This window comes from Pituophis catenifer, unplaced genomic scaffold (assembly GCF_029215685.1).
Source record: "Pituophis catenifer annectens isolate HBS135680 unplaced genomic scaffold, rPitCat1.0.hap2 SCAF_1, whole genome shotgun sequence".
Classification (NCBI taxonomy): domain Eukaryota; kingdom Metazoa; phylum Chordata; class Lepidosauria; order Squamata; family Colubridae; genus Pituophis; species Pituophis catenifer.
This window is the reverse complement of record NW_027256881.1, coordinates 54,054,679-54,126,767: the sequence shown is the minus strand read 5'-3', so window position 1 is coordinate 54,126,767 and position 72,089 is coordinate 54,054,679. Positions and strand designations below refer to the sequence as shown.

Genomic DNA, 72,089 nt, shown 5'->3' with positions numbered 1-72,089 from the left:
GTGGAGAAAGTGTTTTTTTCTTGTTTTGGTTTTATGTATTGGTTGTTCATTTAAAAACTGAAAAAGGGAATAAACATTTCTACAAAGATGATACAAAAAACTAATATTAAAGTCTCCTTTGAGCTGAGCATGAAGTTTTGTGACTTCAAGAATACATCCCTCTCATTTTGGGCAAAAAATAGAAGTGATTTGTCACTGCCTTTTTGTGGGTTTTTTTTTTTAAATTCCTATTCTATTCTACAGATCTGGGGTTTTTTTCCCCAGGCACATTGGCCTGATTTACTTCTGAATCTAAAGAAGGGTAGCCATGTACTGCCATCTGCTGAAAATTGTAAGTATTAGAGAATGCAAAACAAAATTAAAAAAAAGGGGGGGGATTTGAACCAGCAAATCACTAAAACATTTAAACCAATGATAATAAATAAATAAATAAATAAATAAATAAATAAATAAATAAATAAATAAATAAATAGATCCAATTGAAAAATTCAGTCAGCTTAAGTAGAAAGGTGATTAATTGAGGACCTTTTAAAAGAGCAAAATGGAAATCCATGAGAATAATGATCTTGTGGTAGTCCCTCTCACTCAGCCCAACCTACCTCGCAGGGTGGTTGTAGGGTAAAATGAAGGTGGACACGCCACATAGGCAGAAGAAAGGGAGGCTATAAATCTAAGAAATAAATAAATAATAAAGCTATAGGATTGGGAAACGTTTTGTTACTGCTTGAAGCTGCTAGGCTCCATCAGATTGCTAAATTGTTAAACCCATAGAATCCTTTGAAGTATCTCGGTATCTGGTTTGCTTCTGTATAAAGGGACTATAGGCAGACCAAGCGCTGCTTCAACTGAAGTGGAATGCAGGCACAGTTGAGAGAGGAAGGTCTTTAAGCTATAATGCTCTGCCTTACAATATTCAGGTTTTGTTGGTAATTTTTTAAGGGAATTGATATTTCCCCGTTTTCAGAGACTACATAAAAATGTCAGGAAGATTCTCATATCCATTTTAATCATCTGAGCACTCAGTGAATGAATGTATATTATTACTTAATATATATAAGTATATATATACTTAAGTATATCTTAAGTAGCATAAGATAAAGTCAGAATTAAAAATTTCACCTGTTTATTCTTTAAACTTTCTTCCAGGACAAAGTAAGTTTAGCTTTTCTGAACTGATGCCTATTTTTGGAATAATTTCCTGTTTTGTTTTGTTGCTTTTATCTATTAAACTATTATATTACTGACTATCAAGTGCTACTACAGTATTACAATAAAAGCATTAATTATTACATCTTTTAATTAAAAAAACTATTAAAAACAGCTGTCAAAAATTGCAAAGTGTCACCATTGTCAAATTGTCACCATATGTTAATTGTGTAATAAATAATACAATAGTGATACGACCATGGATTTAGACAAATAGAATGAAAATCACACTATAACCATTTGGAAATTTACTGCTTGGTTTCTGTAAATAATGTGCTCAGCCATTACTATCTATCACAAAGCTTTATTCACTTAGTTAATTTTTTAAAAAAAACAACAACTATAGTTCACTTTTAGGAATTCAGGGAAGCTAAATGCATGCAATCATTCATTTTAAAAAGCCAGTTCATTTTTTTTCTCCCCAAAATGGAAACATATTGTATGCTATTCAATAAAATAAACAGAGCTGCAAAGCAGGTGAATGAGTAAAACATCAATTAAGGAAATATATATATATATTATTTAAGCATGATGTTTTGTAATGACAATTTTTGGAGGGTTTCGTTGGGGACAAAATTGGATAGTTAAGTGAAAGATCATTAATCCTCTGACTCCCCCTAGCTGTAAAAAAGAAGTGATTGAAGATGGAGATTTCTTTTTCAGAATACAACTTTTCCTGAGATTACAAGCACAATAACGAAAATAAAATAAAATAAAATAAGAATGTAGCATTCATCTCAGTCTAGCTTAATATTTTTAATACAAAATAGTTATCTAAGTGTATATAATCATCTTTTCTAATTGAGTTCTAAAATTATTGAATTAAATTCCTGGGTGTATTTTTATATATAGCTAAAGCTTTTTAGGTTTTGCTGTTCAGATCTTTGACTTTGAAAGACAAATACTATTCTTAGATTTTATATCTACTCAGCAATTTGAGTATTTTGCAGTAAATGCATTTAGAATTGCAATTAAACTTTAAATTAAATCTAAGATGCCTGTTTCTCTTGTACCAACTGCTGGGACTATAGAGACAAAATTATCCTCTCCCCCCCACCCCCAACAATCTAACATGATGTCTCCAAAAACTGAACAGAATGGGAGGAAATCTGGCGTCAAGTTAAGAAGTAGCAAAAGAAAGATGGAGTTTAAAAATGAGCTGCGTGATTTGGGAAAAGTTTCCCCAAATTCTCCCAGTGCATTGTTGTGGAAAAGGCATTTTGGCACTGGTTCACAATGTTTGCAGATTCCTCCATTATAAGCTCCCCCCCTGCTCCCCGTTCCCCCTCATTATTATTTGGAATACAAATATTATTGCTATATTGGAAAGCATTCTAGAATTCTCTGCAGGCTTTCCCACTTTGTTTTTATACTAAACAATACTATTATGTATTAGGGTACTATTATGTTATTAGGGCCTGTGTGTATGTCAACCTCAGTATCAAAGGAAGTGACATTAGATACTGGAAAACTGTAAATACCTTGGATATGTTAAGGGGTAGCCACTGAGGAAACCTCCAGGGAAGAAATGGCAAACTGAAGAGAGCTCCAAAAACAGCTGACAGCCATGGCAGAGTGAAGACCTGGCAGGTAGACCAGTTTTTTGTAATTCCTCCGTGGACAAGAAGAGGACTTGAGATTGCTCACAAATCAGTTGCTCTTATGAGGAGATAGACGTTCCTAGAGGATTTAGAACTCTGTCAGATGAAAGAGTAGCCATCTTGTTCAAACCAAGTGCCTTCAAAAGGAAACTGGGTTCACGTACTTCTTTTTCTAATCACTTTTGGAAATTGCTTGTTAGCTGCTTTTCAGCTATTAGGAAGTTTTAGAACACTGGGTGAGTTTCCTCCAATCTTTCATGACAGAAATTTTAAATACAAGAACTTAAATAAATCTTTTTTTGGAATAAGGAGCAAAAGAATCATTACACTGTTGATTATGCAAAGTTACAAATGGCCTAAGAGTACAGATGGATTAGAAATAAGATCTTGCAATTAATTATAAAGAATATTTTCTGTGGGAAAATGGTTTTGCTTTGAATTCTTTTTTTAAAAAAAAATGATAGGATGGGACTTTGAAGGTTGGACATTAGAGATAATTAGAAGGAACTAAAGATTACAATCAAAGGAGAAGAATACTTAACTTACTATTTGACTTACTAATTCAGAATGGAGCAAAATATTTTAACATTGATCTTATTATATATTAAGCAATGGACCAGAAGTTAATTTTAAGAGTGTTTGCCTCTATAGGTGGACTGTGTTTAACATACATTAAGGGAGAAGAACAAGTCTTACTAACAGGATTGAGACTTGATTTAAAAGTGGATTTAAAAATAACAGGCTATAGAATGACATGGAAAAGCTGCTACACTGGATATTCAAAAGAAATGTTGATGTCCTAATCAAAAGGGATATACAACTAACAAACCAAGAAAATAATTGGATAATTTTCTTGTATTGGATTTACAAAAGAGATTTGTTACAGCTTTGAAAATTTTGTGAGAAAGGACAAAGAAAAATGAAAAGTTATCAAGTTCTAGGATATTATTGGAAGGGACTAAAGAGCAAGTTTGTTAAAGTCACCTGGCCACAGATTTAGAACAAAAAGTGGGCCAGAAAAGAATAAACAATACATGTACAAACCAGTAAATATGCACACATTAATGATGCTGACTTCAGGATCCTTTGATGGATCAGAAGTAGGAATTTCTAAGAGGCCTTGGAGGTCTTCTAGTTTAACCTCCCTGATCATGATGGAATTCCCATGCCATTCCAGACACAGAATTCATCAGTTTGGCTAACCCATTGCCATCATAAAGGGAGGCCCTTCTTCACCCAGATGAGCAACCTAAGGCCCTGAGGCTTCCTAGGGCCCAATTCCTAAGGCTCCAGAGCAATCTCAGACTGTACTGCCAACTCAGTACAGTTAGTTCTTGACTTACAACCATTCAAAGTTACAATGGCCCTGAAAAAAGTGACTTATGACCACTGTTCACACTTACAACCATTGCATCCCTATCAGAGGTGGATTTCAGCAGGTTCTGACCAGTTCTGGAGAACGGGTAGCGGAAATTTTGAGTAGTTCGGAGAACCGGTAGTAAAAATTCTGACTGGCTCCACCCCCATCTATTCTCTGCCTCCCAAGTCCCAGCTGATCAGGAGGGAATAGAGATTTTACAGTATCCTTCCCCTGAAGTGGGGTGGGAATGGAGATTTTGCAGTATCCTTCCCCTGCCATGCCCACCAAGCCACACCCACAGAACCGGTAGTAAAAATTTTTGAAACCCACCACTGATCCCTATGTGATCATGAAAATGTGATCAAAATCCAGACACTTGGCAACTGGTTCATATTCATGTTTGTGATGGTTGCAGTCAGTGCCTTGGGGTCATGTGATCCCCTTTTGTGAACTTCTGATAAGCAAAGTCAATGGGGAAGCCAGATTCACTTCACATCTGCATTACTAACTTAACAACCACAATGATTCACCTAACAACTGTGGCAAGAAAGGGTGTAAAATGAGCAAACTTTACTTAACAATTATCTCACTTAGCATCAGAAATTATGGGGTCAGTTGTGGTCTTCAGTCGAGGACTAGATGTACCAAATAATTAATTCAGTTACAAACTGGATTTTGTCCCAAAAAAAAATTTTTTTTTTACATTTGTTTATTTGCATTTGTTTCACAAAAATATTTATTTCACCCTGCATCACAATTACCACCAGTCTGTTTTAGGAGCTTAAAAAAAAAAATCATGGCCATTAGATTGAAAAAAAAAATCTGACTTCTGGAATTAACACGAAACAACCCTAATTAGTGAAGTTAAAAAGTTAGTTATGGTAGTTTTCATATCCACTCTAGGTTGGTTTCCATGTGGGTGATCACCTAAGCATTTTCCTTGCAAAATACTAGAGAGATCCTTCATAGTAAAACAACATTATAGAAGCACTATTGGTGTACTATTACCCCATCAGAAGCAACGTTATATTGTTTCATAATTTGTTCAACAGGCATCAACATTTCAAAATACCAGACAAATGGTTTTTTATTTGACCTTTTTAATGTTCTGCTTCAGATCATTTATGGCTTTAACAGCTTTCAAAACACTGATGCGAGTGTGCTTGCAAAATGGAGATGTCCTCACTCTTCTCCCACCCCCACTCCTCAAATGTCATGAGAAATTATTTAAGGAAGTCTTAATGAAATGCATCTGCCACTTATGAAGATAAATGGAAAGAGTATGGCTTTCCATTACTGGAAATGGCAGAATTAAATTAGAAAATTACAATCCTCAGCATCTTCCCTGACTTATTTTTGCATAATGTGTTAGGAAATATGCCCACATAGGCAGAATGCTGCAGTACCAATGGAGCATATCATAAAACAAGATTTTTTTTTTTAAATAGATGTTTTGTTAATTTGGAATGAAAAAGCTTTCTCCTGAGGATAATTCTGGTATTGTCCTGGTCAAATTCCTAATTAGTACTACGGGAAGAAATGAACAAGGATAACTTTTTTTTCCCCCAAAACATTCTTTGCATTTAAGAATTACATTTAAAAATTCAGACCACTGGTAGCAACAAGAAGACTTAAATGCAATAATTTTCTTAGATGGGACAAAGAACATACAACTTTCTTTAGTATACTGGGAAGACAGGTGTAGGAGATGGGCTGGGCTAGAGGGCGGAGTTAAACATATCATGAGTCTGGAGCCTCTATGCTCCCGAAAGAGACCTAAGTCCAGCCCCCCCACCTTGAAGTTGGTTGATTCTTATCTGGCACCAATTTGCCTTGACCCGTAGTCATTCAGATTCTTGTGTATAGGTTGCATGGAATAAACTCACAGTGCTTTCTGAACTCTGTCCTGGCTCCTGGTTTCTTGCGCCTGACAGGGTTGTTTAATTTCATATTATATCACTGCTTCCCATTGGCCATCGCTGGTTGAGGTTAAACCTCAGAGTCCACAACAACTGGAAAGTCAAAGGTCAGATTTAGGCAAAAGAAATTGGGGAGATAAGTCTAGCTTTAGTTTGACTATGCCTTATTAGAACAAGAAATCTTGTTAAAAGACAAGTACTGTGATTTCTTCCTAAAGGTCAAGTTATTTTCACCACTCAAGCCATCTCCAACTCACTGTATATTGCTCCTTCCTTAGCTATCTTTGTTAATTTTAATGATAGTATTTATTGTTTTCATGTTTTATATTGTCATTATTAGTTTGTTCTAAGTTTCCTGGTAGCAATAGGGTTGCTTGATGAATGAGCCTGTAGTACAGTGGACTAAAGCACTGTAATTAACATCTGCTGCTTGCAATTACTGCAAGTTCAAATCTCACCAGGCTCAAGGTTGACTCAGCCTTCTATCCTTTCAAAGGTAGGTAAAATGAGGACCCAGATTGTGGGGGCAATAAACTGACTTTGTATAAATATACAAAAGTATGAAGGCTATTGCTTAACGCATTGTAAGCCGCCCTGAGTCTCTGGAGAAGGGCGGCATATAAATTAAAGCAAAAAAAATATATGAGATGGGTGGCATATGAATTTAATATAAACAAACTCAGAAAGAAAGAAAGAAAGAAAGAAAGAAAGAAAGAAAGAAAGAAAGAAAGAAAGACTAACAAGGAAAGTGATGATGATAAAGAGAAGAAAATGGCAAAATGAAAAATAGCTGAGGAGGCAAATTAGCCATGGGACAAGCCAAAACAGTCAAGCTGAAATTGAAGCCCCATACCTTTTATGTTTGTTGCAGAGGTGAGCTTGTATGGTGGAAATCACAATCCTGATTTTTTTGATTGCATCACACCCCTCGGTAAGAAGGATAAGAGACAGCAAACAGCTTGGATATAACTAGATATATAGACCCCAGATTCAGTGGCAGCTGGTGGCAGAGATTATTTTATTTATTTATTTATTTATTTATTTATTTATTTATTTATTTATTTATTTTCTATCTATCTATCTGTTTGTTTGTTTATTCATTCATTCATTCATTCATTCAATCAATCAATCAATCAATCAATCAATTAATTAATTAATTAGCCCTGTTCAGAGATCCCTCAAAATTAATCAAAGAGAGAAGCAACCTGGAATTAAGGAGAAACTTCCTAACAGTGAGGACAATTAACCAGTGGAACAGCTTGCCTTCAGAAATTGTGGAGGTTTTAAAAAGAGACTGGACAATCACTTCTCTGAAATGGTATGGGTTCTCCTGCTTGAACAGGGCGCTGGACTAGAAGACTGCCGAGGTCCTTTCCAACTTCTATTCTATTCTATTCTATTCTATTCTATTCTATTCTATTCTATTCTATTCTATTCTATTCCATTCCATTCCATCCCATCCCATCCCATCCCATCCCATCCCATCCCATCCCATCCCATCCCATTCTAAATCTGCTGATCCTTCAGGGCATCCTCTCTCCCTCCCTCTCTCTCGCTACATACACATAGACATAACACAAACACACACCCACGATTATGCCAGTCTTAAGAGGTGCCAACTTCAGTTGATACAGAACTGTAGCTAGTTTCAAATATGAATTCCAGCATATTTGAATACAGGGCATTATCCATCTCGATAATTGTTTAACAATGTATATTGAACTGTTCCTCTCTGAAAATGTACTTATTTCAGATGCTAAATGTTTGCATTGTTTCCCTTTCTTGCTGTTGCCTCAGTTTCATTTTCCTTCCAATAAATTCAGCTGCTGCTTTTTAGTTTAGCTATATTAGTGATCCTATCAAGTTAAAAGCAATATGGTGAACTGGTTGATGTCACAATGCCAGATAACCAATTGGATTTGAATTCACAGGACATATTCATCATAGAGTGAGATAAGTCAATGTCGAAAATTGTACAATTGTTGCTTTTAATAGTATTAACATATATAAATCTGAAAAATGTTTAATTTTATTTTTTTATAAATCATTCCAACTTTTCACTGATGTTTTGCCCTTGAGGGACTCTGTAATTTTGGTTTATTCCAACACATACTCCTTCTAATTTGTTTCATGAAAAATGGGATTCTGCACTTTCAACTCTGATTACAAGATGAAACATATTCACTATTTGTCAGATTAATTTCCAACAAGTCATCTAGATCCAGATGTACAGTTTATACATTTTGAAAAGAGTAAGATCTTTTCCTTGAACTATTTTTTAATCTCCTTAAGATATGGAATGATATATCAGGTGCTTTAGGTTTCACTAACTGCTGGCTAAATAAAGTAATCAACTACAATTTCCAGTTGGCAATATTGATTAAAACCCAAGGTGAGAAAAGCTTACAAATGACCAGCTGTTTTTAACAATGTGTAGAATTAATTAACTAAAGCATACTAATAAGAAAGTTAAATCCTGAGAATAGTTCATAAAAGCAACTTCTTGATGAGGAAGAAGCATATTTCTTCCTCTATTCCTAGGCAAAGAAGATTTCACAAGCAAGGTTGTTGGTATGGAGGGAAGGTAAGTAAACCCCCCCACAAATGGATTACAACTGTAATTCACACTGACCAACAAATATTTTGGGATTATCTCATCAGGGATATATTTAATGACCTAGTTAGTAAGAATCTAGCAGGAGATGAATAATCAAGTCTTAGATGTTGTGATGATAGGTAAACTTGGCCCTTGGGAAAGGAATAAACAAACTATTATGAGAACAAGTAAAAAAAAAAGGTTTTCTAGAGCCGGAAAAGAAGAAAACATGAAAAAAAACCTCAAAAAAAAAAAAAAACCAACTCACATGGCCGCTAGTCAGAGGTAAAATCCAGCAGGTTTTGACAGGTTCTGGAAAACCGGTAGCGGATATTTTGAGCAGTTCGGGGAACTGGTAGCAGAAATTTTGAGTAGTTCGGAGAACTGGCAAATACCACCTCTGGCTGGCCCCAGAGTGAGGTGGGAATGGAGATTTTGCAATATTCTTCCCCCAGGACTGGGGAGGGAATGGGGATTTTGCAGTATCCTTTCCCTGCCACACCCAGCAAGCCATACCACGCCCACCAAGCCACGCCCACAGAACCGGTAGTAAAAAAAAATGGATTTCACCACTGCCTCCAGTGCCTTTAAAAATCATGTGAGAAAGGGCTGTGCTTTTGTGCAGTTTTTGGAGGCTACATAGACTGTGGAAGAGCATACTCCAAAATCACTTCAAGAATGAAGGCCTCATGCAACCGAGAGCAACTTCAGGTAGACCACAGAGGCCTGTCAACAGAAAGAAAGTAAGCAGTGTGTGGCAGATCCTGGAGAGCATTGGGCCATGAGGGCAATCAGACTGTTTCCTAAAGTCCATGCCTGGGTTTCAACTTTAGGCCAGCCTCTTTAGTGCTGCCACCAAGTGCTACTGTCTGGGTCTACGATAACCTAGATATGTGTGTGTGGGGGGGGATTGGAGGGGAGAGATAGTGAATTCTTGTGTGTGAGAGAGAGGGGGGGGCAGAGTCAATTTACGCATTTTTACTTTTTTTTTTACATCCTGAGTTCAAAAAGTTTACCATTACTGGTATAGGATGAACTAAAGTGAAAGTTTGACAAGCTTTCAAGAAACAATAAAGAACATTCTTCAAACACTCGCTGTTCCTATTTCCTGACCTTTGCTATTTTGAACAGCTTATAGATGTCTGGCCAGTTTTTACTGTTGTTGCTGTTCAGAAACATATTCTGACAGGGAGGAAAAAACAATTAGGCAATTCACAATTCTCATTGATCTTTTAACTTCGTCTAAAAACTGTCTGAATGTGACATTCCAAATGCATGTATGTTTTTGCCTTTTAATAGCAGTGTTATGTGTAAAGTAAGCAAATTTGTTTTGCATTATAATTTTGTATCATAGTTCTGCTATTAACAACATCAACCCCATAAAGTGCATAAAAATTGGACCCTTAAAGTTGTCTGACTATAAGACTGTTCACCATTGCTAATTCCCAACAAATATATTGCCTTTTATTTTAATCAAAATTTCTCAAAGAAATTGGGAAATGAAAATAAAGTATCCCTAAATCAAACTGGCTTCCAGTGGTGGCACAGAAATGACCATGTACTTTTCCTAGCAAAAACATCCAAACTAGCAAAAATCGATCCAAACTAGACTGCAGAAAATACGACTTCAGTAACAGAGTTGTCAACGCCTAGAATGCACTACCTGACTCTGTGGTTTCTTCCCCAAATCCCCAAAACTTTAACCTTAGACTGTCTACTGTAGACCTCACCCTATTCCTAAGAGGTCTGTAAGGGGCATGCGTAAGTGCACCAGCGTGCCTACTGTCCCTGTCCTAATGTTTTCTTTTATTTGTTTTTTTTTTAATATACTTTATTGAATTTTTCCATTATAAAAGAAAATATACAATCTCTATCTCCTTCAGAGGTACAGTGTTTATACAATTTGCGGAATCATACGTTAAATAAACTTCATCCTTAGCTGTACAATATTCTATGCAATATAACTCGTATTTCGAGTACATAACAAGTCATATCCTAAAGTCATGTTTTTATCTTGTTCTTCAACCAATTGTACCAATTTCCCCATACTTCATAATATTTAGATTTCTCCTCATTATTTATCTCACTCGTCAATTTTGCCATTTCTGCGCACTCTAGGATTTTGTTTATTAATATTTCTTCTGAGGGTATGGATTTATTTTTCCAGTATTTCGCAAAGGTTAGTCTAGCCGCAGTTGTAATCTGGATTATGAGTTGTGTTTTGTTGTTATTGAGGCCATCTCCGATTATACCCAGGAGGAAAATTTCTGGAGCTAGGGCTATCTCCTGTCCCGTTATTTCACAAAGCCAATATCGAATTTTTGACCAGAACTTTTTGGTCTCAGGACAGGTCCACCATAGATGATAGAAGGTGCCGACCGTTTTTCCACATTTCCAACACGTGGCTGAGAGATTGGGAAACATTTTCGCTAACCTAGCATTTCCTTTTATTTGTATCCTTTACATGTATTTATAATTATGTTTACACTTGTATTTGTCATAAAATACATGCTTGATGAAATAAATAAATAAGTAATAAAATAAATAAATAAACATGATTTACCATTACCTTCTTCCAGGAAAAATCAAGGTAGACAGAAAGATTGTCTTTAAGACATATACACAGTTTGTAAAATGAATTGCATTACTGTTAAAAGAAGCAAGTAGAATTATTTGCATTTGAGAGCAAGTAGAAAAGCCAAAAAAAGTTTCCTTTTGTTTCTTTCCTGTCCTCAATTTCTTCCATAGCTGTATTTTTGTGTAATGCCCAAAGAAACCATCAAGGGAGATATTTGAAATGAAAAGGTAAGATTACTGACAGAATGGTTTGTTCTGAAATTTCTTTCTTATTGTCTTTGATTCTTAGAGAAGATTGCAATACATGGAAAAATAGAATTTAAGAAACTTAAGAAGGATGACCAGATGTAGCTGTGGTCTAAAGTCACTTTTTGACAACTATTTATAAATTGAAAGGAGAAAAAATCACGTTTTCATTTTCTGCAGTTATTAATTCTAGTTTCAAATTTTAATTATAGCAAATCAACATTCTTTTTTTTAAGGTGGATAAGAAATACTATTAAATAAATAAACTTAATATTTCATTGTCGTATATTAAAGATTCTTAACATTACCTTCCAGTGCCCCAAGGCAAATGATGTACTACCCTGATCTAAGAAATAAAATAAATATTTTTTCATTATATAAGAAAAATTGTGTGACCAGTACATTTTATAAATATGATTCTTAGATCTGGTTAACATTCACAACACCAACATTTACCTGCACATCACATAATACTGTTTAGTAGTTTACAATACTATTTTAATTCCTATTTTATCAATGAACAAATAATGAAAAAAAAAATAGAAAAATAAAAACAAAAAAACTCCGCATAAAATTAGAAAGCTGGGTTGTTCAGTTTTCAAGATAATAAAATTTTAATTTCTGGATTTCTGGTAGGCTTTATAAGCTTGAGATCTTCCTACTGTTGTTATATTCTGTTTATGGAGTTTATTTTTTTCATATTAAGCTTCTAAATGTAGAATTTATTCATTGGTCTGTTTTATTATAAATAAATAGAAATAATGAAACATAAATTAATGTAAATAGATACTAAATCCAAAACTATCAGATGTAAGCAAAATTTCTTGACTCACATACACATTCTTTGTATATATCTTTATCTCAATATATCTATATCAGCATACCTAAATATCATTATATTTCCCCATCACTTGCAATATACTTAACATTTACACATGAGCAATTCTTAGCTAAACTCATACAAATGTAATCTCATTTTAAAATAGGGAATAGCTGCTTTCAGGATAGCTGATGTGGCAAGATTTCATTTGTACCATAACTGTACCTTGTAGTCAGGGAAAATGTACTTTACATTGTATTTTTCTTTTCAGAATAAACTATAAGAATAGGACCAAAGGTTTATGCCAGGCAGCAAAGAAAATAAATAAGCATTGTCTCATTTAAAAGCTCCACAAATTTCATGAACAGACTGTACCTATAGTTCACCATTCCATTTTGCAATAAAGCTTTTTGATAGATTTAGACATAGTCACTCATAAAGAACTAACAAAACTGTCTATAACATTAAAGAGCAAAATATACAATGAAACTAGTATGATCAAACCATAGACAGATCAACAGCAAAACAGCATCTGTTGTTTAGCTGGAGAGCTGTGTCATAAATAAAAAACAAAATTACAATCCAGAAGATGTCAGAAAACTGAAAAGAGAGAACCTCATATCAAAAACATCCTAACAGATAACATCATAACAGCCTTGAACAGATTTTAATGACTGAGCTGACACATACCAGAAAAAAAATGTTCCTGGAAATAATTGGGCCTAAGCCATTTAAGGTTGTGTAAATCAGCAACCAAAGCTTTGAGTAGGTTCAAAAGGCAATGGACAGTTTGTAAAGGTCACACAAAAAATGTGTAATATGAATCTGGTGTTGCCTACTGTTCTGAAGCTGGTTGTGCTGTTCTTCCCAGAAAGCACTAAAAGTTAGATGTAGTTCTGAAAATTATTTCTAATTGAAATTCAGTTTTGGATAAAATAAAACAGCAACTTTATCAACCTACTTTATTATCCTAAAAATACAAGAACAATAATACACAAAAGACATGCCTTTTTCTGTTCAATGAGACTTATATCCAATAAATTGAGGCTAAAGCCCTATGTACTCTTACACGATAATGTATTTCACTAAATATTTCCTGAGTAGCCCTATACAGAATTGTTTTGTAATTATATGACAATGTTAGTGTATAACTGACAAAATAACTCTTCCTGTTCAAGCAACAGGAAACCTGGTTTGGTGGACTGTGTGTGAGAAAGTTCATCAATAACATGAGAAACTAATGTAACACAGAAATTAAAGACCAATGTAGTCTTAGATCACATTAACAGAAGTATTCCATCAGGATCATTGGAGGTAATTACTCCACTCTATTTCAAGATTGTTAGCCTATATGTGTAGCATTGTCCATAGTGGGCATTCCTAAAGGAAAGAGATTTTGAAGTAGGTTTAAGGCCATGATGGCAAACCTATGGCACGCGTGCCACCTGTGGAGCCATATCAGTGGGCATGCGAGCATTGTCCTAGCTCAGGTCCGGTGCGCATGTGCACACCGGGCAATTGATTTTCGGGCCTTCCAGGCCCACCGGAAGTTGGGAAACAGGCTGTTTCTGGTCTCTGGAGGGCCTCCAGGGGGGTGGGGAAGGCCGTTTTCGCCCTCCCCAGGCTTCTAGAAAGGCTCTGGAGCCTGGGGAGGGCAAAAAAATGGGCCTACTGGGCCCACTGTGCCATCATGTACCAAAAGCGGGGGGAATTCGGGGGAATGGGGTGCATTGAATTATGAGTGTGGGCACGCATGTGCACGACCCCCTGCGCTCCCCCCGCTTTTGGCACGCGATGGCAAAAAGGTTAGCCATCATTGGTTTAGGGGATGACTAGTAGGTTGATGAGGAGACTGACAGACAAGCAGGAATAACTTAATGGTTAGAACAGTTGGCAGATTTAATTTGCAGAAGAGGAGACTTAAAGAGAGATATATTGTAAGACTGATTAAAGTTTTATTAAAAGACTGATACTGTGCCTGCAAAAAAGAGGTAGATCTCTTTTGAAATTAAGCAGATCAAGGGTTAACATGCTGACATTATACACACACACACACACACACAAACACATATTAATAATAGAATGAATTTATTGATTCCAGGAGCTACCAAATCTAGAATCTCCATGGATATTTTTAAAGACAGGCTTGATGGCCACCTTTGGGGAATGAATTAGTAGATTCCTGAACTGAGTAAAACCGTGGACTAGATGACATCATAATGTCACTTTCCACTGATACATTCTTTTGTTCTTTCAGAAAAAGTATTTTCTTTACTGTCCTTAGGAATTCAAGCAGTTTTTATAATTCCAGACGTTTTTCTAGTATTGTCCATGAATGAAACAGATACTGCTTCTCTTCCACTTGTTCAACTTGTCCTTGTGTCACATACAGTGTCCTTTCCTATACCTCCATTTGGATCACCACCTCCAGCCATTACATTAGCAACACACAATTACCCACTCAAGGTAGAGTCAAGAACAGATCCTATGTTGCCATAAATATCTTAATGAGATGAGAGTAATGCAAATGTCCTCGGTCATTCAAAGGAAAACATTGATGTATTCAATAAGCATGTTTTTCACCTGTGTGGCTGATAGGGGAAAAAGAAAAAAGAAATTTAGGATGAATTTGTGAGTACAGTCAACACTAACTTCATCAAACTGTTTGTCTCTTCAGGAATTCTGTAGAGTTGCCTGATATTTTCCCTTTTGATAAAAAAAAAAATCACTTGTGGCAAAAGAACCATTTTTGCCCCTGCAAAGGCATATCTGTCAAAGGATATATATCCATCAAAGGATATAGTTCTACATTCTTAGAGGTGTGTTTATTTTTTTTTTTAACAAAGTCCCTCAGTGCACACAATTAAAAAACAACTTTATGGCAACAGAGGAGATGTGGATTCCTTAGACTGAGTCTGAGCCCTGATCCTCCAGCTTTGGAGCTCTTCAGTAGGAAATACATGGAACTCATATTTCATCCTTTCCAAAGCTCTGTCTTTCTGTAATTAAGAAATGTTGTCATACTATTTGATATTAGAGAAATAGACTTTCTTACTCTCTTAAGGAAAAGAATTTATTTCAAAATTGTAACAGGAAGGGAGGGGGCAAAAGCCTTCTCCATGCCTCCCAATACTCTCTGCTTTTGCAAAACATGTACGTGTTTAACATTCCATTGAATTTGTAGGGAGGTCAAAGGGGCCTTCAGGCCTCACAGAAGAAAATGATCCCAATAAACCAGCATCTGAAATGAACCAATAAATCAATTTATTTTTTCATGCAAGGCAACAAGCTAATCCATTAAAATGTAATGCAAGAATGATTATAGTATTTCACACATGCTCCTACTTAGTGATTGGACCACTTATTTCAATGGAAATGACATAATAGAGGGGGGGAAATTACACTAATGAAGGAATATGCAAGAAGAAAATGTGTATGATTTTCTATCAGACTTTAAAATGGTATTTATGAACCATTTTTGAAGTTACAACTGCCTTACACCTTCCCCCTCCCTCACTCCACAATCAAGTGATTGCATTTTGGGCACTTGGCAACCAGATTGTCAGGTGCAAGAAATCAGGAACCAGGATAGCGTTGCAAAATACTACAAGTTTATTTCATGCTACCGATACACTAGAATTTGATCTACTAATGGTCAACATGAATTGGTGCCAGATAAGAGTCAATGGACTTCAAAGGGAGATTGGTCTTAGGTCTCTTCTGATGGTGTAGAGACTCCAAACTGATGATGTGTTTGACCCTATCCTCAAGCTCAGCCTGATCATCTAGACAGGTCACATTTATGACTAATTGCAGCATCTCATGGTCACATGATTTCTAGCAGAAAACAGCAAAAGATGCCCATTGGATAAATTGGATTTGGACTTATGACCATGTGATCTGTTTAACAACCATGGTGACTCACTAAACAACTTCCATTAAAAATAGTTTTTAAATTGAGTTCAGTCAAATAACAACTTGACTTACAGTCAAGTGATTTACAACCAAAATTCTTGGCTTAATTGTGGTCATACAATGAGAACTACCTATTCTCAAAAATTCTGCTCAATCATCTAAGAGTTTTAAGGAATAATAATTGACAGTTTGTAATATACTAATATGTATATATTCTACAACAATAGTGCAACAGATTAAAACTAAGAAAGAGGACTGATCAAAGGTCAAAAAGGGCAGATTTTTCAGACAATTAGAAGTGTAAATAAATAAGGCAGCATATTGAGAAGTTGTGGATTTCCATGAATTTTCCATGGTTTTTCAAAGAAAAACATTCAGACTTGTATATTTTAACTATGCTAAATATCCTTGGAAAAGAAAAGGCAGGATTATGCTTTTAAAAAGTGTAAATAAATACTGTATTTACAGTACAGCTGTAAAGCTACATTTGGAGTATTAGATGCACCTTTTCCCATCCTAAAAGAGGCTGAAAATTTGAGTAGGTCTTATACTCTGAATGTAGCTTTTTCGAAGCTTTTTTTCAGCCCTAACAAGCTGCTAATGAGGCGCTAGCGAGTGAAGCAATCTCCATGCTTTGCTCTGACTCTCAGCTGTTCTTTAGAAGCTTTTTTTCAGCCCTAACTAGGCGTTAGCCGAGTGAAGCGATCTCCCCATGCTTTTCTCATTGCTGCTTCCTCTCAGCTGTACCTTAGAAGCTGTTTTTTATCCCCAAGCAGGGGATAAAAAACCAGCAAACTAATGTGCTGAAGCTGACCAGACTAAGGACACTAGCCAGATGAATATCTGGTAGGCAGATTTTTTTTCCCTATTTTCCTCCCCAAAAACTAAGCTGTGTCTTATATGCCAAAAAATATGGTAAATAAATGCAGTTAGTCAACCTCTTTAGCAGAAAATGGAATCTCCGTATGCAGAAGCAATATATATGTCTGATGAACAGATGCTAGGCAGACAAAACAGGGAAGGATGTGATTCGGTTTAGCAAAACTTAATATCTAGATGCATACTTGTATGCCAGCAGCCATATCTTCCTTTTTCAATATGTGTCCAAACCAAAGAGAAGCTAATTTGCTGAACAGAGGTTTTGAAACAAGAACATTTGGATAGGTTAGGAGGAATCAAAAGGATAACAGAACTTTTCTCCTTCCCAACCAGGACACCAATTAGCATCTCTTTTGTAGGGCACTCATTTAATATTCTATTCCCCAGGGCCAGAGAGGTGTTGCTTACAGAACATTTTCCAGCATTCCCTTTTGATCCGGTCCCTTGTAACTTTGTACAGCTGTCCCTATTTCTGCAGTGCCTTCATACATAAATGTGAACGTGCTCTCTCTCAAGTGGTCTGTGACTAACATCCTCACACCATTAGCCGGAAATTCCTTTCAATCTGCCTCTGAGCATAACTGTGACTGACAGGTTGACTGTCACCTCTTTCAAATGTCTGCATAGCATGACCTTGAGTTAATATGCTGAATAATGAAAGAGAGCAGATTCATTTAGCATGAGAATCCTGCACTGAGACTAGCCAGGAGCAGGGAGAAGATACAAAGTGCTCAGTGTTATCAGGGAGAAGAATGAGCTTCCTTGCACTTTGAAATAACCCAGCTACTTCATGCTAACAATTTTGAAACCTGACAAATGGAATGAAATGTATGTGATGCACCGGTGTGTCTATTACCCACACGCATGGCCGCATATACATATATGCAGAAAAAGAGGGGAGAGGGGAGAGAGAATGATACCAGTTCAAAAGCTAGACCATTAAGCTACTTCAGCAAAGCCTTGGTACCAATTTCCACTTCTGCAGTAGATCAGTTGGGCGATGGAGCCAAGCAGAACTGAATATGTATTTGGGGTGGGAGGAATCACTTGATCCACTCTGTCAATATAAAGTAAGGAGAAGGAAACGATTTTAAAAATAAAGAGGACATTTTAGAACGTGGCATTGAAAGCTTTCATCCTTCTGTATCATGTCTCTTTGTAATCCCAGACATCCTAGATAGTAGACATGACCCCAAAAGAAGGAAAGGAACTAAACTAGGAAGTAAAGATTGTGAGAGTTTTGTGCCTTCTATCCCTTGGTGCTCATTTCTCTTGGTGCTGAAATAAACCAACCTCACCACTCCCAGTTTATGTAAGAATGGAACAGACTTATAAAATGAAACATTTGTTAACTGTCACTGCAGATATAGTTTCAGTCCAGTCCATGATCTGTGAAATGGGAATAGCACTAACTTAATCCAGGAATGTTTGGATCAGGACAAATGTTTCATAGCACCATGTTCTACCAGAGCAATGGGTTGGGAGAATCAATGATTTATGTATAACTCTTGTATTCCATCCTTTCTCCAAGTAGTTTAAGGCAGCCAAAGCAGTGTAAATGCATTTCATTCTGAGGGATCCAAGGAGGAAGACTTTTGGCTTTGTGTGTGTGTGTGTGTGTGTGTGTGTGTGTGTGTGTGTGTGTGTGTGTGTTCCAATAGCAAACTGCTTCTGAAAATGCTGTCTAGAAAACTTCAGGAACTTGTCCATGTGGTCAGCAGGAATCAAAACAGAGTGGAAGGCAATGGAAAAAAAAGAAGGAAGCCAATACTTTGTACAAGGGTACGCAGTATGGCTTATAACTCAGCAAGATCTATTCTAAGATTTCTCCAGATCAGAGTGCAACATTTATTGTATTACATTAAGATTAGACAACCAAATGCCTTCCAAACATTTTGGACTACAACTCACCAGCCCCTGGCATCATGGCCAATGTTCAAAGAATTATAGTCCCAGGTATCCAGATGGCAATTAGTGCCTTCCAAAATACCTGGACAGCAGGAAAAAAGCAACCTTGCATTAAAGTTATCTTAGATGCTAAAGACCTTTTTTCTTGACATAGTAAGGCAGAGCCTTCCTAGTATCTATGCAGATACATCCATGTAGCCTATTTAGCAACAAAAAGAATAGTAATTTTCAGTTTCCTTCCTGTGGATTTTTTCCCCCAATTTCCTTGCCTAAATTACTTCTCAAGATTGTTATCCTGGTGATCTCACATCCAAGATATCACCCAGCTTAACTTTTTTTTTTTGAGCAATGAAAATTGTTAGGTGCTACTACTTGTTTAATATGTGTACTATATTATTGCACTGTTTGATTGCTTCCTGTCCTATCCATTTGTAAACTGCTATTTAATATGTCCACATCTAACTTATTTAAATACCAAGCTATCAACCAGAGTACTAAGCAGTACTGAGATATACACAGAGAGATATTTTTATTAAGAATTGTGATTATGATATAAAATTGAATGCAAAATAACTTAAAGAAAAAGAAAAGAAAGAAAGAGTGCAAGAGCGCAAAGAAAAAGAAAGAAAAAGGATATAACATACAATTGTATTGTATGTATTTTAATTTTGGCTGTTCACCGCCCTGAGTCCCCTTGGGAGAAGGGCGGTATACAAATTATACAAATTAAATTAATAAAAAATAATAATAAAGAAATACATAAAGAAATTACTTTCAACCATAAACAAATTCAATGAGCCTTCACCCCCTCTAAGTCACCCCATATCCCATCCTTTATTTATAGAGAAATCCATTAAACATATTTTCGGTATTGGTGCTAGCAAAAAGTCCATAAAGGTTTAACAGAAGTAACAATATAACATGAACAGTACTGCTTTTATCAGAACTTGTGGTAAACATTGAAAATGGCAGATGGGGGTGAGGAAAGGCTGCATTTAGCTATGGGAGAACATCACATGCTTATGCAAGGCAGTATCAGTGGATCACATCCCTTGTGCTGCATGTTCCATTTTCATAAAACCAATGACTTCACTTTGCATTCCACTGAGAAGCATAAATGTGGCAATTCATGCATGTAATGACTGCCAAGAGCACAAGGTTGGTGTCATATTTTTGTGATGAGCTATACATGACTCACCCCAGAAATTATAACTGTCTCATCAGGGGCATGCTGAATAATCCAATGCTAAAGCCAACTGGCAAGCCCATTATATGCTGTGGGACTACAAGATCTTAAATGGAATGTCAATAAACTAGAGAGCAGGAAACTTTTTGTAAGAGAAATGGCACTGGGGATTATGAAGAGGTCTTTGTAGTTCTTTTGTAATGTAGGTGAATTGGAATGATCCAGCTAAATCAGGAAAGAAGAAAAAAGTTTATTAGGGAGAAATTGGAAGCAGGAATCCTAGATGCTCAGCTAGAAAGTAAACTACCATTGCCATCTTCTGGCTTTGGTCAGTATCCATGATGCATCTGGCATTTTGTGCTGGCTCAAGGAGAGTTTTTGAGTTCTGACATGCATACAAGACCTTCTTAGCTAAAACGGGAGATATTTATACTTTCACAGATGAGATTTATATTTCCTTTGAATTTCCTCTGTAGCAATTGCCTAAAGATTACTTTTTTAGATTATAGTAACCTAATGTTAATGGATGATGGATGATTAATAGATTATGATCTTTTCTTTGCAGCCACTTTATTTATTTATTTATTTATTTATTTATTTATTTATTTATTTATTTATTTATTGGTTTGATTTATATGCCGCCCTTCTCCGGAGACTCAGGGCATCTTACAATGCGTTAAGCAATAGCCTTCATACTTTTGTATATACCTGCTTAGTAGGGCTTTCAGCCTAGAAGTGTTCTTTTTTATACAAAGTCAGCTTTTTGCCCCCACAGTCCGGGTCCTCATTTTACCTACCTCGAAAGGATGGAAGGCTGAGTCAACCTTGAGCCTGGTGAGATTTGAACTTGCAGTAATTTCAGGCAGCTGGTGCTACTTTAACAGCACTTAGTCAACAGCGCCACCAAGGCTCTTGGTGCCTTATCATGCATTCCTCCCTTCCCTGAGTTAGCCAAAAAATATCTTTGCATAATTTGTACTACTCTGATAGCTGAGCAATGGCAGCAATAGTAGTGATGTTCTTACAATTTTAATATAGGTCAAGTTAAAGTAGGAATTGGTGGGTTGTATTTCATCTCCCTCCCAGTGTTATCTGTTGGTAGCAAAATCAACCAGTAATCACTGACTTTAGCATGTAATGTAAAGAGCCTGGGTGACTTGGGTGGATATCTGAACCATGAACAGGTTGTTGACATGGAAGTTATCCATGCTGGAGACTTCTTGTTCAGGCTATTTCTATGTTAACATGCTTGTGAAGAAGGCACAGAAGAGACTGTACTTCTTGAGAATGCTCAAGAAGATAAATCTATCTCAGCATCTACTTCTGTCCTACTATCGCAGCACCATTGAGAGTGTCCTGACATAAGCATTCTTGCATGGTATGGGTGCAGCTCTGTAGTGGACAGAAAAGCTCTACAGAGAATCATTAAAATTGCCCAGAATATCATCGGGCTCCAGCTACTAGCCCTGGATGACATCTTCGAATCTTGCTGTTTGAGGAAGTTGCATAACATTCTCAGAGACTCTCCCCATCCTGTTTACATCTTTTGGGACTGTTGCCTTCTGGCAGAAGATACAGAACAATTAAAACTTGGACCGCACGTTTTCTGAATAGTTTTTATCCCAGAGCTATAATTGCACTCAACAATGAACTAAAGTCAGTGAGCTGTTGGACAGCATTACTTGGTCTGTTGTGTGGATGTTTGGGTGGTTTAGGGGTGGAGAATTGTGGTGGTGGGGGGTGTTTGGGGATTGTTATGTGTGTTGGACCTGGTCTTTGGGTGTTAAGTGAATTTTGTTGTACGGGTATATACGTACAATGACAATAAAGTTGTTGTTGTTGTTGTTGTTGTTGTTGCTGTTCTTCTTCTTCTTCTTCTTCTTCTTCTTCTTCTTCTTATTATTATTATTATTATTATTATTATTATTATTATTATTATTATTATATTTTGACATGGATTTAGCAGACTTCCAGAAGATCACTAACTGGGAGATCTTCTCTCACTTCTTCAGAGAAGACAAGTAGAAGTCTTGTCAATGTCAAGCCAGTTCCCATATACCTCAAACTGATATGCTCCAGGGAATATCAGCAACTGTGACTACCAGCACTTGGAAACAGCCCATGTAATATACAAAATGATACTGCTCTCCCCAAAGTAATAGCAATTTAAGCATGACCAAATAAAATCTCTTGTTAACAACACAATGCACCTATAATGCATTCATTGGTAACAGAATCAGCAAAACCGGGTTGCCAGAAGCAGACTCTTTCTTTCAGTTTAAGTCAATTGCAGCATTAGTCCTTTCTTTTAAAAACACATTTAGTGCTTTTTCAGAAGACTGATAAATGCATGTTTAAAAGTCCTGGAAACATGCTAATTCTATGTATCTGAGGAGACTTTTTATACCTAGTCAGGCATATCATAGATCTAGAATTGAGAACAGGGGTGATATCCAGAACATTTGCATGCTACTGTATAAGTGCGGTGGTGAGGAACAGAAAATAATATATTGATTTAGAGGAATTCTTTTGGATGTGTTAAAAGAGATGAAAAATAGGAAGGCCACAGGTATCTCTCACTAAGAACAAATGTGGCTTATGGATCAGAGATGTCTAGCTGCTATTAATGGAAAGAAGTCAGTCAGTAATGTATGTTGCTCAAGGCGGGATGCTTAAATAGTACGTTAATCCTATAAGGATCCTTAACGTGAGTAGACCTTTACTTTATTTCTTTCCATTTTTCTAAGTAAACTTTTTGCTTGGAATAATCAGTTTCTGTGTCATTTATTTCTTTGGTAAGTATATAAGAACCCAGAAACAACAAAGATCAGATTTTAATTGCTTTTATTCTGCTTCTGTCTCTCTTTAAGTTTTATTATTATCACTGTGGTTGGTTGCACAGTCAGCCAAATGTTCAGATTGGATATGGCATTTTTGTCCATGTATTGAATCCTTCCCCAGGATTGGGATAAGAAGATGTTTATTGGTCTTCAGCTTCTTTGCAGAATGACATTTGCTGTCTACTGCTGTTGTCTCAATTCTGGCTTTATATGCATTTGTTCTTAATGCTTTGTTTTGTGCTGCCAGAATTAGTCCCTCTGTCTCCTTCTCACTTTCCTGCTCTTAGCCATTACTAGGTCTTGTTGTTACCTGCTTAGTTTGCTACTTTTTTTTCTATAATACTTTGCCTTGCCATATCTTTTCTATTCTTCATTTGGTCTTTCTTGTAGCCAGTTTGGTCTCTTCAATGTTCAGTAAGACCTCCTAGTATACTAATTTCAGTGCATATTCTTTACTGTCCAGGATCTGGGGCAGGTAAATGCGGTTGTTTGATGGTGTTAAAGGTTAGTGATTGCAGGATGTAAGCCGTTCCGAGTAAAATTATCTTTTGTAATTGACAATTACAAAAGATAGTGATTATTTTGTCAATGTCAGTGGTGTTCTAAGTGGTGCTCCAAATGTTTTGGGATTGCACCAAGGCACCCATATTATTATTATTATTCTGTATTATTGTTCTGCATAGGTGGAAACCTAATATTTGCTTCCATCTACGTACACTAACCTGATATTTTGGTGCTTTGCAATCTGCTTCAAGAGAATAATAACAAGGTAGTATGGTATAATTTATAACAATCATTTTAAATTCAAACAGTCCTGACAATGTTCAAAGTGTATTGTCAGGGTTCCAAGTAACACCCCCAATGAAAGAAGACTCCAAGACTTGAAGTTCCTCAAAGTTCCATTTTATTAGAGATGTCATATTGGCACATCTGGGGAAAATCCGAATCTGAAAGCTTCCAGGTTTTCCCCACCCAAAGGAAAGTCCAAGTCCCTGCCCAAATCCCACATGTCCATCACGAGGTCCAATCAAAGCACTGTCCCAACTGGAGCTGCCTCCCAGTCACATCCCTCCAGGTGCAGGGCAAGATGTCCTTGACGTTCTGAAAAAGGAATGTTATTATGACTATATATCACCCCTGCTCCATACAATCCCCCCTCCCAGTTTCCCACAGCACTAAATGTGGCAGGCCTGAAGGCCCAATGCAAAAGATGGCTTCCAGGCCTAACATGTATTCTATTTGCTTTTTTCCTAATATGAACTATATTTCACAGGGAAATTCTTGAACATTCTCTACTATTGAATATGCCTACAACTGATACGTTGAAGCTCATCTAAAAAGAAAAGCTGGAATAGAGGAATTCACAACTGCTTGCTGCTTTTGAATCAACAGAATATCCTACAGATAGGATGAGGCTAGACAGTAAACAAATTATTAAACTGAATAAAAGGAAAGGCAGTGGAGGGAGTTTATAGATTTATATGTCCTAAGAATTAGACGGGACAAGGAAAGGGTTTTTTTTTCATCCCATTGGAGTTCATAAAGAGTCTTTTGAGCATATGAATCTAACAAATATGGAATCCACAATCAGGCTATCTATGTTAGCATTGTTAGCATTTGCTCTGGTTGGAGAAAAGTGTTAGAATTTCTGATCTAATTCCTTCCCAGATCTGCCTAGAGATAGCTTTCCTCTTCTTTCCCTATGTCTTCCAGTCTTTTTTCATGGGACAGAAGGTTGAAAAAATGCTAGGGTAGAAAGTTAGCACCCACCCCCCTTCTAGAAGAATAAAATACTTTGAGGAATATTTTAAAAGGCAGAATATTATATTTTCCTGAATGAGAAAAGGAGAAACATGTTTTTAAAGACAAAGAGCAGGTCCCTGCCCCCAGCAGATATTTGGTGCTCATTGAGAAAGACAGGGCCAGCCTATCTACAAAACAAAAGGCCTCCAGCTCCAGGATGATGGGATCAAGACATGACCCTCCAGGACATAATAGGATTATCTATCAGCAGAGCTCACCACATGCCGCAACCAAGCCCCTACATTTCATCAGCCCAAGGTTCAACCAAACTTGACTTCAAGACAAACATGATCCCACATGGCCGCATTGGAGTCTGACAGCAACCAATAGAATACATGCTCTTGGCACAGGAACAGGAAGCTCAAATTCAAAGCCCAAAAGAGGGTATAAATAACACTCACTCTCCACTCTATGTGGTCAGTACCCAGAATCACATGTGCTTGGTGGTTCTGCTTCACCATTAAACCATCTTTCCAATCAGCCTCCATGTTTCCAGTGTCTTTCTCCCCACTTAGAACTGAACCCACATGGACATTTCTTCCAACACTAGGGAATCCTCCGAATTGAGTAAGCAAATGGATTTTAGCTAAAGCTATCCTAACTGAGCTGCCAAAATCCAGATCTTTACCAGATAGCAGCAAGGAGACATTGAAAAACCAACAAATAGCAGCTCTATTGCAATTATTTGGAAGAAAGAAAATCTAAGTTATGTATCCATGGTTCCATGAATGTATATCAAAGACAGCATTTATAAATATGGTAGTTTAAAACAATAGATCCCTGTAGTGCACAACTTTCTTTAAAGATGTCTAATGTCTGGAACTTTGTTTACGAATGTGGAGAACTTCAACTGCCCTGAAACAACATCCAAGTGGAACTTTAGCTAAAGACTCAATTTTGCCAAGCAAATATTCTGGAATCTTAAAGGAGCAAGTAAACTACATTGCTTATGAAAACGAAGCATTTTATATGAGGCAAAAAAAGCTTTCATTAGGAAATGCCACAAAATTAAGGGGAGAACATTCAGAAATATTGGCTGTCTTGGGGATAAGGACAATGATATGAAAATAGCACCTTATATCTAAAAGAAACCAAACAAAGTAATATATTATGCTAATTAGAAAGGGTAGGTAAGAGTATGAAAAAAATAACCTTTTCTAACAGCTTTTCCTCATTAGTTATTTACAAAGTCATTTAATGGTCTTGCAAGCCTATTTTTCCTGATTGTCTCCATGATGCTGGGCTTGTCTCATTCCCAGGCGATGATTTATGCAGCTTTATCTCACAGTTTTCTGTCTGCAAAACACAAAGGATAAGAGAAAAATTGGGACAAAATACAGAATTCCTGATGGAACTTTCTACCTTTGCACCAAGGTCTGGGATACACTAAGGTTTTATAATGAGATAATAATCTTGGAGAGGAAAATATCTACGTTCAGTGGAATGATGGAAACTTTTTGCTAAATGAGGAAGAAATGGTAATGGAAAAAGAAAACCAGTGAGAAAAATGTCTGTATATAAATAATTGAGACCTAAATAGTGTGCATACACAGGTGAATCAGTGGTGGGTTGCTATCGATTCGCCCCAGATCACCCAAACCGGTAGCAGCAGCAGCGGGAGGCATACACAGAAGCATCGTACACGCAAGTGCACGCACACACAAGAGCAAATTGGTAGCGACGGGATTTGGATCCCACTACTGAGGTGGATGATGGAATGTTTAGGTCCTATATCATCTTTCTCTCACCTATCAGGAGAGTGAGGAAGTTCTCTTTTATAAAAATAAAATTCCTTGCAGGGAAACAGACACAAAGATACAGAAAAACGAACAGATTCTTTCTCCAAGATGGGTTAGTTTTCAGCTTGTACAGTGCTTGTTTTTAGTTTTGTTTTGTTTTAATATGGAAGGAACTTCCTATGTGTATTTCTCAATAATGACCTCATTTTGTTGTTCATAAAAAACAAAACGGTAAGAGTCCCATCACTCCATCTTAGTTTAATCATCACAGTTAACAAGAAAGTATCACTCCCCGGGGAATTCCCAAATGCCTCCTTTGTACTGCTAGCAGTTCAGGCAGGAGAAAGTACCGTAGAAGAAACAAAAGAACCTGCTTTATCTCAGGTTAGTTAGAAGTGTCATCTCCTCTTACTGAGATTGTTTCTCCAGAATCTTTGGCATGGATGTTTTTGCCATCATATTGTTGTTGTTTTTGCCAGAACCTTTAGGCAAAGATCCCAGAGTCCTTCTGCCTGCCAAAAAGGTGTTCTGTCTTCCCACCTATAATTAACTCTGCACTGACTTTCCATTCAAAGTGCACAACATCACATAGCACTATTTTAGTTTATTATTTTCATGTACAAAGCTACTCATCTCACATACATAACCTATATGCTGGAACAGAAAGGTTATTCAGCATATGGGAATATGGGACGTGACATGTACCATATAAATGGAATTATTATTATTATTATTATTATTATTATTATTGTTATTGTTATTGTTATTATAATTTATATACCGCCCTACTCCCAAAGGACTCAGGGCGGTGAACAGCCAAAAGATAAAATACATGTAATACAATTAAATAATTTGGCCCAGAAAACAAAATTTAAAAACCCCAATTTTATATGACAAATTTAAAATTTAAAAAAATTTAAAAAACAGTTTAAAAAAGAGGTTAGGCCAGGCCGGCCTGCTGAAATAGGAATGTTTTGAGGGCACGGCGGAAAGGGCACAGATCAGTGATCCTCTGTATCTCCGGGGGGAGCTCGTTCCAGATGGCAGGTGCTCCCACAGAGAAGGCTCTCCCCCTGGGGGCCACCAGTCGACACTGTTTGACCGATGGCACCCTAAGAAGCCCCTCTCTATGGGAGCGCACTGGTTGGTGAGAGGCTACTGGTGGCCTGAATGAATGAATGAATGAATGAATGAATAAATAAATAAATCTGTTTTATTGACAATAAATTTAAATTATATCAGATCCAATCAAGTTTGACTCTAAACCTATTTAGTTCTTTGTTCTGCTGAGCTTCCTTGTTGTTCTTTGACTTCTTGCATGTCTGTCCAGTTAACAAAGCCTCTAATCCTCCCAAACACCACTTAGTTGAGAAGTTCATAATTATATTGTGCGAAGTCATCCAGCTCTTTCTCAAGAATAAATAGGTTGAGGGGATTTTTTAAATTATTTTTTTGTTAATGATGCATATCTAGATGCTAGCCGTCCTTCTTTCTTGTGTTGGTTTAATTTAAAGTTTTCAGTTGAAGGAACCAAAAAAGAAAAAAGAAATAATAGTCAGTGGATATTGATTTGTATTTTCAGTGCCTAGGTGATATTTTATGAAATAAAAATTGACATTTTTATGACGGATAACCATGACCAAGTAATGAATGATCAGATTTCAGAACAGGTCTGTTTTGGATGGGCTGCTGGTGCCAAAGCACTTGTTCAAATGTACGTACACAATTTCCTTGAGTATCTGCTTCCTTCAAAACATTCTGGAGATGTTTTCCCCCTTATATAATGATTTGACATTCTTTTCCAAAGTATTGCAGAAATGATGAATATCCCAAAGTGACAGAATTCATTATGTCTTTTGTGCATGGATTGAATACTAAAGATGTTCAAATAAAACATTTGCAGAAATAACCAGCAGCAACAATTAAAAGATTTCACATGTGGATAATTAAGAAACACTCAGTTGATGAGTAAAACAGTCCTTTACTGGTAGCCTTAATTATTTTAATTGGAACAGCAAATAATCATCCTATGAGGTTTATTGGAATGTTTTTATAAAAACAGAGCTAGAAGAAAATACATTTTATGTACAATGAAAGACTAGAAATTCATAGGACTACCTGAGAGATGTACTGTGAAATATGTGTTCAAAATAGGAATAAATATTTAAACTGCTTTTGTTTTGCTTTTGAATTCTGTTAAAGTTTAGTACTGCAAAGACTAATCCAATGATTATGTTTACTCCATAGTTTCTAATATCTTTTTAGCAATTGTTTTTCTTCTGAAATGACTAAGCTCTTGCTAATCAACAAATCTAATTGAAAGAAGAGTCATCTCCTAAGTGATAATTTCATGCAATCTTCCTTGAAAGGGAAAGGAATGTATAAGAAGGACATGCCCAATTAATGTATTTAAGATATTAGGCATACCTACCACTTCTTTGTAAGGTACCAGGGGCCAATAGAACTGGATGACTGCAGGGAAGCAATGAATGCATTGTATAGTTAATCATAAACTTTTCCAGTTTCTGTAATTTGGAATAAACATTTAAGATAAGCAGTTTTGCATATTTTGGCTAAAGATATTGAATTCAAGATAAGCATTGATAATATCCAAAACCATCTACACCAGAGGTGTCAAACACAAGGCCAGTGAGCCGGATTTGGCCCGCAGTGTAGTTGGATCTGGCCTGCAGGGCCATCCTGGAAAATGTAAGGGGCTTGCCTGCATCGCTTCGGCCTGGTCTACCCAATGCAAAGAGGAAACATGCCAGCGGTTTGGGGAGTGGTGTCAAGCTGGCCACACCCACCAAGTTGGCCACATCCAGTTGGTCACCACACCCGCCCTGATGTGGCCCTCAATGAAATTGAGTTTGACACACCTGATCTACACTAACTAACTAACTAACTAACTAACTAACTAACTAGTCACAAACAAGAATCAAAAGACAAAATCAGAGTAGGGATGCTTTGGGGAAGAAAAGGATAGAGTAGTACTGCAACTAGAAACATCTGCACTAGGAGCTTAGGATAATGCTGGAAAAATCTCATCATGGACTACATCTGGCTTCCAGAAGAGCTTGATACATTCCTCAAGGACTGTTGACTTGATGACGAAATATGATGGTCTTACTAATCTATTATGAATGTTAATGGAAATGGGGTGTCTGCTTTTTCCTTCCTGGGACTGAATCTCCATGACTTTCATTGTCTTTCTAGAACTTCCCCATTACTGGCAGAAAAAAATGGAACAACTTTGTTCTCCATCACTGGGGTAAAGTGGGGAAGCAGATGATCTCTTTCACTAGGGGAACCTAAGATTTCTAAGCCCTACAGAATTTAAGGGTACCATCTTGCTGAAAAGGATGCTGAAGGAACAATCATTGTCTTTGTTTCCTTCTTACAAATGGTGACTGATCTACAGGTATGGGAAGGCCCTTGGCCAATCCATACAACCACATTCTTCCTCTTTTTCCTTCTTTTCCCCTACAATTAGGGGAATTATGACGTCTAAACAGAATGGAAAATCTGACCTACAGTATTGTATGGCTTCTTGAGACGCCATTGAAGGCAATGAGGGTTTGCAGCTTTGGCTTGGGATAGGATGCTGCATTTGAAGAAAAAAGATGTCCTTTGTCTGTAAGTAAAACAATTGCACTTCAGATGAACTCCAAATCAAGGTGACTGATTTCTCTTCTGCAGGGAATCCTATCACAAAGCCCCAAACATCTGCTACAACTTGGCAAATGAACATTGGACTTATTATCACATTACAGAAAATTGGCTAAGTTCTGTTGAAAACGAACATCATTAGAAGTATTGTATGCTTTAGGGAAGGGGCTAGTTTGAATAACCAGATGCTTTCTAATTAGCGGCTTTCATTATCCTTGACCTTTTCACTCACTCACATGTATACAAGCAGAGAGAAAAGGAATGATTTGTACCAGTCAAATGCCCGCCATTAGCATGGGTGGGTAGCACATATTGGGAGAAAGCTGAATGTTGTAGGATACTGGAGAAAGAAGAAATAACTCTATTATCCTCTATGCAAGAAAAGACACAATGATGGCCCTGTAAAAGTGTATGAAGGGAGGGTAGGAATATTTGGCAAGGTTTCATTCCTGTCTTCGTCTACATATCTAAGCTGGGGCACGCAGAGGTGGCAATAGGCTGTGGCAATCCTCGCACCCTGGAATAGCTGTCAGTATTCTGGGAGGCTGATCCAACCACCAATCAGCTGCTCGTGCTAAATCAGGCTGTGCTGAAGCTGACCAGGCTGTTTGCTGTTTGCTGCAAGGAGGCAAATTGCTGGGAGGCAGAGGCCGAAGGGTGGGGGCCGGTGGGTGGGCAGGGCTTTGGCAACATTCGCTCTATAAGACACACAGACATTTCCACCCACTTTTGAGGGAGGGGGGGAGAGTGTGTCTTATAGTCCGAAAAATACAGTATATACTAATATTCATTGGTTATTTGCTTTAAAGAATGAATAAAATTGATATGCCTTTATTTTAGGTATGTTTCTCTCTCAATTGTGCAACTCTGGTGACAGCTGGATGGAAGTTAAAATATACAAACGCTTGAATTACTTCTCACTACTTTCACCCAGTGAAAGTAGTGAAAAGTATCATCTTACAGAAAACAGATGAGAAGTATTCACTGGAGAAAGCAATTATGTTTGGAAGAGTTAGTAAAAGGAAACCAGGTTGCCATTGAACACAGTGGCTGGACACCATCAAAGTATAGCCAGAACATAGAAGAACTCAAAGAAATAGTGTGAGATTGGAAGATGTGGAGAGACCTGACCCATAGAATCAAGAGTCGGATTCTGTCCCCCACTTTAATGGGGACCCCTTTTTAGTTTATCTTGGAATTGGTTCCCTTTCTCCCATTCATTTTGGCACTGCTGAAGGTGGAAAACTGTGGCATATGCATTTCCTCAGATGTCAGAGCTAAAGAACTGCAAATTAAGGTTGTGGATTTTCTTATAAACCACTAAGTGTATTGCAGGTCTGACATCTAGTGGCCATAACAGTTTTCGTCTTCTTTTTGTTCCACTTATTGTACTGTATGTACTATCTTTCCACTTTCTTGTTTTATGCACTTCTGCTTTTCTATCATCTCCTCCCCTTGTTTACAACCTTACAGTATCTCTTATAAAATCACCACTGTGTCCTTGAAAAACACAGATTCCCCATATTGTATTCAGTGGTGGGTTGCTCCCAGTTCGGTCTGGTTCTATAGAACTGGTAGTAAAACTGATGGGAAGCTCCGGCCACCCGCCACGACATCATCATGAGTGATCTATGCATGCACAGAAGTGCACGCTCCCATTGTGAACCAGTATTAAAGGTAAGTAGAACCCACCCCTGATTGTATTCCTTTTGTTTTGGGAATTCTGGTACTTCCAATGCCATGAAGACTTCCGTTAAGATTCAATGCACTGCAAAATCTGTCGTGCTTATAATGTGAGCCACTGCTGTTTACCAATGCTAATTGTGGGAGAAACAGGCAACCCAGGAAAATGTGTATGTATTCTTTCATTTGTGTTTGTAAGTTGAGTACACCCTATAAGCCATTTATAAATTGTAATTGATTCATGATTTCATTTTAAGTTGAAATTGCTGTTTTAAATCAGATAGCTAGTAGCTACATGACAAGTCATGCAACTTTCTTAGTTCCAGTTATTTAGGCTTCAGAGCTGGCAGATATGTTTGGTTCAATTTTTTTTCTGTACTGTTTCTTTTCTTTCCGTTAAAAGAATGCTTTGGCAACTGTGCAGAAGTCTGGTTTTTTTTAATAATTATATTATTATGCAGAGCAGCAAAATACTTGGGTAATGAATTAGTTTTGAATGGAAAGCAATCATGGGATTCCATATCCCATCTCCCCTTGCCCAAGGTTAAAGATCTGTAGTAAAAGAGTTGTATGATAATAAATGGCAACACACATCATTTAAAGAAACTTGTGCTGAAAATGGTGTCACAGCAACAGTATAGAAGGGGGAAAAAACAGAACATTTGGCAAGAAATAGAACCAGGATAACTCATCGAAGAGTGTATCATTTACAGCTTGAGTGAGAATGATATTAGAGTATCGGATTAAAATGTAAAGGAAACTACAGAGTATGCTGGCCACTTCCATGATCCACAACCAGCACTGACTTTTCAAGAATAATAGATGCTGTAGAGAGTGCCTGGAAGAGATTGGTATACTAAGAAATGTATGCATCCCACAGTTCTATTGTCCATGTACTGTCACACATTTGTGATATACAATGTTTTAAATATACTACACTGGATTGTGATATTCCATTTCTGTTGAATTAGATGCTGGAACAAGTATGACATCTGGTGGCTAAAACATAATCCACCTCTCAATTTTTCTTTATTTTTTATTTTACTGGAGATACAAAGGTCAATATTTTACAAAGCAAAAGCTGCTATTTTACAAAATATTTCAGATGGTGATTTTTTTTCTCCCTTTCCACTTCTTTGGAATGGAGGGCATCTGTTACTAATATAATTGCTAAGAAACATTCTGAATATGTCACTGTTCTAGGACTTAGAAATGGAATATTGATGGTAACAAAGTGTTTTGGAATAAGGGTTATGTTGCAGGTGTAATTGATTGAGATTTGATTTGATTTGATTTGATTTGATTTGATTTGATTTGATTTATAAAACTGTTGTATTGTCAAATGACTCAATCTCATTATATGATCTCAAGGTGAATTCTTTGGAAAAGTGTGTCAAGGTCCTGACTTTCTAAATATTTTTTCTTTGTTTCTTCTCTTCCCTAAGAGCAGGAAATGAAAATATTGCTAAGCTGCCTAGAGAAATAAACAATATAACAAAGCAAAGATTCAGTTCAGGGAGTTTCAGAAACAATTAAGTAATAGTGAGAAATTGTATATGTATATGTATATGTATATGTATATATATATATATATGTATATATACATATATATAAATAAATATGCATTACTTTGGTGCATGTGTGTTTGTGTCTGTGTATCTGTATCTGTATCACACATTTGGCTTTGGTCCTTTTTCTGCCCACTTTTACCTCTATAGCCATTTATTATTTATGTATTTTATATACAGGGGAGAGCGAGCGAGAGTGAGCATAAGCCTTTACATATATAGTTTCTTGCTATTTCTCCACATGCCGGTTAAGAGTTGTGGATTAGGGACTGGGGAAGGGTACAAATTCAAGTGATGTCCTTACTTAATTACAATTTGAAAGACAGTTGCTAAGCAAGGATCTTTATTTTGAAGAGTCATGGCACACATTCCATTCCATTCTCATGTAGATTCTCTGAGGTTGGAGTAATTGAAAACCAAACAACTAAAAGTCCTGTTGTAAATACAATCAATGTCTGCATGTGTGCATGTGTGTGAGGCATTTAAAAATGTCAAGATGACATCCACGACTGTGTATAAGGACTGTGTATACAGTATAAGGACTGTGCAGTGCACAATCCTTATACTGTACATTAAAAAGAGTTCAGGGCTTTGGTGGTCTTTTCCATAATTTGACTATTTTGAGCCCAGCCCCACCCTGCTGGCAGACTGAGAGCCAATATATGGCTTCTAGCAGGGGTGAAATTCACTTACCTTCCCTACTGGTTCGCAAATGTGCTTAAAGGCTTAAAATTGCTTATAAAGTGACGTCATGATGTCCGCATGGGTGGGCGGAGCCTCCCGCAGCCACCGCTAGCAGTCCGCCCGAACCAGATAGAACTAGTTAAATTTCACCTCTGACTTCTAGGCACCTATTTTCCTATGAAACAGACAAAGAGAGGAAGATCATTTTATTATAATTGATTAAGAACATTCTCCCCTTCATGGATTACTGCCTTGTCATGGTGAAGGGGCTTGTGTAGCTCAATGAAGCTATGAGCTATGTTGTGTAAGGCCACCCAAGATGGACAGGTCATAGCAGAGAGTTCTGACAAAACATGATCCACTGTAGAAGAAAATGGCAACTCACTCCAGTATTTTTGCCATGAAAACCCCATGGACAGTACCGAAAGGCAAAAAGATATGACGCTGGAAGATGAGCCCCTCAGGTCGGAAGGTTAAATTAAAAGACGCTTGCTCCTGGGGAGGAAAGCTATGGCAAATCTAGACAGCATTCTAAAAAGCAGAGACATCACCCTGCCAACAGAAGTATGTATAGTCAAAGCTATGGTTTTCCCAGTTGCAATGTTTGGCTGTGAAAGTTGGACCATAAGAAAGGCTACGCGCCAAAGAATTGAGGCCTTTGAATTATGGTGCTGGAGAAGACTCCCTTGGACTGCAAGGAGATCAAACCAGTCAGTCCTAGAGGAGATCAACCATGAGTGCTCTTTAGAAGGCCAGATCCTGAAGATGAAACTTAAATACTTTGGCCACCTAATGAGAAGGAAGGTCTCACTGGGGAAGAACCTAATGATGGGAAAGATTAAAGGCAAAAGAAAAAGGGGACGACAGAGAATGAGGTGGCTGGATGGAGTCACTGAAGCAGTAAGTGTGAGTGTAAATGGTCTCCAGAGGATGGTAGAGGACAGGAAGGCCTGGAGGAACGTTGTCCATGGGGTCGCGATGGGTCAGACACGACTTCGTAACTAACAAAAATAACATTCTGTTTAAAAAGGATTCCTCTCATTCAAAGAGAGAACTTCGAGAGACAGCTTTCAGTCCCTTTTATAGTTATCACAACAAAGGAAATTACAAGAGAAAAGTTGATTGGACAGGACAAAGTTAAGTCTTCCTTTCATAGAAAGTTGATTACATGAAATTAAGCATATTACATATGACCACATGTATGTCCATTTAAATGAAGCCTGACAAAAGCAGGGGTGTAAAATTTAAAATGTTAATGGGGGAAAAGGTCATAAGGTCATTTGGAGAGACAAACCAGAAATCAATTAGTGCTAACAAGCTTTCCTTTTTCAGGAGGCAAAGTCTAGACATCCCATCCTAGCCTGATCTGGGGAACAAAGACAGTTTTTATCTTGAAGTTTACAGTGCTAGAATTATCAATCAAACCATTAACTTCATTTAAAAAGAGAGAAAAATAAGTCAAATTAAAATACAAAATAACTATGTTCATTATCAAGTAAAACAATACTACAAAGTCCATGTTGTTGGTATTACAAAGTCCATCCTATGTGGTCCATCCTATTTCACCTCTTTGAGACTATAGGATGAAAAAAAAAAAAAGAATCCTTTCAGCATCACCAAATAAGAAAATGTTGGAAAACAAAAGCTTTAGGAATTTGGATCAACAGTAACAGAGTCTGAATGCACAGAAGTTTCAATTTAGAAAAGAAGTAATAAATTTATTGTAGAAGAAAGCTCTCAAAAGTTGCAGCAGGGACTATGAGTAATACTGCAGGCACTATGAGTAATACTGCAGGCACTGTGAGTAATAACAAACAAATAAAAATTCCTAATATAACAATCAAACTAAAAATACCCGAAAAATGATTTCAACTATGTCAAGTCAGGTAACTATGAAGTAATAACATTTTTGAAGTGAAGGAAAAAGAGCCATCAACATACAGTGCACTACAGTATGAAAAACAGCAATTTAAAATCTACACAAAAAAACCCCTGACTCTAGTAATCAGCATAACAAACTGAAATATTGAATACACAAACTCCTCCTTGATCTGCCCATAAAAAGTCTAGAGCAGGGCTGTAAACTCGTGGCTCATGGGCCAGATGCATCACACGCTGGCCACGCCCATACCCAGTTTAGCGAAGGGGGGGAAAGTCACAATAAATCACGTGATGATGCTGTGACGAGGGGAGTTGGACACTCCTGGTCTAGAGCCTTGCAGTTCTGAATATCATTTGGAAACACAGAGGAGACGTCAGTTTGTAGTCTCTTAATAGCATTGGTGTTGTGGCCCGCCAGCGGCCTGCGCAGATCGTGGCTGATCCCGACGACAAGGAGGCTGGTGTGGTGTCACGCCAGCAGCCTGCGCAGCCGACACTCGCATCAGACAGTGAGGAGGCTGAAGAGGATGTGGTGCCAGAGGCAGAGACTCAGCCAGGGCCTTCAGAACCTCCAGAGGCTCCTTCAAGTGGAGATAGCGAAGTGGAAGAGCCTCTCCTCAATGCTCGAGCACGCAGGGCTGTCAAAAGGCAGGAGTGGCTACTGAGGAGGAGGAGGTCTCCTCGAGAGTAAGGCTTGAGGATAATTGGCCACTCCCTTAGCCTATTTAAGTCACACGCTGTTAGTAAGTTTCTTGCTAGAAACAACTTGTAATTATCATCAGAGCATTTTTGGAAAAGACTTATCATATCTTGCTTTCTGAGCTGGTTGCCAACCTTGCCGGACTTTGGTTTATTCTTGCTACTTAATAAATTTGATAAGGACCGTTGGTGTGTGTCAATATCTTCGGGAATCCGGAGCTGGGGCAGAACAATTGGCTATAATAGTGATGGCGAATCTTTTTGGCACCAGGTGCCAAAAAGGTCGCGTGGAAACAGCACATGCACACACTCACTGGGACCACGCTCCAGAAAAACCAAACTTCCGGGTACTAGTGTGCAAGCGTGCCTGATGATCAGCAGGCCAGCGCTTATGCGTAGGGAGGTTTTTGGCCCTGCCGTGTGCGTGAAGGACAGCTGATCATGGCACGCACATGCGCGCCAGAAACCGAGAAGACAAACAGGCAAGGCCGCGCGTGCCAGGCAACATGGCTTTGTATGCCACTTTGGGCACGCGTGCCATAGTTTGCCATCACGGGGCTATAACATGGACATAGATTTCACGTGATGCAGAAATTTTGAGAAGGGCAAATTCTAATTCAGCAACCCTAAACCTGGCAAATGCCAACGCAACACAAAATGTAAGGGAAATGTCCATTTAACAAGACATTTGAATATATGTCATTCCGTATTTATGTCATTGGGCATTTTCCAGATCTGTCGCTGTAGCACTCAGTTGTGTTCACCAGCAGGAAAGCAAGTTCTTCTTTCCACACATGGGGTATGTAAATTCCTCCCTGTTGAGAAGAATTAAATCCAGAAGAGGAGACACCTTAGTTCTTTCTTCCAGTTTCTGAGAAATGATATTGGCTGGAAAAGAAGACAAAATTTGTTAGACTTTTGATTCTTGACAGAGTTTCCCAGCAGATGTCAAGATAATTGAATTTCTCCATTATCACTAATTCACATTTTCCCCCAAATATTGGACATTTCATGCAGAAAGGCTTCATCCATATGTTCTGCCTGCCCAAGTGGTTTATAATAATTGCCTAGAAATCCTTGATGGTGTCATTTTCAATTCTCTCCTGTTTTTTACTCTTATTTAAACAAATTCAATGAGATTTGCATACATCGATTTATGAATGCCTAAGCAAATATACTTTTGCTTTTAGTTTCAGTGCAACCGAACAGTCACCCTTAATGTTGGGTTTATATCTTTTGAACACATTGTACCTTCTAGCATTGTTATAAATTAACTGATTTACTATTTGTGACCAAGGGAAATCTAATATCAATTTACATTGCTAGAGAATCAATGATTCAAATAAGGAAAGTAAAGGAAAGTAATGTAGGCAAGTAACTGGAAATAATACCACATTACATTGGAAAAGCCAATGTAACTTAAAGAACTATTTCATGGTAGATTCCATCAGGGAAGAGTAGATTTATTCAGTGGCAAAGTTTATCATTCTGTGCAGGCTAGAAAATGTGGATAAAATCACAAGGTTCACTAGAAGACTTCTGATCCAGTCATCCACCTATTCTCCTAAAACCTTAACAAGTGACCAATCATCCTGGTTGATGGACAGTCCATAAGGGTGAGGGAATGAGGGGGTAAATGGGAATTGATTATTGCAATTGTTTAAATAAACTAATTTCTTTGATTAGGCAAATACTGTTGTGTTCTATTTTCTCACATTGTACTATAAGATCTCAAACCTTTCAGCTTTAATGCCCTGAGCACAGCCACTCCTATACCTCAAAGTAAAAAGTGAGAGGGTTCAGATTAGACTCTATAAAAAATAGGAAAAGTAGACCATTTAGTAAGCGAAAGGCCTAGTGAAGAAAACAAAAAGAAGTGCAAATTCTGGCAAAACAAATGCATAGAGACATTGAAGGAAACAAAAAGAAATTTGAGGAGCATATTGCCAAAATTGTGATGTCAGATAACAAAAGATTCTTCAAATACATTAGAAGTAGGGAATCTGCCAGGAAGACTGTTGACCATTTGGATGAAGAAGGAGTCAAAGCAGGGGTGAAATGCTCCCGGTTTGGATAGCGATGGAGGCGGGTGGTTCGGAGAACCTAGAGCAAAAATCCCTGCCCCCACACCCCCATATCCAGCTGAGCTGTACAATCATCAGAGGCATTTAAAAGAAAAAAAGCCTCTGCCGATCAGGCAACTCAGCTGGGATCGTCAGAGCCTTTTGAAAGCATTTTTTTACAACCTCTTCGTCGAAGAGGTTGTAGAAAAAATGGTTTAAAAGTAAAAAAAAAAAATTGGCCACGCCCACCCAGTCACATTACCACCATCCCAAGCCACACCCACAGAACCAGTAGTAACAAATTTTAGATTTCACCACTGAGTCAAAGGTGTGCTAAGAGGAAAAAAGAAAATTGCAAAGAAGCTTAACATATTTGTTTTTTTGCATTCATGGAAAAAATTAAAGCAGATCCCTGAGCCTGAGCTCCTGTCTCAGAAGGGGTATCAGACAAAATCAGCCATACAAGGGTGACAAGAGAAGAAACACTAGGCTTTGCTAACAAAATGAAAATTGAACCTCAACAAATCACCAGCTCCTCTAAGGGTTATAGAACTGGGATTGTGGACCGCCTAACAAAAATATGTAACCTTTCTCTACACTCAGCCTCTGTAATTGAGGATTTGAAGTTAGCCAACTAATTTTAAACATCAACTCACAGGGATGTGCAGAAAATTATAGGCCTGTCATTTGTTCTGGGGAAGATAGTGAAAGTTGCTATTAAAGAAAAAAATTGCAAACATTTGGAGAGTCAGGCTTCCCTGAAGAATACCCAGAATGGCTTCGCTAAGGGAAAGTTTTGTCTCAGTCAGTGATGGTTAACCTTTTCGGCACCAAGTGCCAAAACTGGAGTGCGTGTGCATGCACCAGCTACTCTTCCAGGTTCCGTCATGTGCATGCGCGCCAGACAACTGCTCTCTTCTGGGTTCCGTCATGCATGTGCATGCAGGAACCCAGAAGAGCAACTGGCCACCATGCTAAGCCTGTTATTTCAGAGCTTGTAGCATCGGTCAGTTAGAAAGCTGATTAATACTGAAGTCTAAATTATATTCAGGCATGTCTTCTTGTGCAAATAATGCCTTAAAATGGTGGGTGTGGCTTGGTGGGCATGACAGGGGAAGGATACTATAAAATCTCCATTCCCACCCCACTCCAGGGGAAGGTTACTGCAAAATCCCCATTTCCTCCCGATCAGCTGGGACTTGGGAGGCAGAGAATAGATGGGGGCAGGGCCAATCAGAGGTGGTATTTACCGGTTCTCCGAACTACTCAAAATTTCCTCTACCGGTTCTCCAGAACTGGTCAGAACCTGCTGAAACCCATCCCTGATCTCCTCCAATAACTGAGGGGGTAGGTCACTCCCCCAGGCTCTAGTTCTCAACACCTATACACCAACCAGGACCAATGGGACATCTCACCATACCAGCCCTGATTAGCAGCCAGGTCAGTTCATACAAAGAGAGAATAAAAACAGAAAAATCTGACAGGAGAAAAAGATCCACTACTTCTGCTGGAAATTGGTTCTAATTTTCCACTACTTTTTTGTGAAGTTGTTAATACTTTCTAACATTACGTTTGACTTTCCTCCTGACAGTTTGAGGTTATGGCCCCATATTCTTGATTTTCGCTTACTATTGAAAAGACTACCTTCTAGGACCTTCATCATGCCTTGTGACAGCACAACTGCCCTTCGAGGTCAGAGGTGAGCTCCCTTTCTCCCTTTCACTCATCCCAATGGCTGACTCACACTAACAGAAGGACAGCCAGGCCAGGCCAGTATATCATATGCCACGAGGTATGAGGGTGTTTTTTTAAGCATTGATTTTTCAGTGCTTAAAAATTTGAACCAGAGGTATAATATCTGAGTGCAAAAATCCTGATGATTACTAGATAACATTATTTTCTTACGATCAATTAGTATTCTATACTATTGCGTTCCCCTTGGAAGCGAGAACTAATTATTGGTGAATTTCATTTAATTTTAAGATACTACTTTACCCTGAAAAGCAGTTGAAGGAAACAGCTTGACCAGGAATAACATAAATAACATTCTTTGTTGATCCAAGAATGAAATAAATGATATTATTCGAAATCTCAGTATCATATCTTAATTTGCATTGAAGATGCTTATTTACTCATTAGCTTTAAAAGGCAAATATCTAGTATTGGATATGATATCTTTATGTCATATCTGAAATGTGATTTTAATGAAGAGAACTGAAATACTCTCCATTGCTGAGCGACGGCTCTTTCATTTTCAATCAGAAATGAAAATGCAATGCATTTATTTTGCTGGAACTCTCATAACCTTAAACTGGAGCTTGTGGCTCATTGATAATGATTTCCCCCCCAAGAAAATATAATTATGTTTTCCAATAATGAAAAAGAGCTGAGTGCATGGAAGTAAAAATAACAACAGGAAAAACAATTAATACAAATTTTAAATTCAGTGGATAATAAAACTCAAAGACAGTTCAGTGGCAATTTTAAACAGACTGTATTTATTCTGGAGGTACAATACAATGTGTAAAAAAATATAAGCAACTTAAGAGTATATCCCATTCATTTATTATTTAAATATAGTTCCATTTCTCTTTATTTGGCATGCCCAACATACAATAATGAAGAAAAAGATTATTTTCATTATAAATGGGAGGGGGAGGAAGAGGAAACATTAAGAAAAGTCTCAGTTATAAAATATGGCTTTTTCTTTGTAAGACAGCTACAATCAGTGGTAAGTAGATTTATCTACTTTTATTTTACTCAGCAAAATCAATATTTGCCAATGTAAACATAACTCTTGGATATGCAAGGTTGACAACGTAGAGCTGAAAGAGTGTCAATTATTGGAAGAGGATTACATTTTATAATTTAAACAACCATTAATTGTGAATGAGAAATTTCAACCCACATTTTGAATTTGAATTACCAAATGTATGTAGTTTAGAAAATGAGGTAGTATAGCCTTGAAAGAAAATGTAAGGACAGTGTGCTACAAAAAGTTCCTCTTCCCATAACTCTAAGCTAACTGTTGGTAAACTCCCAGCCAGTCAAACAGGAGGGATCAAGTTGGGAACTAGCCTGGAGTCCTTGCGCAGCTGCAAGAGGCATACACTTGATCCCCCCTCCCCCACAAATCCCATAAAACTTTATCTGTTTGTTCCCAAGAGAAGACAAGCATTCTGGGGAGATTCTTCTATTATAGGTAGAATACAATAAAGTTATTGACTTGGACCCTGCATAAGAAGATCTGGTTGCTTCCTGTGACACTAACTCAAGCAATCCTCCTGAACCCAAAACCACATTTTGGGAAACCTAGAACTCCCATTCATTTTTTCAGAAAGTGTCCAGTATCCCTTGAGCTCTGGTATCAAGACTCTACTGGCAAGCCTTCACACCATTACTAGCATCTTTTTCATTGTGAAGCCAGTTGACGCATCTTGGCCATTGCATCAAGGATTTAAGAAATGCAAGAAATTTAGAAATAAATAACCTTGCTTTTTGAACTGTTCTTTCTCTCCAGCTCTTTTTCCTGGAAAATTACGTACACAAAATATATCATGTCATGGGGTTGGATGTTTCCACAACATGACTCACTGAATATCATTACTTTAATCCTTTATATGTTTGAATCAGCTCAGCATTGAATTTATTTAACCCCCTTTGGATTAGTTCACTGGATCAAGTGACTACTTTTTTTATATTCTCACAACACATGAATCCTCTTATGGATCCAGGTAAGTGTGGAATCCATCCAGTGGTGAACAATACAACCTCTCCAATTTTTCAATTTCTGAAATAGGAGTGCACACTTATAATAATGTTTACCTCTGTATGGGTCAAAAACTTCACTTGCTAATTTCTGCCCATCAAGGTGTATTAAATTGATATGAACAGGAAATTGTATTTTTCTCATAAATTGGCGACCCCATCCAGAAGTTCCCAGATGGCTTTGCAATAGCCATTAGTATGGATTATTGTGGAGAAGTTCCTTCTTGAATAACATTAAAATAAGAAATGTGCAGATTGGCTAGCCTGAGTTTTTGTGGGGTTCTTGTGACAAATTCAGAATTGATAGGGGCCTCTTTTGGATGATGAGTGGCTCACTGTTGAATGGCTCATCTCCCTTCCTGCATTGCCATCATCTCTCAGATAATGATTGCAGTTCTGTAGTATAATCAGCAATATGTTGTCTTCTAATGCCAGACTGGTTAAATTTAGCAACTCTAGGCAGTAAAAAATACTGATAATTGATCAGCACAATCTACCCATGTCTATTATGACTGTAGCTACCACAGACTGCTGCCCATTAAGTGCTTGATGTAATTTGCACATACATACATGGAGACACACTTTCCCCTCCCTGAGCCTTTTTATTGTACAATTTTCTATTTCACTCCTCTGACATTGATCTTTCCTCCAGATTTCCCAGGCAACAATCCTTAAAAGTCATCCAGGACATTGAACAGCCCCTTGACTGATCCTTTTGTATTTGGAATGTTCTGAAGTTTGGATTAATGGGACTATTAAATTGGGTGAATTTTGTCAGTCCACTGCACAGTCTGGAGTTAGTCATTTTCCTGTACTCTTGTTCTGTCTTTTCTCTGCTAACATTGGTTGGGAAGTACATGAACATCAGGTTCAGCCTTTCCCCCCTGGAATTATCAGCAGCCAAAGTCTTCCTTGGCACTGGCAAAAGACCAATGCCAGCAATCACTTTGTTGTTCCATAAACATAAAAAAGAAAATAAAAGAAAGCTTCCTTGTTTTGTGTTTTCCCTGACTTTGAAGGTAAGTATGATCTTTGGCTGGAGATGTTGATGAAATCTATGCAGGATTTTTGAGCAGGCTTTTGCAGAAGCCTTTTTGTTCATTATTTTCTTCTTGCAGGAAAGGAAAATATTCCAGATCAAGGGCAAATTTCCAATGTGGCAGAGTGTGCTGCTTAGGGGAGACCCTATAGTATGACCTGGCATTGGTTCTGCAAAAAATATAGAAATGTCCCTTTCAATTTGGAAACAATATATTAAACAGAATTTTGATGACTTACTTAGAAATATTGACTAAGATCTGATGTCTCTGAGAGATATGATACAATGTCAAGTTTTAGCATTGAAATGTTCTCAAAAATCTGCACATGTAACTTTACACTGTTTTATTCCAATGTGAGTATGCATGTATGCATGTATGCATGTATGGATGGTGGGTGGTTGGCTGACTCTTTAAGTCTTGTGCTATAATGGCTTTGGGGCAAAAATTCTTTAAATTAAAGCTAAAAACTCCTATAGCAATAGCACTTAGACTTATATAGCACCACAAATTTCACTGGTGCCAGTGTAGTGTGTAATATGTATATACCATAATATAAGATTATACACCTGAGTAATATACATGTTGCACAGAATATGTTCTACATATGGAAACCTATGACTAGTTTTTTCCCTAACTACTTGTATAAGGATTATCCTTTATATTATTCATGTTGTCTTGTATGAACTGCACCAGTAGAGGCTAAACCAATTTCATTGTGTATATGATATACAATGACAATAAAGGCTTTGACTTTATATACTGCTTCATAGTGCTTTTCAGGCTGCTCTAAGCAATTTACAGAATCATCATATTACCCCGAACAATCTGGGTTCTCATTTTACCAATCTTGGAAGGATGGAAGGCTGAGTCCACCTTGAGCCGGTGAGAATTGAACTGCTGGCAGTAGGCAGAATTAGCCTGCAATACAGCATTCTAACTCCTGTGCCACCACCTTGGGAATCTTGATGTACTGGGCAGGGGTGTCAAACTCACAATGACACGTTGTCGTCATGTGACGTATCACCACTTTTTCCCCCTTTGCTAAAACAGGGATGGGTTGGGCCAGCGCGTGATGGGCTGCAAGTTTGATACCTCTGTACTTTTTATTGTAGGGTAGAATTATTCCAAATTTAGTGTCTCTGTGTATGTGTGTGTGTGTGTGTGTGTGTGTGTTTGTGTGAGAGAGAGAAAGAGAGAAAGAAAGAGAAAGAAATAGCAACCATTGGTAAGCAGTAGAATATTTTAAATAATTGTTTTAAATTAGCATTATCATCTTGGTAATCAAAATATCAATGGGACAGTATGCCTAACAGAGTGGACTCTTTTTAGATCAGCCCTCTAGTTGTCTCTCTTCTAAATGGATCTGGAACTGAGAGAACTTCAGAAGTCTATGTTTTTGGGAGCCTTTTAAAAGGAGGACAGACTTCTGCAAAGGAAGACATGTGGCCAATCTAAAATGTGAACATCTCACTAGCTTTAAAAAGTTATAATTCTTTGGGATGACAAAAATCATGTCAGCAAGCCAGGATTATTCTAGCCTCAGCAACTTTCAGATGGATGGACTTCAACTTCTAGAATTCTCCAGCCAGAGTTAGGGTTAGAGAAATTCTGAAAGTTGTAGCCCACCCATCTTAAAGTTGCTGAGGTTAAGAAACACTTTCCAGGCCTATACTTGCAAAACTAATGCATACTGAGAGAGTGGATCAGTATGAAGAACAGTTCTTAACTATGGTGCTTCAGTGACTAAAGCAATAAACTGGAATGAGAATAATGTAGAGAGGGGAGGAAGATATTTAGGCAAACATGTGTTTCATTGTAATAAAACCTCATTCCCAAAGCTTCATTTGCTAATAATTTCTTGATTAGCACAGCTGGAGCACAATGCAGCATAAAGATTCGAGCAGATTTTTCCTGAAGGTTGAGCAATTTAAATTGATTAGCAGGGAATTACATCTGACCCTCTCCTCCCCCACCCCCACCCCAAAAAGCAGAGTTAGGTTATGCATTGCTTTAATGTAATGAAACAACCAAACATAGTTTGGTTCCTGAGAGGGACTTCCATAGTGGGAAAAAAATCACTGTGACTTGCAGTCTCCACTCCTGATAAACGACAGTGAGCCTACCACAACACACAGCTTCCAGCAGACATTCCAACTCTTATGTGTTCCTAAACCCTCTCAGCCTTTCCAAAATAAAGATTCCAACCAATTTTTTAGTTAACAGTCCAAGATTTCATTACAATAACAATTGTAACCTGCAGCAAAGGGATTCCTTATCACTGCAGATTGAGGACTGCTGTTTTCCTTGTTAAAATGATAACTGCTGGTTTATAAGGCAATAGACAAATCCTTGGCTCAGTCCCACATGTTCCTTGGGGGAAATGACATGGGAGAACATGAAACCTGGGATCCTCCCACAGGAGAATTAAATCATAGCATGGTTAGATTTACCAGCGTATCATACAAGAGTCCGAGTCCACATAACACCCAATGGCTACCTTGCCTTTTTAAAACCGGGATAATTTGTCTAACTCTTAGCAAGTGACATTATTATTCAGTAGGCAAAACACAAAAGGGAAACAGCTCAGGTAATTTAATCTTTCACATGCATAAAACAATATAGATTTTCTTACTTTCAAAAGTCCAATGCTTGCAGTCCATTGAAATAACAAGAACAACAGCAATAGCATTTAACAAATCATATTACCAGGATTTTCAGTGGTACCAGGGATAAATACATGTCTAAATTTTAAAAAAATCACAGGCAGCAATCCTTACAACTGACCCAAAAGTAATTTTTTTAACATAAATAAAATTATACCAGGGCTTGGTTTGCAACCTCTCACATCATTGAAAATCCTACCTGATCACTCATTTTTGACTTTAACCCTGAAAAAAGAAAAAGAAAAAAGAGTAGATCATGGAAAATTGTTTACCCCGATTTTTGCCAGATGCTGCTTCCCCATGCAAGGCAGGGGCTTTAGTGCCTGAGGTATAGGTAGTTCCTGGATGCTTTTAGGGAAATGAGAGGGTGGGAGAATCTGGAGGATGGTTTGCATAGCTTGCAGGTATAAGGATGCAGGCGTGTTCCCCACCAGGCTATTGAACTTGTCCTCTCCAAGCAGCACCGTCCAGGGTTCAGGATGTTCCCGCAAGACCTTCTGCATCTTAAAGCGGGGGCTAGGCATGAAGAGCAAGAGGTAGTCAAGGCAGAGGTTTTTGGAAGCTACGTTGACTTTGGAATCCCACATCTGTTCCAGGATGACATCCAGTGGAGTGAGCCCTTTGTTGTCTTCTATTCTAGGAGAAGCTCCATTTCCTAGCAAGATGAGAATGGTCTCTGATCTCAGGAGCTCACAGGCGAGATGCAGAGGGGTCTTGCCATCTTCAAGATGAAAACAGCCAGTCCTATTGATGTAAGAGTTCAGGCTAGGCAGCTTGTGTGCGATGCTGATGATCAGCCCCAGGATGTCCCTCCTGTCATAGGTTACAGCCATTGCTAAATGAGGAGCAGAGGATGGGCAATAGCAAAAATGCTCTCCAGGAACTTTGAGAGCCTCTTCTGGAAAATGAGACAGCAGATACTGGGCATAAGGCAGGTGATTGTGCACCACAGCGTACAGCAGTGCTTCTGAAGGGGAATATGTCCTCATGTTAGCACTCTCCTCCCAGTAGAAATATTCCATAGTCCTCATGTCCTCTAACAACCACACAGGTTTGTGATCTCGGACAGCCTGGTAGAACATATAAGATAGAAACTTGCAATGCCTGCTCTGGGCATCCTGTAAACTGGATACATTACCACTGGCCATATTTTGAGTCTCTTTTGTGCAAAAATGAATAAGCACAATAGCAGCAGTAATTATAATAATTCTCTGCGCAACGGAAGGTTGGCTTTCAATTTCAATGCAGGCTCCAGAGGCTGCTGCACCTTCAGGCTCTCATTGCAGCAGTTTGCTCTGGACTGCACCAGCCAGAATGCATAGCTCTTCTCTGACGGGGCTGCTCATCTCCACCCATTCACTGCTTTCTCTTTCTCACTGCGGTGATTTTGTTGAGGTAAGCACAATCACGCCAGCTCAGTTAACCATTGATATGCAAGCAAGCAGCGTGTGAAATCAGCTCTCTAGCAGATTAGAATGCCAATAATTTTGGTTTTAAAAAAAGACCATAAAGAAATCTGATTAGAGGGATCTGTTTAGAGAAGATTATGATTCCCTTTGAAATGAAAACCATTGTTTGACCTGGGTGAAAATCCTTTTTTTTTTTTTTTTTAGATGAGATGCTCCTTAAATAATGTCCATGATAATTTGGTCTCTTTATGATGCAACCTAGTGAACTGAAATATAAACTTCCATCTTAGCCTGACAGGTTATTGAATAATAGCCCTCCAGCGCAAGCTTGCATACACCTGGCTACAATAGCTGTGGGTCTGAGAAAAGTCTGCTGTTCTGGGAAATTGGGTGTGCAAATCTTTAAAAAGTAGGTTACACAGGTAGCCAGTAAAATTAAGATTTTTGTGACGCGATGTATAGGGGTAAGATGCAAAGTGATGCTATTAAGCAAGGCTAATATTCTGGATTTTCCTAGATTTGGAAGGGAGGAGTTTCTCATTGTTTCATTTTTAAATTAACCTACTTTACAGGTTAGTCCATACTTTGTGTATTTTCTGCCTTAGAATGGTGGAAACCCATATTTTTGCCACTAGAGCAGGGGTCTCCAACCTTGGCAACTTTAAGACTTGTGGACTTCAACTTCCAGAATTCCTCAGCCAGCTTTGCTTTGCTGGCTGAGGAATTCTGGAAGTTGAAGTCCACAAATCTTAAAGTTACCAAGGTTGGAGACCCCTGCTCTAGAGCCAGGGCAGGTTTTCCAGCAGTCATTCTATTGGCCCTCAAATGCCCCTAGTTTGCACAACCAAAATTTGGTGGCGAAATCACTGATTTTTGTGCCATGATTTCTGATTCCTTTCTTTTCTTCAAAGTGTAGAATTGGGGTGCTTATTTTGTACCTCTAAAGGCTGCAAAAAGTGTTTCTGCCTTACCCTCTTTTGCCACCACTACACAACTGAAAACACACACACACACACACACACACACACACACACATATACACACACACTCCTTGAAGACCCCAAGAGCTCCTTTTCTTTTCTTTTAAGTGAGCATTAACTTAGAAAGTTGCTCATTTCTGCTAGATTATACGGGTTTATTATATACAAGAAGGGAACTTTTACATGGAAATAAGACAAATCCAAAGTAAGTTTGAAGACTAACTATTGAATATAAATATAGAAAAAAAGAAACTGGTTTAATGTCTGGGGGGAAAAGAACAGAATCAGAGCATTCCTCATTTTTCTCATCTATAACTTGAAATTGAAATTTGGAAATATATAAAATATTTTAGTTACTCTTTACAGTTACTCCTTTCCTCCTCTTTTCTCAATGTTATATAAGCACTGAAAGGAGCTTACTTTAATTGTATGATATTATAAACTACAATACTTTAATACCCAACATAAAAATCTTCACCATAAAGTATACATGACCACATTTTTATGTAGTAACAGCCAGTTTTTCAGGCATTTCTGAAACACATTGTCTATTAGATGTATACAATGCTGTTACTCTCCATCAGTGGAAAGGAGACACCCATGTTTTGCAAAGCAGTGTCACTATGATGATGCAGATGAGAAAATAACTTGGAAAACCCTCAATGCAAGTAGGAAAGTCTGCTCACAAAATCTGCCTCCTGCAAAGTATTAAGCTAATTAAAGTGAGTGGCATCAACTGTAAAAGAAACATAATAAGCCAATTTATAGAAACCACTTAGGTTTTTCTCTGTTTTTACAATGTAGTATAGAATACAGCATGCCAAACTCAGTAAATTCAACTATCCAAGAATGTCTTCCTTTTATTAGCATGGTTTTCATTCTTCTTTAAATAGACTATTCTGTGCATTATGGACTATGTTCCACTGCTTTAGTAAAATAATAATAATAATAATAATAATAATAATAATAATAATAATAATAATAATAATAATAATAATAATATTTTTTGCTGTTATTCAGTCACAAAGTTGTGTCTGACTCTTCATGGACCACAACACAGCGCCTCACCCTGTCCTCCACCATCTGCCAGAGTCTGCTTAGTTTATGTCCGTTGCATTGGTGATACTTTACAATCAAGGAAAAGAATAGCTGTTTTCAAGTAATCCTGCCTATTTTTTCCCTTATTCCTATTTCCACTATATTTCTCCTTTTACTCAATTTTTTTTTTTATTGTCTAAGGTTTGTCCACGTTTCCTTGTGTAACATTACAAGAGTTTTCTATATGGTAACTCTTTGCTGCAACTTAATGTTTATCTAGACTCCTATAACCAAATATGATATCTCTAGTTGAGTATGAATTCATTTGTTTCTAACATCAAATATCTAGAATACATGGTGGAAAGAAGAATGGATTCTCCAATTCATGCAAGGTATTGACAAACTCAAAAATCTTCAGTCTGAAAAGTCATCTTCTAAACTAGAAACCCAAAAAGTTTCAAAGTAGATACATGCCCTAGAGTTTTCCTTATACTTTACCAACTCTTGCTTCTCATATCCAAGGCTAGAACAGGGAGAGAATGATGACGAGATCATATGTCAATATACTAGATGTTCCTGGATCTTGTTTACAATTCAAAATGATCCCATGGCACATTATATTCTGTTCCTATAATGGGTTCAGAGGCAGCAAAATGCATTTAATGAAACAAGAGGGCATTGTTGGTTGGCTGTCACGAGCCCATTTGTGCTGTGGAAGGGGTATATTAGAATAAATCCCTTTGCAAGTTTCTGCTCCAGCACAAACAGAATTCTGACTGCCACTACACAACTATTTGTGAAGATTTGAGAAATATAATTCTATTGAATTGTTTTCTTATTTTATTCCTTTTCATAGAAAACCAGGTTCCCAGTAGCTGTTTGGAAATTTACAAGGAGCCTGACTACTTAGAGTAGGAAATAAAATTTATGAGGTAGATTCCTTGTGATCTCTTGTAACAGAGATTATTTTATATGATTCTGCTAATTTAGATAACTCTAGGCCAATAGACCAGAAGTCTGAATTGGTATTTTGTATATACAAATCTCAAATCAAATTTGAGTGTTCTTTCAAACCGTTCAAAGTAATCTTCTGATCATCCACAATACCAAATAATTAACAGCAACTGAAAGAAACTTCATAAGCTTATGGCCTAAGCACTTATTACTGTATTTTCCAATGTATTTAAATATCTATTATGATGCTTAATATTACTCTAGAGCAGTTGGAGTTCTCTATCTCATGGTAATAATACATAAATGGATGAGTCAGGAATTTTAAATTATAGAAAATAACATAATGTTCACTGCTAATGCCAGAAGAGGCCTACATCCATAGTGAAATCTATCAAATACACATTTCATAAATAAGGAGAAACACATATCCTATTCTATTGCAAATCTTAAATTATCCAGTTAGCTCTACATAGCAGAATTAGAAAAGACCAGACTATTTCTGCTGATTATCTTCATAGCAATCTCCCTAATTTTTTTTAAAGTGTTGGGTCATCTAAAAATGACAAAGAAGATTGTGGATTCCAATAATAAAAATGTTATTCCCCTGTTATTAACATCAGCTGCCTGCAATTACTGCAAGTTCAAATCTCACCAGGTTCAAGGTTGACTCAGCCTTCCATCCTTTCTAAGGTAGATAAAATGAGGACCCAGATTGTGGGGGCAATAAGCTGACTTTGCATAAATATACAAAAGTATGAAGGCTATTGCTTAATGCATTGTAAGCCGCCCTGAGTCTTCAGAGAAGGGCGGCATATAATTTTTTTTTTAAATGTTATTCCCATTCTGATAATCATTAAGGACATGAAAGATTATGTTAAGAGACTATTTAGATATTTCTTATGTATATCTAAAATGTGTACGATAATAATTTCACTCTAACAAGGGGAGCCAAAGTTTATGGTTCTTATATAGGACAAAGATGGCCTCCAGCTAGTTTTGATTGTTTAATGAAATACTTTCACAATTGGCCTTCTTTAATTGTATTGGCAATTTTTCATACTGGCATATCATATCATGTTATATTATGAAATAAATGAAATAATATTGGTGATACTTCTTCCACACAGATTCTGTTCATTTATTAATAGGACCAAAGCTCTAATAACATTCAGTGACAAAGATACAAAAAGACTTAGAAAACCCAAAAGCAGCAAATACATAAGTAAGACAGTACAAATGATTTTCCCCCTTCCCCCGAGATGGCAAACATACTAGGTCCGTGATGATGAACCTATGGCACGTGTGCCAGAGGTGGCACGCAGAGCCCTCTCTGTGGGCCCACGTGCCATCGCCAGCTACTCTTCTGGTTTCAAGCATGCATGTGCATATGCTCACCGACCAGCTGGTCTTCACAGGCACTAGAGTGCCAGAAAACGGCCTGAAAATGGCCAAAAACAGGCATGCGCATGCAGGCCAACTGGTCTCTGGGTTTCCGGTGCTCTGTCGCATGCCACCAGCTGGCGAGCACCATGCTTGTTCCAGAAACCTGATGACCAACTGGTCAGTGCGCTGATCTTTGGGTTTCTGGCGCTCCGGCGCAGGCACATTCACACACATGCACACATGTTCCGATTTGGGCACTTGGTGCCAAAAAGGTTCACTATCATTGTACTAGGTTTTAGGCACACAACTTTTAATATCAAAAAAATCAAATTAAAAAAAATATGCTGAAAAAGTTTTCAGCACAGATATTGTATGAACAGGATGCTTGAATTGCATGGAACTGGGTAATTTTTTTTAATTGACCAATTACGCAGCACGATAAGCTAGTAGATGGGCAAGCAGTCACCTGTATCTGCTATTATTGGCAGTGTGGGAAGCCACCCACCTCCTAGATAGAAGAATGAAATATTTTGAGAAATATTAAACAAGGCAGGATAAAATATTTCTCCTAAAAGAGAAATACAACTATTTAGGGAGACAGAGACTCAGAGCCTCAGTTCCCTGCCCCCAGCAGATATTTTGTGCCCATTAAGAAAGACTGGGCCATCCTATCTACAAAACAAAGGACCTTCAGATGCAGGATGATGGGATTAGGACATGACCCTTCAGGACATAATAGGACTAACCCAGGGGTGAAATCCAGCTTGCTCTGACAGGTTCTGGAGAACCGGTAGCGGAAATTTTGAGTAGTTCGGAGAACCAGCAAATACCACCTCTGGCTGGCCCCAGAGTAGGGTGGGAATGGATATTTTGCAATATCCTTCCCCAAGGAGTGGGGAGGGAATGGGGATTTTGCAGTATCCTTCCCCTGGAGTGGGGTGGGAATGGAGATTTTGTAGTATCCTTCTCCTGCCACGCCCACCCAAGCCATGCCCATCAAGCCACGCCCATCAAGCCACACCCACAGAACTGGTAGTAAAAAAATTTGGATTTCACCACTGGATTAACCCACTACCATGTAGCAGCAGAGCTCACTACATTGCACAACCTCCTAAAGACATTGCATCACCCTCCAAACTTCAACCAAACCTGGGAGGTCAGACAACCTATAGAGCCAGCTATGACCCCTACATGGCCTCATGGAGGTCTGACAATAGCCAATAGAATACATGTTCTTGTATAGGAACAGGAAGCTCAAGTGCAAAGTCCAAGAGAAGGTATTAAAAAAAACCCACTCTCAACTCCATGTAGTCAGCTGCCCAGGACCACAAACCCATGTGGTTCTGTTCATCATTAAACCATACTTCCAATCAACCTCCATTTTTCCAGTGTCTTTCTCCTGGATTGGAACTGAACCAGATGGATATTTCTTCCATCAGCAGCAAGGAATCAACAATCTACGTAGGCGTATTGAAAGAAACCTTGTTCCTCTGAAAAATTAAGTATTGCTGATTTCCTGTTGACAATAGCAATAAGAAACCAACAATCTTGCACATAATTGCTAGGGGAGTATAATTAGGCTTCCACAACCCTTCCAGTAATCTTACTTTAAACCAGTTTTCCAGACCAGGAAATGAATAATCTGCATGTAGATTGCTAAAATTGTTGCTTCATTCCCCCCCCCCCAATTGAATACTGTCAAGATTGTTCAGAAAGGTGACAAGTGTGAATAGATAAATTAACTCTAGCAATCAGCACTGTTCTCTTTGAATTATTAAGTTTCAACAGAAGGAAATATACATAGCTCAGGGTTCTAAGCTTGCTTGTTAAAATGTCTGCCAGCAAATACAAAACTGAGAGAGCACCAATGTCTCCACTTTACAAAATCTGAAGGAGTCATTTAGACTGTGAGTTCTAGTCCTGCCTTTGGTATAAAAGCCAGCTGGGTGACTTTGGGCCAGTCACTCTCTGTCAACTCAACTCACCTCACAGAGTGTTGTGGGGAAAACAGGAAGGTGTGTTGGATGTTTGCCGCCTTATTTGTAAAAAAAAAATAAAGGCCAGTTTAATCATTTGCTCATTACAAGAATTAAAGCATTCCAGACAGATGGTTATGGAGCTTCCACCTAAAAACATCCAAGAGAACTTGCCATCTCTTTGGATAATTGGGTCCATTCTTAACCTACACTGTCAAATTCTGCTTCTATTATTTTGTATTCTACACTCTTAAATGTGTGTCCTCTCTTTCTAAAGTTATATCATACCACCCATTCTTTCTCAAATTTAATATATCCTGCTGTTTTAATATGCCTTTAATTTTTTTTGTCCCTTTTATCATCTTTGTGCCCTTCTCTGAACCAGCCCCATCTTAAAGCATGGGTCCCAGAACTGGACTTAGCTCTCAAGATGTTGTCTGAGCAGTCATAATTGAGTAGAATAATTATTTGCCTTAATTTAGAAAACCTACTTATAATCATGTGTTTCCAGAACCACTGGAGATCAGTTAGTCCAACCGATTCCCAGTCCAAGTACCTAATTATTTCAGCAATCCTGACAAGAAGCCATTTCTTTTCTGTTTATACCCCTACAAACATAAGAAGTCCCTCATCCCTTAAAGCAGATTGTTCCATTGTTGAAATCTTGTTACATTTTTTTTGAAAGTCCAACCAAAATCTTTCTTCCTTGTAAAATTAAGCTCATTGTCTTATGGAATAATTTTGAACAAATTTGCATATTTGAAGAGTACTATCATGCCTCACAATAATTTTTTTCCAGAAACAGATTAAATTTTTCCATTGGATTCTCATAGATTCTACCTTGTAGGCCTGGTATCACCTTGGTTGATCTTTTCTGGATATGTACTAGTTCTCAATCACCTGAAATGAGAGCCCAAAACTGGAGGCAATGTTCTATGTACTGCCTAATAGAGAATAGAAGCAACAATTCTTAATCTTGACACTATTTTTTGATGCAGCCTAAAATAGTAATTTTGGGAGGGGCAAGCACATAACGCAATGATCACAATAGAATTTTACATTTGTGAATTAACAATATTACAAATAGAACATATTTTAACTCTTGAGATTATTCATTTTAACATGTTAGCATTATAAAAATACTACTGTAGCAAGTCAAAACCAACTTAAAATACTTTGACCGATTTTAAGAAATATAAAATGGAAACTAGAGGTGTGCTCATTTCAGAAATTATAGTCTGGTTCTCATGTACTAATTGAATACAAATGAATCTCTTCCCTTACTATACTTGAATTAGGATCCCTTAATTCTAAACTCACAAGCATATATTTACAAAAAAAGTGCAGCTATGTAGTAGTGCAAAGAGGTAATAATAAAATATACATTATTTTATTTGTTGTTACACATTGAACCCGCCTATTCATTCTATATGGATTCTAGATTTCTGTTCCAAAACTATGTAGGATAGCATAAATGTTTATAACACTTTCAGTTTAAAAACAATACAAATAACTAGGATAGGATATGCTTGCAGGTAAATATTTTTCAAGTTCAAGTATTCGGGCATGGAATGTACTTCTTTAAGTATTACCGTGTTTCCCCAAAAATAGGACAGGGTCTTATTTTCTTTTGACCTCCCCCCAAATAAGGACTTGGTCTTATTATTGGGAGGTCTTATTTTAGGGGTGCAGGAGGCGAGCGTGGGACGGGATGTCCCATCGCTGCCATCGCCTCGCCTCCCTGTTCTTTGCGCCAGCCGAGCAGCCCAACACATCCCATCCCACCCCACCCCAATGGCAACAGCTGCTTCCCTTCCCCATCTTTTTATCGAGAGGGATGGCAGGTGGGGCAGGGGAGAAGCGAGACGCAGCTCCCCTTGCCATCTCTTCTCCCTCCCCTTGCCAGGCATGTCAAACTTCTCGAACTCGCGAGGTTTTCTTTTACAGCGTGTTTCCCTGGATACAAGTGAGGAAAGCAATGGAGCTTGAAAGGTAAGACCTGCATCCCACTTCTCGCCCACCCCACCTGCCACCCCCAAATTGCATCCCTAAAGGGGGTGGGTGGCTAAGCAAGGGGCAGGAGCCCTGCCATGCCCAGCAAGGGGTAGGGAGAAGACACAGCAAGGAGAGCCACATCTTGCTCCATGCATCTTGCTTCTCCCCCACCCCACCTTCTCGCCCCACCTGCCACCATTCTCGATAAAGAGACGGCGGGGAAGGGAAGCAGCCAGGCTGCTGTTGCCATTGGGGTGGGGTGGGACATGTTGGGCCGCTCCGCTGGTGCGAAGAACAGGGAGGGGAGGGCATATCCCCCATTTCCCCCTCCCCACATCATTTTAGTTGCGCGGCAAGCAACCAGGGGAAATGACGGGATGGCTGCGCATGCGTGTAAGTAGTTGATGGGGGGGGCTTATTTTGCGTGGGTAGCTTATATTATCACATGCGCTGAAAAGCCCGACTGGACTTATTATCCGAAGATGTCTTATTTTCGGGAAAACACGGTATGTAGATTGAAACATAATTCTCCACTGGATGTTATTATCCAAATGTTACAAGACAGTACTGGGCAGTTTATATATTTACTTTCAATTAATTATTGTTTAATTGATTTAGTAACAAATTTAATTGATTTAATAACAAATTATTTCAACTATGTATATTCATTATTAACTAAAATTATTGGCATTATTCAAAGGCCCACTTGTAATATTTGTAATGTGAACAATGTAATTAGAGACCAGGCAGGACAAAACATACTTTATTGTACTGCAACATCAAAACACATGAAGAGTACATCAAAGACCATGCCAATGACAGATTACCAGAGTAGTAAAATAAAGGGGATATACTGAAATCAATATTGAAGACTATTCACTACACTATTTTAAGTATTCTTATTGAACCTAGCTGCAGCATACACATCTACCAGTACATCTTGTCCTTCTAAATTGCGTAATATAAATTTTTAAAAGATCAAACTAAGAGGGATGGCAAAGTGCCACCTCTGGAGTGCAAAAAATATAACCACAATCCCATCCCTCTTCAGCCTGCTACTTATGTATAAGAGACATATTTAGAGAACATAATTCCTAAAGACACTTGCAATGGTATCACTTCCTATCCCAGCCACTATCAGTGTTGTTAGGATGATTAAAGTTATTACCAATATCTCACCAACTATAGCAGGGATGTCAAACTCCTGGCCCCGGGCTGGATGTGTCACACGCTGGCCATGCCTGTTTAGCAAAGGAGGGAAAAGTCCCGATATGTGATGATACCGTGATGACATGAGTTTGACACCCCTGAACTATAGGAATACTCTTTTGTATTCTTTGCTCAATGGTAGAACTTAACAAGTGCTTAGGAATCTATTGCAGTAAAGCACATGTCATGTATGTCCTTATATATGAACTATTTAGTACTGACAAGAAGAGTACAAAATTGTGATTAGTCCTATAAGATTCAGCTCTTGGATTTCCAAAAACATGCCACTGAGGGAAGGCCATGCCAGCAGCAACATTTGGACACCCATGACTAAGGAGAGTATATAGAAATATTTGCTTTGATGAAGAATCAGTACTGCAACACAAATAACTTGCTAAAGGAAGCACCAGATCATTCACTTACAAGGTACAGCCTAATGAGCTTCCTGTGCTGGTAAAAGCAGTAAAAGCCCAGCATCACAAAGATAAGATGCATCTAAGCTTTAACATCAGCAGCAGCATCTGAAGACAAGTTGTAAGCTATTTAAACAGGCATGGATTAAATGCCTGAATGTATACGTGCCCTTTTTCTTCCTAGCCAGGTTTTAATGCAGAACTAAAGGTTAAGAGAAAAAAGGGAATAAACTCCGAGGTTAAGAGTAAGTTTCTATTTAAGATCGACTAAGAAGGAAAAGGAGTAAGATAACTGCTCAATCCCCATAATTATCAACATACTTTTGAACCAATGCAATAGTGTCATTTCTCAATATTTTAAATTACGTTTGGAAAAATAGAGACATAGTTTTGTCCTATTTGTTTAAACAAGTAGTAGAACATCAGCCACATGGTAAAAGTGTTGCTTAGGTAAATGAGGAATGAGAACAACTTTGGGTTACACAACGAAAGACAAGGATAGATTCCATTCTACCAATGAACCCCAACAAGAATATGAATCAGCGGCCAGCACAAACTGGACAAAACACTGAAACCTTTTCAGCATTCTTCACAAGGTCAGAACCTCTTCGTCAGCCAGTCAAGTAAGGTGGAAAATCTGGCTAAAAATGAAATAAAAACTGAGGACAAAATAGAAATAAATTAAAAGGCATAGCTAGACTAAAATTTCCTTATGATGTTACAGGTTTTACAAACTAAAATACAACTGATTTCTCTAATAAAAGAAATTTCCAAATTCCTTTTAGATGATTTGTAGCTTCAAATGCTTACATAGCTGAGACTGAAAAAGTGTTATAGCATCCAGATAACGTTCTCTATGAATAACGAGAAAAGGATTTAAAAAAAAGAAAAATAATAAAGAAAAAGGAACATTCCACATGGAATTCTCCTTCCCTCTCTGTAGTTCCCTTTTTCCCTCTCTTTGTAGTTCATGAATCCAACGCAGATGCTAAGGTGACAGCGTATGTAAGTAAGGGTTGGTTTTTTTTGTTGATTTTTCTTTTTTTAAGTTTCAACAAAGAAAGCCTGAAGACAAAGAGATTTCCATTCAGGAGTTATCAGACGGAACATGCTCCTCAAAACCCTCGCTTTCACGGACTAAAGCTCTTTCCAGGATAACGCGGCCTTCCTTGTAGCGCTGGCTGTCTTCGGTGGCAAATTCATATATCCACCCAAGTTTGCTGTTGCAGTTTTTGCAGCTCACATCACGAACCATATGACGGCCCGTGAGCATAACTCGGTCTTGAACTTCACTGTACTGCAGATTTACTACCTAAAGGAAGTTAAAAGGAGAAAAGCATTTGATTGATTGATTTATATCCCGTATTTCATTTAGGAGCTCAAGGCAACACTCTTTTGTCACCTCCCCACCCAGCCAAAATTTACTGGCTGAAAGTTAGTGAGCTTCCATAGCCAAAGAAGCTAAAATCTGGATTTTCCTACTAGTCAGACATCTTTCCCACTGCACTATATTTTATAATATATACAAATGTAATATAAATGTAATATATTTGCAGTGACAACTTGCAATCATTAGATCATTACAATATGGAAAAGTTGATTTTCAACTTTTAATGTCATACCTTGACTACTAGGTACAAGCAGCACAATAATTTTAATTGGAGTTTTGCTCTGTTGATAAACACTATTATGGTAACAATTCCTCCAGTTTTCTTCCCCTAATTATGTTCTCTATTTTGGAGACAAAGTACTCTTCAAAATTAAGCAAACCATGCATTTTAAGGAGGTAGAATTCAGACCATAGTAAAGTCTAGCGATGTCCAGCAAATCCTACATATATTATAATCTGTTTTATTTAGGCAAATATAAGTACATTAATGAACTTGGTCTATAAGTTATAGTTTGTTAAAACATAAATTAGTTACCACTTTATCTCCAATGTTTTACCCATTTGCTACATTCACATTTTCAACATTCTCAGTAATTGAAAGCTGACTTTTTCTAATATTTAACAAAAATCTATATAGTAACAAATTTTACATCTGAAAAGAACCCTAAGTGACTGGTACTATCACATTGTTAGAACTATTAAATGGACATTTCTGCTTCACCTAACCATATATTGCAGGAATACTGAAATCACAGTGCTAACTAGTTTTAGATGTCTTTAACTAACCTTGTTAAATAAAAAGGCTCGTCCTGTAGCTCCTGTAAAACGGGTAGATATAAGCTCTGAGCGGTTGGTCAAAATTGTGTCACAATTTGCACAGGAGAATAGGCGAGTACCACCGATATGATCCAAGAAGATGCGGCCCATTTTAAAAATTATTAGAACCCTAAAAAACAGGAGAAACAAATTGTATTAATGTTGAAAAGTCAAAGTAAAGCAAAATACTTGCGAGAATTATATTTTTAAAATGTTGACAAGAGTACGTAAATATTAGTAATAACTTTCACAAATATTGTGGCTATTTAAATGAACAGATATCTCCATCTTCATATCCAACTCTTTGTTACCATATCTATACAAAAATATCTATTAGAAGTTGCCCTCATATTCAAAGAGACAAAAATCAGATGATTTGCAAATAGCTGACACAATCAATCTCCCTATGCTGCTTTTCAAAGACCAAAAAGAAAGCAAGAAAAATCACTTCTTCATTACTATTATTTATTTTAGAAAATAATCAAGAGCACAAATGTAGCCATTCTTTTTCCTCTACTTGAATAGCCGGCTGCCCATCTGTACCACAAGACACTGTAAATCTATAATTCCATGTAGGTGAAACAGGTTTGTTGTTTCTTTACCAAAATGAAAATGTTATTCAATGTTATTTGGGGTCTTCCAAATTAGATCACAATCCTTATTCTGAACCCAGCTTGATCCTTCATAGTAATTTCATTCTATGGTTTTGATTTTGACTCTTTTTTTTTTTTTATTGAAAAAGTTTTCAAATACAAATTTTTCCCCTTTTTTCCTTCCCCCCCCTCCCTAACCCCCCCTCGCCACCCATCCCCCCGTGACTTCTTCACACCAAAAACCTAATTCATAACAGATTACATAATATTTTACCATCGCCTTACTCTCTCCTCTATATACTGACCCTTACTTACTAAAAATATTATTAATATTATTACTTTCCCCTTTTACCATACATTTCAAAAAAAAAAAAAAAAAAAGCAGTCTGCTATAACATTGTATGATAACTTCTAGTTTAGCATAATATTATTATAACCCCCAATTTAGCAATAATCTACCCTTTTTGTCCTCCCCAAAACTTATATCTATGTATTGTTACAACATTTCAAAACAACCTTCCACTTTAAGACTGTATAATAAATCCTACTTTAACATTTATTCTTTGTGTATATTAATATAACATTTCAAAGCAGCCTTCCACATAAGTCCTAATTTAACATTTATTCAACTCTGTCCATTTCCTCCACTACCCTAAATATATCACTTAAACATCCCTTTTCTTAAGCTAATCCATCAGTAGACTAACATATTTCCACCCACTTTCCTACAAAATTACCATACACAACAATTCAATTCTTAATATCTGCCCACTCTACTAATATATATATATATATACATATATTCCGTTATTTAAAAAAAAAAAAGACAATAACTTTAAATTTATAATCCATATAATATCTTCTTTGATGTCTTTCCACTAGATTGTTGAGTCCCCCATCCATAATTGGGTAACATAGCATCCTGGTGCAACAGTTTGTTCAAAGTCTTCAGTCTTCATCTGCCCCCATCAGTAATGAATATCCTCATATATATATAAAAATAAAAACAACCACCCGAGTGACATTATAATTGTATTCCATATAGTTGTAATTGTGGCTTTCATCAGGATTATTAATTCCCATCATCGTAATGGGTAACAACCAGATCTTCTGCATGCCCCAACGTAACTCTCTTGCCTTGTAGCTCAGAATAATTATAATATATTTATCAGTACAAGAAAAGAAATCCAAAATAGATAATTCAAATCCAACAGATTAAGGCTCTTTTCACATCCCAAAATTACGGCATTGCAGAGGTCTGTCACTGTCCTCAGGATGATATTAACCAATACTTCGCCTCCACTATCTTTTCACATATTCATTCATTTTTTTTAAAATCACTGGCTTCACCGTTGCTTAGTTTAGAAATTTCTGTTTTTATGAGACCTATTTCTTTTTTTCTTTTCTTTTTGTGGGTTTGATTTCCATCCTGTTTTCCTTTCTACAAGTTGCATATCAACTGATCGGTTTTCATTCTGCTTTATAAACTGATCTTGTTGGATCATCACGTTGAAATCAGATGCCGCTTCTCTCATATTTGTAGATAATCCAGCTGTAGTATCAAGAGAATCCAAAGACAGTTTGTCTACCACAACCTCTGTAATTCGATGTTTTCCCTTTATTTCCAACTCCTTCTGCTTATCCTGTATTGTGCCTATAGATGTTAAGTTTATTTTCAAAATTTTTTGATAAAATTCTTCCGCTTTTTCAACAGTATCTAATTGGTATCTTTCTCCTTGATATCTCAATATTATGCCAACTGGGGCATTCCACCTAAATGGAATATTTCTGTATTTTAACTCAGTCACCAGAAAACCAAATTTCTTCCTTTCCATTAACATCTTGGGGGGAAGCTCTTTGTAGATCCATATCTTCCTTCCATACAATTGCAAAGTAGAATTGAAGGAATTTTGCACAATTTTATTCCTAATTTCCTTGTCTGTAAAATAAATCACCACATCTCTAGGCAATTGCCTTTGCTTTGCAATCCAGGAGTTTATTCTGTACACTCTATCAATCCTACAAAACACTTCCCCAGGTTGAACCTTTAAAATCCCAGCCAGAATTTCAGAAGATATTTTCCTTAAATCATCTCTGTTATTTTCCTGTAAACCTCTGAGTCTGATCGCATATTCTGTAAAATTATAATGCATCATTAAGACCTCTCTTTCAATCCGTTGTTGTAAATTTTCTACATTACAAGACTTTTGTTCAACCTCCATTTTAGATTTTTCTTCTGAGCTATTGTCTTGAGTATTTGTCAAATCATTTTCAATTTTTTGTATTTTATTATCCAAATTGTCCTCAATTTCTTCCACTTTAGACTCTAATAAGTTAGTATTTTCATCCAACTTAGTCATAAATCCTACAAGATCATTAGCCATTTTAATAATCTTTCGATTCAAAATATCAAACTTTAATTGCACTAATTCTTTAATTTCCTGCTTAAATTTTTCAAAGTTCTGATTCACAATCTCATCCCTTCTTACAATCTCCTCCAAAAGAAATTCAATTATATTAAAACCGGTTTTCTGAGACTGGAGCTTTAAAACTTGGTCACGTAGTTTGTTAATGGGGGAATCCCCCCCCATTGCTTGTTTATCCAACTTTAATGCCATGTTTCAACACAGACAAACTATTTTTCTTAAAAAGAAAAGAGAGGCAGCAGAGAAAAAAAAAAAAAACCTCTTTCCAACCAAGATGAATATCAAATCTCCAGGAAAAGAAAAAACACAAAAGTAGAGCTTTATTTTAAAGTGTAGCCAAAAATATTTATTCAGCTACTTTGTATCTCAATAAGAAACGGAAGGACTCTCCCTTTCAGCCCCTTCTCAAGCCTCGGCAGTCGCCCTTTTTAAAGATTCTTTTTTCCTTTTCCTTTTCCTTCTTCAATAATTGTTATAAAATAAGTGAAATACTTGCAATTCGAGGTCACAGATCCAGCTCAAATCCCTTCAAATGTAACCAGGAGCATTTATTCTGCTATTTTGTAACTTAATAAGAAACGGAAGGACTTTCTCTTTTCAGCTTCCCTGCTCCAGTTTCGGCAATCGCCATTTTAAAAGGTCTTTTTTACTTTGTTGAATATCCTTTGTAAAATAAGTATTAATACTTGCAATTTAGGGTCACAGATCCAAATCCAAATCTCATCATCTTTAGTTAATCTGTTAAATATCTTAAAAGGCTTGTCTTCGTAGCCTTGTTCTGCAAAAAGGCAGAAGTCTCCCAACGCCCGGAGCGGGCGGCGAGTGCTATAGGGAGCATTCCTCCGCCCGCCCCCAAGAGTAAAAAAAAAAAACCCCTGGGGGCTACGGAGAGCTCTACCTGCACTCACCTGCTCTATCCCACATTTCCTCCTGGAAATGGGGTTTTTCGAGCCGCCTTTGCGCTGTACAGGCGGCTCTTTACAGGCGAAGGGGCTGGCGGTCCCAAGAGACCGTCTGGTGGCTACGAAGAGCAAACCGGAAGTCTTCATTTTGATTTTGACTCTTATCGGCCTCTTAATCATATCACTTCTGGATTATTAAAAAATCTCCAATAATTCTTCATGGAACAATTTGCCAGTGACCTGTCCCTGGCCTGCTTGCCCTTGCTCTCTTCAACTGATTCTATTGCCCAATCACTGCTTGAGGGACTCCATTTTGCTAGTTTTCCCAAAAGCTGTGATTGAATAATGAGGCAAACAATGCTGCTCTGATCCCAAAGGGTAATCTGATCCAGTATGTTTCTGTACATTCGAGAATCCAATATTTCTGCTCTATTCCCTTCCTACCAAGATATTTTATGTAAGCAAATTTTGAAGGGGGAGGATCCCTAGAAATTCGCTTTAGTAATGTTGCTTTATCTTTGCCTTAATCAGTAGCAGAGCTTCACCAAGGTTTTTGAATTAAACAGGGTATGTTTGAGTTATCCATCTCATTTCAGACAATCTATTTGAAATTGGTCCAATTTTAAGCTTTGCTTCTGTTAGTGTGCAACCCTAGGAACTAGTGACCGCAGAACTTGTCAGCACCATTTTAAAAGTTGCAAAATGTATCATTAAAATATTTTGAGCATTTAATAGATTCTACATATTAAAGTACACATAAGCAACTTAAAAATATAGTCTTATATGAAAAGCTTTAAGTTATGTGTATATGAAAAGAAAATATAATTGATACTTTAAAATATCAGAAGATTCTTTTGTTGTCCAAAGATAAAAGAACAATGGATTTAAATGAAACGAACACAAGAACAGGATGCTTGCTGCAGAAACAAAATCTTCTACTTAGGATTTCTAAATAAAGACAAGTTGTCATGGATAATTATAGTAGTCTATAGTGTTGTATTAGAAAGTAATTGTACAAGACCATTAAATCTCTCTACGAACTTTCATGATTCTGTATACCAATATTACACTTATGTGAGATCAAACTGCAAGCCTTTGACTGGAAGGATCGTAATTGGAAAGTAGCCCCAGATAAATCTGGGTAAATAGACCAGAATAGTCTATTTACTATACTTGGGACATATGCTGCTTCTTATTTTTCCATGAGGATACACAAGAACAAAATCGAACTAAAAGATGGAGGAAGGAGACCAGGAGGAAGGATATGGAGGAAGGAAACTTTAAACTGCCAGAATGAAGCCACCTTCTTGACTTTATCATTAGCCAAAAATAAATCATTTTCGGTACATCTTTTTGGTAGTAGCTGACATATCAGCAGATGGACCGGACTCTCTATCTTTCCTCATTCACACAGTGTGCTGTTATCTGTGAAGAGCTTCTACTTCAGCATATTGGTTTTACATTTAGGCACTCTAACTCTCAAATGAATTCAGGGTTCTCCAAGTAGTATATAGGAGGTCAGAGCCTTCAATCATATCCTCCTTTAATGTTATTCCTTGCTCAATGGTCTCCTTCCTTCATCTTTTAATTTGATTTTGTTTTTGTGTATCCTCAAGAATGTTTGTTTTTGTCATAAAGCTGTTCCTAGATCTAAGTCAGTGGGCTTGGGGCATATGTCCATCTGTTCAGAGGATTTGAGGATCATTCTCTTGTTAGTTCTCTCGGAATCTGCTGCAACTTCTCTCCTGATTTTAGGTGGGGCAATGCCAGCAAGAGGATATATTTTGTCAATTGGTGTAGGTTTGAGACAACCTGTCACTAAGCGTACTGCTTCACTGAAAGCAATATCAATTTGTTACATAGGCTCCTACTAAATTCCTAAGAACTTGATAAAAGCAGCCACCTGCAACTGTCAGATTACACAACTCACTGTCTGCAAACCATATATGAGGCTTATTTAGACAGATATGTATACAAAAATAAATGTTTCAGATTGCAAACATCATTCTTGAAAGGATAAATCAAGCTGAAATCTGAAAACAATCACTGAAAGCCATCATCATATGGGAGCACAAAACAAAAAATACAGCAATTCGAAGACATTTATTACAGGATATATTGTTGTATAGGGATGTGGTGGCTCAATGGCTAAGATGCTGAACTTGTCGATCGAAAGGTCACCAGTTCAGTGGTTCGAATCCCTAGTGCCACATAACGGGGTGAGCTCCCGTTACTTCTCCCAGCTTCTGCCAACCTAGCAGCTCGAAAGCACATAAAAAATGCAAGTAGAAAAATTTGGTGGGAAGGTAACAGCGTTCCGTGCACCTTTGGCATTTAGTCATGCTGGCCACATGGCCACAGAGATGTCTTCAGACAGCGCTGGCTCTTTGGCTTTGAAACGGAGATGAGCACCGCCCCTAAAGTCGGGAACGACTAGAACATGTGCGAGGGGAATCTTTACTTTTACCTTATACTGTTGTAATCTAGCTATATAATTGTATTTCAGATGAGAATGTAAAACTCAATTTATAGAAAATATTCTCTATTATATTATTCCAAAATGTTTTACAATGTTTCTGCTTGTGGCCTACATTCCATTGTCTTATGAATACTGCCGTCTAGATTCAAAGCTGACTATTTCATAAATAGCTTTTACGAAGAGACCAGATGGCAAAGTTGACCCTCTTGCTCAGAAAATAAGAATATTCACTTAACAAACCACTAGGGAAGGTCTGGTTTTGAGATGTGAAAATCTGAAAAGATATGAAAATGATACTATGTTGTTATCATTCTTTTTTACCCATTTTCAACAAAACAAGGAATATGGAAAAACCTAGCATACTCTTTCTTGTAGAATAATGTATAAAATTATTATTGATCTGATGTTTTAAAGGAAAATCACTTGCCCATTAGCACTTTTCAATTTATGTTTCAGCCACATGGTTATCTTATTATAAATTGAGGTTCAATGTATAACTGACCCCTTCCAACTCTATGGTTCTATTCTTTAACAAACTAAAAATAAAATGTCTCATATTTTAAAATTACAGTGGTTATAGATTGAAAAAAAATACTAAATATCTATTTTATTTCTGTCTGGTTTTATTAATTCAAAAAAATTGAATTTAAAGATTATGAAAGGGGCCAATTTATTGTTCCATAATTTGCATAACTTTGGTTAAAGAATTCAGGATTAAGTAACTATGTGTTTTCCAGAACAAATATATGCAATATAATCATATACAATTGGGGAAATTCACTGCATTGATATTAACAGTTCAAAGCTACTTGTGCCCAAAGTATGAGCACAACCATTACTATAGCTGGATTTTACATACATTTGTAATTTTTATAAATTAATGTGATTTTACATTAATCCCACCCATTCCAAAAGTCTATACAGACAATTTAAAATAATGATTAAACATCCTATCAGGCATGAAGACCTGATACTATAGAAAAGCCCAAAGTTAATTCAGATGTTTAAGGCTTAATTCACTGACCTCCTTCAGAGTATTTCAGGATATAACCCTCTCCTCATCATTCTTTGTCTGGATTTGTTAGATTTATTTATTACCATGAGGTTTTCCTATTTACACATATTTATTAGCAAAGAAAGATATGTCTTAGGGTTATTTCAGAGAAGCACTCTTTTAAAAACATATTTTAATACACTAAGAGAATGGACTTAATGTGTGTGTTTGATTCATGCAACATTTTAATTATAAAATGACTATATCTTTACAATTAACACAGACAATTAAACGCAGTACCATCAACATAGTAATTAACATTCAAGTCTAGAAGCCAGAAGATAAATTCTAGTCCTCCTTAAGGCATGAAAGCCAAATCGTGAGCTTGGGCCAATTACTCTTTTAGAGGGCATTGTTTGGGGATCGGTATACATTGTTATTCCTTAAACAAAGTATCTGAACAAATAATTTTAACGCAATTCTACTATATTAGGACAGCAAAAATCTGCTTTACTAGATAAAACAGTACAGGTTCAGTTTTTACAAAAGTGGACTACTGAATGAATCGAGCATGGTTTAAATCTGTCTTTTCCACCCAGCTAATGCAAACTGGTAGAAATACAATGATCAGGCATTTCAAACCAAATCAACTGCTAGAGAAATTTTTAAAAAAGGGAAAGAAAAGCAGAATTGTCTCCCGACAGCTTTTCCATCACGTGAGCAGCTGTGCCACGAATCTTCCCACCAATCACCAGAGAACACTGCAGGAGTTACTTCTGCCACTTCCGCCAGAAGAGCCAGAAACCCAAGACCCATCCCGACAGCCCAGGGGGAAGAAAATAAAAAAATAAAAAATAAAAAAAGGCAGCCTGAAATCTGGTCACGTGCCTCGCAGCCTCCAATCGGCAAGGACTCTGCCTACTTCCTTGCCATGTGAGAATGAGGTGAACCCAGATGATTTGACAACACAAAAAAGGAACAGCTGACAAAGAGACCAGCAAGGCCTCCTGTTGTTCTCACCACACAGCCAGATAGGAAGGGAAAAAAGCAAGCTTCTTTTGACACAACAGCGGAGTTAGATTTAGAACCTGTTACATTCAGGAACATTTTATACATGTATAGCTATCGAAGATGGCAACAGGGATAAAAATTTATATCCGTGTTAGTGAAGTGGCTATATTGGGGGGTGGGGGTGGGGGGGAGAACAAGAGAAGACTCAAAACAAACATCTTAAGTAGGAGCATACCTCAGTTAAGCGAACCGCAGCAAGCCTAAGAATTTGTATGACTTTTCGGAATCAGCAAGACAAAAATAAGCCGCACCAACGCAGAGCTTAAAAGTGTTGCTCAGAATAAGGCGTAGGCGTGCAAACACAAATAAAACTGGTTTCCTTGCAGGAACACCCTCAACAGTTGTCCTAGCTGGAGGAGGAAGCAATGGGAGTGGGGGGAAACAAAAACAAAAACAGGCGCCTCCAATGAAAAAAAAAGGACAAAAGCACCCGCAACCAACACAGGCTCTCTTTAGCCCCCACCGTCGCAATCACAAATCGGGGCTCGCACTTTTTAAAGCCCGTTTTGCCGCAGGAAAGCAAATCCCTCCTCGCGGCTCTTCCTTTGCGGCGCCGAGTTGCTGAGGTTCAGAGCAGCAGCCCAACCGCGGCGGGTCCAGGCTGGGCAGCTGAGACGGAGAAACAAACAAACAAAACAAAACAGCCCTTGAGCTGTTGCGGCCGGAGGAGGAGGAGGGAGGAGGATAGGATGCAAGGGCGGCGGGCTGTTGGGGGAGGCGGCGGCGGCGGCTGTGAGCCGACACACACGGGAGGGAGGGAGGGAGGGAGGAGGGCGGGCGCGCGGCTTCATGCCATATTGGGTGTTATTGTGCCATAAGTGAGTGTTATTGTGATAATGCGAGGGCGGGCGGGGCCAGCCCTGGGGGAGGAGGAGGGGGGGTTGCTGGTTCGGCTGCTGGGAAAAGGGCAGCGCGAGTGAGGAAGGCGAAGGCAGGAGGGGGGAGCGGAGGGGCAAACAAACGGGAAGGAGGTGGAGAAATGGGGAGGGTGGGGGAGTTTGGGAGAAAGAAAACAAGGAAGAGGCGCGCCGGAGTGCCCGTCGCCGAGCAAAAAGAGCGAGGCCCGGGGAGGGAAGGGGATGCGAGGAGCCCCGAAACGAAGAGGGGAAGAAGCTCTGCAAGGCCCCGGGCGCAGCTCCTTCGGCCACTGGCTTCCCCGCCCCCTCCGCCACCCTCTCTTCCTCCAGCGCGTCTCCAGAGCCCTGCAGGAGCAGCAGAAGCAGCAGCAGCAGCAGCCATTACCTACTAAGAAGTGACCCTCGACTCCGCGGCAGCCCTGGACTAAAAAGGGGGGGGGCAGCCAAAGAGCCGCCTCGGTGCCGGGTACCAGCTTTGCTCCCGAGCGTCGCTCTCTTCAACTCAACCAGGTTCCACTCTCCGGCCCTGGCTCGGCTCCGCCCCCGCTCGGCTCCGCCCTCCCCGGGAGAAGCCCCACCCCCTCTTCAACTGTGTCAGTCGTGGCCATGCTAAGCGGAGGGCCGCCTCCTCTCTGAGCGCGAGCCACGCCCTCCGCTGACGCGGCTCGAGCCTCGCACAAACATTGAGGCCACGTGGGGAGGGGAGCGGGGAGGGCGGTGTTCCTTAAAGGGCCGGAGCTGAGAATCGAGTTCTCTGGGAAAGCGATGCGTTTTTGCCTGGTCGGATCTTCCCCTTCGATCCTCTTTGTGTGTGTGTGTTGGGGGGGGGGGGTGTTGTTGCTCGTCGTCTGAGAAATTATTTGTTTTGTTCCTTTCCGTATAGAGCAGAGGTCTTCAAACGTGGCAGCTTTAAGACCTGTGGACTTCAACTCCCAGAATTCTCCAGCCAGCTTGCTGGAGTTGAAGTCCACAAGTCTTAATTCTGGGAGTTGAAGTCCACAAGTCTTAAAGCTGCCACGTTTGGGGGCCCCTGGTGTAGAGAAATATTACTGAGTTCCGTGGCACAAGGAAAGGAAGGAAGGAAAATCCATTCAGTACAGTTTTATTGTGGGAAAAGAAAATGAAGACATGAGGTCTTAAGTGTATTCATTCCTAAGCAGAAAAAAAGGCCTCGACTTAATAAGGCACTGCAATGTACATGGCTGGTTCCACTGTCTGCTTACAAAAACAATCATGTATATCATATGCTTAATTGCAATAGCCTGGAGAGTTGCTGCCCTGAAAAATAGATATTATGTCATCGTCTCAGAGGCTTTGTATGGCTATAGATAATATCGATATAAATTGTAAACATATAGGTAATGTAAATGGATGGGCTGTACAGTGTACACAAAGAACGGGCTAATGGACACAACTACTTGCTAGCAAGCAAGTGATGTAGTTGGATTTTTTGAACAACTACATTGGTACTGGTGTTCAAAGACTTTTCTGCATACAACAGCCTGCCTTGGAAGAGATTGCCAAATGTGAACATATTGCAAGCACACCTACATTGATAGCATTTGTAATGACAAGACAAAGCTCATTCTTAGGTGGGTTGGATGTGAGGCCTTAGAATTCTGCCACCATTTTATAAAAATGGAATTGAGGATGCTTTGGGATAGCAGCCAAATCTCCAACCGAAGCTTTTGTCACAGCCTGAATACATTAACAGATAAATAGATATATGGGTCTTAAATGAAAATAAGTATGTTCATGTATAACTTTCTCAGCCCCTTTTTTTTTTAACAGATCCTTCGACAGATATTGGCACAGCAGGAAAACCTAGGGGTGTAAAATAAATTTGGAATTTGAAAAAAAAAAAATCCAGACATCAATGCCAAATAACTTCTGTATTGTTGCCAAGAGTGCTAAATCATCATGAATCCAACCTGACTACCAAATGAGAAATGTAATAATAAATGGCTTATTTCTGAACAGATACTTCTATGTTCTTCTGTTGTAAGGACCTGTGAATTTCTATAGTAGCTTTTCCCACCTCTATATGGCTATAATGTTCAGCTTTACAAGTATCCTGAATTTTATTTACTTTTATTTTTCAAATAATATGATTGATGGGCTTTCCATCAGTCAGATGCAGTGGTCATCTGAAATCCAGTCCCATTTTGAAAATATGACCATTAAAAATATGGGAAGAAAAACCAGTTATATTCCATTCATTGTCTCTCTCTCACACATCTTAGAATATTATTTTATCAATTGCAGATTATTATAAAACTTACATCTGAATAAAATATAATTTCAGTTCAGTTTCAGTACTAGTATTTATTCAGATTATTAAATTTATGGAATTTTAAAATTGAAAAAAATATACACAGATTACAACTAGTCATAACTGGTAACTGAGTTACCAGTTACATTGGTTGGGTTATAATATTCTCTTATATACAGTAAAACTATTTCTGAAAAATCTTTCAATATAAAAAGGACTCCCATAGGTAGATGTATTAACCTCTAAGTCATGGGCTTTCCTCACTTTGTTGGCTATACCAGGAGAGAGAGTAAGATTTTTTTCCAGTGAGACTGGTCTATCAGGGCAACCTGGTCTACCCAATTATGGGATGGAGCATACTGCTTCCGCTTTCACTTTTAAGCCCCAGTCCAGGAGCTATATCTCCCTAATATACAAGTAGCCCGGGTTCGAATCCCGGAAGGGTATGGCTAGCTGATGAAAACTAAATAGCTTGAAATAGATCTATACTAGTCTCCCTTTATTTCTTTGTCGGTAAAACATACATTTAATTCAATCCATGGAAGACAACTGAAAATACAGTTAGTCCTCAATTTACAATCAAAATAGAGCCCAAAATTTCTGTTGCTAAGTGAAACAT

At 38.0% G+C, this 72,089-nt stretch overlaps 2 protein-coding genes across 3 annotated transcripts; both read right to left on the bottom strand.

The window, feature by feature from the left end:
* Positions 1 to 46,567: 46,567 nt before the first annotated feature.
* Positions 46,568 to 47,461, bottom strand: LOC139321041 (ankyrin repeat domain-containing protein 9-like). Its single transcript, XM_070949649.1, has one exon. The coding sequence runs from the start codon at positions 47,459 to 47,461 to the stop codon at positions 46,568 to 46,570; it is 894 nt and encodes a 297-aa protein (XP_070805750.1).
* A 9,334-nt stretch (positions 47,462 to 56,795) lies between these two features.
* Positions 56,796 to 69,709, bottom strand: YPEL5 (yippee like 5). Of its 2 annotated transcripts, none has more exons than XM_070932437.1 (3): positions 69,584 to 69,709; positions 59,847 to 60,006; positions 56,796 to 58,982 (listed from the first exon to the last, which is right to left on the bottom strand). In XM_070932437.1, exons 2-3 carry the CDS (start codon positions 59,985 to 59,987, stop codon positions 58,758 to 58,760), a joined length of 366 nt encoding a protein of 121 aa, XP_070788538.1. In that variant the 5' UTR covers positions 59,988 to 60,006; positions 69,584 to 69,709; the 3' UTR covers positions 56,796 to 58,757. The 2 variants fall into 2 exon arrangements, with proteins under 2 accessions (XP_070788538.1, XP_070788540.1); XM_070932439.1 differs by lacking the exon at positions 69,584 to 69,709 and adding an exon at positions 68,517 to 68,534.
* Positions 69,710 to 72,089: the final 2,380 nt, after the last annotated feature.

What these genes read in the sequence shown, in the direction of transcription:
- YPEL5 (XM_070932437.1), bottom strand. Translation starts at nt 59,987, where the DNA reads ATGGGCCGCATCTTCTTGGATCATATCGGTGGTACTCGCCTATTCTCC. An exon ending in GAGCCTTTTTATTTAACAAG is followed by an intron (nt 58,983 to 59,846) that starts GTTAGTTAAAGA and finishes AACTTCCTTTAG; the next exon opens with GTAGTAAATCTGCAGTACAG.
- LOC139321041 (XM_070949649.1), bottom strand. Translation starts at nt 47,461, where the DNA reads ATGGCCAGTGGTAATGTATCCAGTTTACAGGATGCCCAGAGCAGGCAT.